The sequence below is a fragment of the Danio aesculapii genome, chromosome 4 (genome assembly GCF_903798145.1).
Source record: "Danio aesculapii chromosome 4, fDanAes4.1, whole genome shotgun sequence".
Classification (NCBI taxonomy): Eukaryota; Metazoa; Chordata; class Actinopteri; order Cypriniformes; family Danionidae; genus Danio; species Danio aesculapii.
The window spans coordinates 21,391,254-21,463,160 of NC_079438.1; the positions used below are offsets into that span (position 1 = coordinate 21,391,254).

General features: G+C 39.1%; 3 protein-coding genes, 8 non-coding genes and 1 pseudogene across 11 annotated transcripts; 8 read left to right on the forward strand and 4 right to left on the reverse strand.

Annotated features, from left to right (window-relative positions):
* Positions 1-5,823: 5,823 nt before the first annotated feature.
* On the forward strand, positions 5,824-5,906 carry trnal-cag (transfer RNA leucine (anticodon CAG)). Its single transcript has one exon. It is a non-coding gene; the product is annotated as a tRNA-Leu (tRNA).
* A 775-nt stretch (positions 5,907-6,681) lies between these two features.
* trnal-cag (transfer RNA leucine (anticodon CAG)) lies at positions 6,682-6,764 on the forward strand. The gene has a single exon. It is a non-coding gene; the product is annotated as a tRNA-Leu (tRNA).
* A 1,184-nt stretch (positions 6,765-7,948) lies between these two features.
* On the reverse strand, positions 7,949-8,021 carry trnam-cau (transfer RNA methionine (anticodon CAU)). Its single transcript has one exon. It is a non-coding gene; the product is annotated as a tRNA-Met (tRNA).
* A 94-nt stretch (positions 8,022-8,115) lies between these two features.
* Positions 8,116-8,198, forward strand: trnal-cag (transfer RNA leucine (anticodon CAG)). The gene has a single exon. It is a non-coding gene; the product is annotated as a tRNA-Leu (tRNA).
* A 1,183-nt stretch (positions 8,199-9,381) lies between these two features.
* trnam-cau (transfer RNA methionine (anticodon CAU)) lies at positions 9,382-9,454 on the reverse strand. The gene has a single exon. It is a non-coding gene; the product is annotated as a tRNA-Met (tRNA).
* Positions 9,455-9,548: 94 nt separating this feature from the next.
* Positions 9,549-9,631, forward strand: trnal-cag (transfer RNA leucine (anticodon CAG)). The gene has a single exon. It is a non-coding gene; the product is annotated as a tRNA-Leu (tRNA).
* Positions 9,632-11,406: 1,775 nt separating this feature from the next.
* trnam-cau (transfer RNA methionine (anticodon CAU)) lies at positions 11,407-11,479 on the reverse strand. Its single transcript has one exon. It is a non-coding gene; the product is annotated as a tRNA-Met (tRNA).
* Positions 11,480-11,573: 94 nt separating this feature from the next.
* trnal-cag (transfer RNA leucine (anticodon CAG)) lies at positions 11,574-11,656 on the forward strand. The gene has a single exon. It is a non-coding gene; the product is annotated as a tRNA-Leu (tRNA).
* Positions 11,657-21,879: 10,223 nt separating this feature from the next.
* On the reverse strand, positions 21,880-26,257 carry LOC130222111 (gastrula zinc finger protein XlCGF52.1-like; annotated as a pseudogene).
* A 19,479-nt stretch (positions 26,258-45,736) lies between these two features.
* On the forward strand, positions 45,737-46,668 carry LOC130222209 (ladderlectin-like). The gene is made up of 5 exons (XM_056454844.1): positions 45,737-45,797; positions 45,965-46,056; positions 46,148-46,270; positions 46,354-46,462; positions 46,548-46,668. Exons 1-5 carry the CDS (start codon positions 45,737-45,739, stop codon positions 46,613-46,615), a joined length of 453 nt encoding a protein of 150 aa, XP_056310819.1. The 3' UTR covers positions 46,616-46,668.
* Positions 46,669-51,232: 4,564 nt separating this feature from the next.
* Positions 51,233-52,672, forward strand: LOC130222213 (ladderlectin-like). Its single transcript, XM_056454848.1, has 6 exons — positions 51,233-51,262; positions 51,369-51,427; positions 51,693-51,784; positions 51,870-51,992; positions 52,080-52,185; positions 52,540-52,672. The coding sequence occupies exons 2-6, from the start codon at positions 51,373-51,375 to the stop codon at positions 52,605-52,607; spliced, it is 444 nt and encodes a 147-aa protein (XP_056310823.1). The 5' UTR covers positions 51,233-51,262; positions 51,369-51,372; the 3' UTR covers positions 52,608-52,672.
* An 11,342-nt stretch (positions 52,673-64,014) lies between these two features.
* Positions 64,015-67,780, forward strand: LOC130222120 (gastrula zinc finger protein XlCGF57.1-like). Its single transcript, XM_056454752.1, has one exon. It carries the CDS (start codon positions 64,175-64,177, stop codon positions 65,381-65,383), a length of 1,209 nt encoding a protein of 402 aa, XP_056310727.1. The 5' UTR covers positions 64,015-64,174; the 3' UTR covers positions 65,384-67,780.
* The last annotated feature ends 4,127 nt before the right edge of the window (positions 67,781-71,907 follow it).

The window sequence follows — 71,907 nt, forward strand, 5'->3', positions numbered from 1 at the left end:
GAATGGTATAAACTTTTGGTCATGTATTTCTTTTTTTAAACTTGCATGCTTCCAAGTCAAGTCTTAAACCTTGGTTTCAGTAAAAACAGAAGTGCTCAAGTAAAGTTCAACTTTTGTTTCATATGGTTTTGCTCTCTTAAAAACCTAAAATAGTGCTGCTGGTTGGTACCGTGTTACACAACTCTTGCAAATTTATTATATTAATTTCATGTATTCATTTTGATGAATCTAATACATTTTTGGAAAATGCAGGAATACTATAAAGTTATTATATTACTAAATGTCTTGCTTCATATTTTTTTTTTACCTTTGCTGTGGTGTAAGTTGAAGAGTTTATTTTACCCTTCCCACTCTCCCAGATGTGAACTCTCATGTGAGAGGGCTCAATCTCATCTCCTTTGAAAAGCTCCAGAAGGGCTATGTCCCTCCAAAGTGAGACATTGATTGTATTCTCTCCACACTTTAGACTAAAGTCGAGGATTGGGACCTGTTGTCCCTGCACCTCTGTCATCCTCAGTGCTTGGATCTGCCAAATTGGAGCACAGCAGTGATGGGTAAGTAAATCAGTTTACTCAAATGAATAATGAAAATTCTGTCACCGTTTACTCGCTCTTTATTTCAAACCTGTTCAAATCTTCTGTTGAACACTAAAGAATATTTTTTGAAGAATGCTGAAACCAGTAACCATTGACTTCTAAAGTATTTGTTTTTCCTACTGTGAAAATCAATGATTACAGCCCAGCAAGCAATAGCCGTCATTTCACCGGCTAGGTGAAGTATAGACCAGATCTAGCCCGGCTACGTGTAACCAAATTTTAGCCCGAATAACGTTAAATTTGGTTGCATGTTGTTTTTCTGCTAAATAAAGCTTGCGATACGTATGATACTTCGTCATGCAAGAAAGGTCAATAGCGTTTATGAGGTTCCTGCGAGTAATAGACGTAGTTTCAGTTTCTCTGTGAAGTATAGACCCAATCTAGTCCGGCTATGTGTAACCTATCTCTAGCCCAAAAAAAATTTAATTGCTTACCTGTCTTTTTTTTGGCAAAATACCTTGTAATATGTATGATATTCCTTTAAAGGGCACATCGGTTACCCCTTTTTTTACCCTTCGGCTACCCCTCAGTAAGCAGATCTCACGTAACGTGTGTGTGAGAAATACTACAGTAAGAACTTTAATAATCAGTATTTGATGCATTTTTTTGTGGATTTGCAACAATGAGTCACACACAATGTCATTACAAAGTTTACACACACACACAGCAAGGACACAAACACATAGCGCACACACATACACACACAAACGTAGCGCAGACATACACGCAGACACACACACACACACAGCTCAGACACGAAGACACACACACACACAGAGAGAGAGAGAACGCGTTAAGCTTTGCACTCGTTTTGCACGCATGTGACATGATACTGGTAATATCCACTGCTGTATGGATATCTCTTATATTAATGTATATTAATAACCAGGATTGAAGCGTCTTCCTTTATAATTGTTCTGACACGCGGCTGTGCTGATTAAGTGAATCTGAAGTGAATCGCTGTAATTCATTACACACATGCTCTGTTTTAAAGAGCCCATATTATACATGAAATAGGGTCATATTTAGGTTGTAAGGGTCTCCAACAACAGTCTAATATGCATGCAAGGTCAAAAAACACTTTGATGGTCTTATAATCTGCATTTAGTTTTACCTAATTATCCCAGCGACTCCCATATGAATCGTTCAGCGATTCATTTGTTCCCAAACCCCTCCTGAGCGCGAAGCTAATCTGCGCTGATTGGACTGATGACAGCCTGCTGCGATTGGTCCACACGGACAAGGCTTCAGCACGAGACAGATTGAAATGCCCAGCTGCTAATCAACAATATAAAAGTAGTCACAGTGCATACACGCTTCATAGTGGATTTTGGCTGCCAGTGGGTGAATGTAAATACAGACGATGGACTTTTTACAGTTTTAATCGCACGTACTTACACTTGTGAAAAGGGGGAAAAAACTGATTCATGATGCACTGATCCATGTTCTGACAGTCTTTACTGATCCTTCCTTTTACAAACTGATGAAGTCTTCTTTGTAAGCATGTTTTCAGAAGCACTAGAACTGCTCAAGGCTGGGCTATATTGCTGAGGTTTCATCTTTGGGTGAACTGTCAATAATATCCATCTGCACAGCGTGACTTCATTCGACCGGTGTCTGTCTGTGTGTGTGTGTGTGACTTTTTTTCTGTGTTAGTGGGCGGGGCCACAGGTTTCAAATCTCCCGGGTTTGCGCGCACAACTACTTGTGTTTCGTAGCCGCGTCATCACGAAACACCTAATGACTCGTTATCAAGACGACTCGTTTGAAGCACTATGAGTCGACTCTTTTATAGATTAATCAATAGTTTTAAACACTGTACACTTACAGATTTAAGCCTTAGCTGGACATTTCACTTCACTTAGAGCTGTGTTACACACTACATGGAAGGCCATTTTCAAAAACCTATAATATGGGCTCTTTAAAACATTTGTAAAACTCACTCTTGATCACGTTTGATGATGATTGATGATCCTAGCGAACTGAACACACCTTTTATTCTCGGCTGCTTTGCGCTCATCATCTCTTAATTATATGATTATACACGTGACTACCGGACATGTTAATGCGCGCAGCTGTCAATCAATATTGGTGGGCGGGGGGACCGCACTCCTACATAAAGTTGCGGTCGATCTGAAAACCGCTACAATTGGTCCACCGTTTTTATGTTGTTAAATTTGAAAAAAAAAGGACTGGGTGTGTTTATTTCAACCCAATATGACTTTCTATACACTATACTTACACACATTTCTGTCTAAACAGCTTGAAAAGTTAATTTTTCACCATATGTGCCCTTTAAAGACACAAGTATTCTCCAGTATAGTTATTTCTCTTTTTTTCTTTCTACTTATTTTCCATCCACATTTTTTTCTTTTACTACTGTGAAGATAAAATATCAACAGCAGAAGGAATAATTTTTGTGATTCTTTGCTTTATTTTTTACTCTCTTTATTTTGTTAACATATTATTGTTATTGTTAACTCTCTTTATTTTGGTATACATATATCACGCTTAGTTAATTAACATCAAGTCGATTTAATTGACAGGTCTTAAAACCACTTTGTGTGAATTCAGCTGGGGCAGCAAATATGCAAACCAAATTAACTTTTTTGGACAGAAAGTATGAAATAACTTACTGAGACAATGCTGGACGGCTCTGTTTGAGGACGGGGCAGAAACTTGAAGGTCCTGTGTCTGTACAACCAAGCAGTATAACAAAGTACAGTTTGTAAATATACATCTATAAGCAACATTAACTCATCAGAATTTTTTGCAACCATTACTTTATTTGAACATTAATGTATTATAAAACATTGGAAATGAATGACTGCTGCTAAACTGTAAAATTTTGTCACAGAGCTTATATGCAGAACAAAAAGTTTATAGAATGGTGCTTATTTTTAATATATATGATTTTATGCACTAAAAGAATATTACAGAAATGTTATATTGAGATTTAATGTAACTGTACTTAATAAAAATACGAATTTACGTAAAAATAATGCTTACACCAAATTCTCTCAGAAAACTATGTGGATTATGACAATACTTACAGCCGTGCTTAGTGTAGAAGCACTACACACTGCTGAACTGGGCTGGACGTCAACCTGTGATGGTCTTTTAGCCACACTAAGATTTGGCTTTGCTGCAGAAATGGTGGGATCCGGAAAATCTTGGTTTGGTGAACTCATAAAGGGCAAGACAAAAAACATTTAATTAAAAACACTGTGTTCACAATGGCAAAATGTACACTACTGTTCAAACGTTTGGGATCTGCTCAATGTATTTTTTTTAGGTTTTAATTATGTTTATAAAGGCTACATTTATTTGGTCAAATATACAGTAAAAACTGGAATAATGTGAAATAATAATATAGGTAAATTAAATAAATAAAGAATCATTTATGTTATTCTGTGCTTGAAAACGTTATTACTGATTCCCCAAAATATAAAGAAATGTTTCATGAGCAGCACAGAAAATCAAATAAAATCTACTTTGTGTATGAGCAAATCAAACACAATAGAATTCTTTTTATATATGATTAATATGAAGCTTTTATATTTTAACAATTCCATTTTTTTGAACATTAGTGTATATCACATTACATTTCAAGCAATGACAAACTATCTTTCTATATCTTTGTTGTACAATCAGTTTGTTTTCTCTACAGATTTCAGGTTCAAGCTGTTTTTGACCACCACCCTCTGCTACTTTTACAGGAAGAAATAAGATATAAGTTAGAATAGTTTTAATTAGACATTGACAATTGCGGAGAAATCTTTGATGCCACGGGTGGAGTAGACGGGGGCTGGGGCTGGGCCTCGGGTTGTCTCTTCTCCATCACCTCCTGAGCAGGTACAGAAGGGGCAGGTTGTTGCAACGTTTGTGCTGGAGCAGCAGAGGCAGTACTCTGCTTAAATTAATTAGAAAAATACATATAATCATGAAGAAGGAAAGCCATTCTAGTAAATAATAATAAACACATATTGATTCATAAATGTACCTTTCGAGTTTGAAAACCACATATGCATTTCAGCACACCTCCAAGCAAGCTCCTCTGGCCATGAGACTGCAATGGGTATTTCTCAATCTGAAAAAAATCATGAAAAATGTAATAAATAATTTTACATGATATAAAAAAACTTTTATAACTAAAAAAGGAATTTTAACTCAATGACTCCCTTAATAAAGCACACAATAGCTCTGTAAATTAATTTACCACTAGAATGTGTGTAATATTTATCTAATATGTATTTTTACAGTTTTTATCTCCAAAAAGAAAAGAAAAACAATAAGAGTAACTGGACAAGAACATTTCAGGTCTTAAAACCACATGCTGTACACTGTACACTCATAATCCCTTCCCCACCTTTTTTAAATCTCTCTCATAAACGGTCAAACTTTAGTAAATTATACAACTTAAATCTTAAAATACATGCAATTTAAAATACATTAATATTTAAAAACAATTATGACGTGTTTTACATAAATACTGTACTGAAGCCTTACAAGTTACTCTGTTAAGCAATTTCAACAAACACTTAACTGTTTACGTTATATCATGTGATTGAAATACCCACTTATCGCTCAGATTGGCTCTCATCTTCAACATTTGTGAAATATTGCCAGACAATCCTTTGGCAGCTGGCATTCAGGTCGCAGTCTCTCCTGGAGGTGTGGGTTCGAATCCCACTTCTGACAAATGTAACCTTTGGCTGTGCGCTCAGGCTCAAGATTTAAACTCTCTGGCGCCATGTCCGAGTGATACAGTAACGTTGACAAAGCGCCGCATCAATCTCTTTGCGCCACAGTTCACGCAGCGTAGCAGTGGACCTGGCATCGAAAACGTGACAGGAATGGGAGCATCTTGCCATCATTGCTTAAGACTCAGGAGATGTTCTTGGAACGTCAAGCAGCCTGCCCTCCAGAGGAGCTGTAGACTTTTTTAACCCGGAAAGCATGAACCGCACAGAAGATAATAAAGAATGCAGCCCTGTCACCTATGCACTCCCGTGTGCTAAAAGGTATCACCTCGCCCTGTGTGAGGCTCGAACTCACGAACTTGCTCCTACAAGACAGCTCCAGCTATGCATGCATGTCAGGATGGCCAAGTGGTCTAAGCCGCTGTATTCAGGACTGCTGGAGCTGGGCCAGCTGTAAAACACCAGCTTCCATGTCATGGTACTGCGATGTGGCTCCTAGGAGACAGCTCCAGCTAAGGGTGCATGTCAGGATGGCCGACTGGTCTAAGGCGCTGCGTTCAGATCGCAGTCTCCCCTGGAGGCGTAGGTTTGAATCCCACTTCTGACAAACCTAATCTTTGGCTGTGCGTTCAGGCTCAAGTATTTAATTCTCCGGCGCCATGTCCGAGTGATACAGTAACACTGACAAAGCGCCACATCAATCTCTTTGCGTCACAGTTTACGAAGCGTAGCAGTGGCCCTGGCAACCTTAATGGGCACTGTAGACTGCAAGTTTTGAGGCATTTGCGCAACATCAAGGCATTGTCTACAGCAACTCGGAAAAGCATGTGTACAAAACAATGGATGTGGGCTTTAATGCAAGTGCATCGAAAGGGGATCAAAAGAATTGTCTTGGAATGCCATTTAGTGGAAGGTCCTGAGATGCCGTTTATTTTTCATTCTATGCGATTCGAGGGCTTTTCGGCTAATCCTATTACAACGTCAAGTCATGACATTTGACGGATCCACGTCAAACGTCAAGCGATAACGTGACAGGAACGGGAGCATCTTGCCATCATTGCTTCAGACTCAGGAGATGTTCTTGGAACGTCACGCCGCATGTCCTCCAGAGGAGCTGTAGCCTTTTTTGCCCCCGGGAAGCATAAACTGCACGGAAGGTAATAAAGTACGCCGCCCGGTCACCTAAGTGCTACCGTGTGCCAAAAGGTACGACCTTGCCCCGTGTGAGGCTCAAACTCACGACCTTCAGATAATGAGACTGACGGGCTGCCTACTGCGCCAACGAGGCAGAGTGGTGGAGCTGGGCAAGCTGTGAAACACCAGCTTTCATGTCATGGTGCTGCGATGTGGCTCCTAGGAGACAGCTCCTGCTAACTGTGCATGTCAGGATGGCCGAGCGGTCTAAGGCGCTGCGTTCAGGTCGCAGTCTCTCCTGGAGGCGTGGGTTCGAATCCCACTTCTGACAAACCTAGTCTTTGGCTGTGCGTTCAGGCTCAAGTATTTAACTCTCTGGCACCATGTCCGAGTGATACAGTAACACTGACTGCATCAATCTCTTTGCGTCACAGTTTACGAAGTGTAGCAGTGGCCCTGGCAACCTTAATGGGCACTGTAGACTGCAAGTTTTGAGGCATTTGTGCAACATCAAGGCATTGTCTACAGCAACTCGGAAAAGCATGTGTACAAAACAATGGACGTGGGCTTTAATGCAAGTGCATCGAAAGGGGATCAAAAGAATTGCCTTGGAATGCCATATAGTGGAATGTCCTGAGATGCCGTTTATTTTTAAGGCAATGAGATTCGCAGGGCTTTTCGGCTAATTCTCTTACAACGTCAAGTCATGACATTTGACTCTTTGTGGGAAAGAGAAGAAAAAAAGCTGTGTCAGTCAATCAAAGCGTTTTCAAGACGCTGTTCTGAATGTGCGTTTCTGGATGCGGTGGTCTCCGGATGATGGGCACGAGTATCACATCACAGGTCTGGGGGTCCAGCATGTCGATGCAGTGCCCGCGGACAGCTCATGCTCTCACTGTGAGGACGTGGCTGTTGCACAGCTGAGATCTCAGGCTTAAGTATTTAACCCTCTGGCGCCATGTCCGAGTGATACAGTAACACTGACAAAGTGCCGCATCAATCTCTTTGCGCCACAATTTACGCAGCATAGCAGTGGCCCTGGCAGCGTTAATGGGCACTGTAGACTGCAAGGTTTGAGGCGTTTGCGCAACATCAAGGCATTGTCTACAGCAACTCGGAAAAGCATGTGTTCAAAACAATGGACGTGGGCTTTAAAGCAAGAGCACTGAACCGGGATCAAAAGAATTGTCTTGGAATGCCATTTAGTGGAATGTCCTGAGATGCCGTTTATTTTTCATTCTATGCGATTCGCAGGGCTTTTCGGGTAATCCTCTTACAACGTCAAATCATGACATTTGACGGATCCACGTCAAACGTCAAGCGATAACGTGACAGGAACGGGAGCATCTTGCCATCATTGCTTCAGACTCAGGAGATGTTCTTGGAACGTCACGCCGCATGCCCTCCAGAGGAGCTGTAGCCTTTTTTGCCCCCGGGAAGCATAAACTGCACGGAAGGTAATAAAGTATGCCGCCCGGTCACCTAAGTGCTCTCGTGTGCCAAAAGGTACGATCTTGCCCCATGTAAGGCTCGAATTCACGACCTTCAGATTATGAGACTGACGCGCTGCCTACTGCGCCAACGAGGCAGACTGCTGGAGCTGGGCAAGCTGTGAAACACCAGCTTTCATGTCATGGTGCTGCTATGTGGCTCCTAGGAGACAGCTCCTGCTAACTGCACATGTCAGGATGGCCGAGCGGTCTAAGGCGCTGCGTTCAGGTCGCAGTCTCCCCTGGAGGCGTGGGTTCGAATCCCACTTCTGACAAACCTAGTCTTTGGCTGTGCGTTCAGGCTCAAGTATTTAACTCTCTGGCGCCATGTCCGAGTGATACAGTAACACTGACTGCATCAATCTCTTTGCGTCACAGTTTACGAAGCGTAGCAGTGGCCCTGGCAACCTTAATGGGCACTGTAGACTGCAAGTTTTGAGGCATTTGTGCAACATCAAGGCATTGTCTACAGCAACTCGGAAAAGCATGTGTACAAAACAATGGACGTGGGCTTTAATGCAAGTGCATCAAAAGGGGATCAAAAAAATTGCCTTGGAATGCCATGTAGTGGAATGTCCTGAGATGCCGTTTATTTTTAAGGCAATGAGATTCGCAGGGCTTTTCGGCTAATTCTCTTACAACGTCAAGTTATGACATTTGACTCTTTGTGGGAAAGAGAAGAAAAAAGCTGTGTCAGTCAATCAACGCGTTTTCAAGACGCTGTTCTGAATGTGAGTTTCTGGATGCGGTGGTCTCCGGATGATGGGCACGAGTATCGCATCACAGGTCTGGGGGTCCAGCATGTCGATGCAGTGCCCGCGGACAGCTCATGCTTTCACTGTGAGGACGTGGCTGTTGCACAGCTGAGATCTCAGGCTCAAGTATTTAACCCTCTGGCGCCATGTCCGAGTGATACAGTAACACTGACAAAGTGCCGCATCAATCTCTTTGTGCCACAATTTACGCAGCGTAGCAGTGGCCCTGGCAGCGTTAATGGGCACTGTAGACTGCAAGGTTTGAGGCGTTTGCGCAACATCAAGGCATTGTCTACAGCAACTCGGAAAAACATGTGTTCAAAACAATGGACGTGGGCTTTAAAGCAAGAGCACTGAACCGGGATCAAAAGAATTGTCTTGGAATGCCATTTAGTGGAATGTCCTGAGATGCCGTTTATTTTTCATTCTATGCGATTCGCAGGGCTTTTCGGCTAATCCTCTTATAACGTCAAGTCATGACATTTGACGGATCCACGTCAAACGTCAAGCGATAACGTGTAAGGAACTGGAGCATCTTGCCATCATTGCTTCAGACTCAGGAGATGTTCTTGGAACGTCACGCCGCATGCCCTCCAGAGGAGCTGTAGCCTTTTTTGCCCCCGGGAAGCATAAACTGCACGGAAGGTAATAAAGTACGCCGCCCGGTCACCTAAGTGCTCCCGTGTGCCAAAAGGTACGATCTTGCCCCATGTGAGGCTCGAACTCACGACCTTCAGATTATGAGACTGACGCGCTGCCTACTGCGCCAACGAGGCAGACTGCTAGCGCTGGGCAAGCTGTGAAACACCAGCTTTCATGTCATGGTGCTGCTATGTGGCTCCTAGGAGACAGCTCCTGCTAACTGTGCATGTCAGGATGGCCGAGCGGTCTAAGGCACTGCGTTCAGGTCGCAGTCTCCCCTGGAGGCGTGGGTTCGAATCCCACTTCTGACAAACCTAGTCTTTGGCTGTGCGTTCAGGCTCAAGTATTTAACTCTCTGGCGCCATGTCCGAGTGATACAGTAACACTGACTGCATCAATCTCTTTGCGTCACAGTTTACGAAGCGTAGCAGTGGCCCTGGCAACCTTAATGGGCACTGTAGACTGCAAGTTTTGAGGCATTTGTGCAACATCAGGGCATTGTCTACAGCAACTCGGAAAAGCATGTGTACAAAACAATGGACGTGGGCTTTAATGCAAGTGCATCGAAAGGGGATCAAAAGAATTGCCTTGGAATGCCATGTAATGGAATGTCCTGAGATGCCGTTTATTTTTAAGGCAATGAGATTCGCAGGGCTTTTTGGCTACTTCTATTACAACGTCAAGTCATGACATTTGACTATTTGTGGGAAAGAGAAGAAAAAAAGCTGTGTCAGTCAATCAACGCGTTTTCAAGACGCTGTTTTGAATGTGCATTTCTGGATGGGGTGGTCTCAGGATGATGGGCACGAGTATCGCATCACAGGTCTCACAGGTCTGGGGGTCCAGCATGTCGATGCAGTGCCCGCGGACAGCTCATGCTCTCACTGTGAGGACGTGGCTGTTGCACAGCTGAGATCTCAGGCTTAAGTATTTAACCCTCTATCGCCATGTCCGAGTGATACAATAATACTGACAAAGTGCCGCATCAATCTCTTTGCGCCACAATTTACGCAGTATAGCAGTGGCCCTGGCAGCATTAATGGGCACTGTAGACTGCAAGGTTTGAGGCGTTTGCGCAACATCAAAGCATTGTCTACAGCAACTTGGAAAAGCATGTGTACAAAACAATGGACGTGGGCTTTAATGCAAGTGCATCAAAAGGGGATCAAAAAAATTGCCTTGGAATGCCATGTAGTGGAATGTCCTGAGATGCCGTTTATTTTTAAGGCAATGAGATTCGCAGGGCTTTTCGGCTAATTCTCTTACAACGTCAAGTTATGACATTTGACTCTTTGTGGGAAAGAGAAGAAAAAAGCTGTGTCAGTCAATCAACGCGTTTTCAAGACGCTGTTCTGAATGTGAGTTTCTGGATGCGGTGGTCTCCGGATGATGGGCACGAGTATCGCATCACAGGTCTGGGGGTCCAGCATGTCGATGCAGTGCCCGCGGACAGCTCATGCTTTCACTGTGAGGACGTGGCTGTTGCACAGCTGAGATCTCAGGCTCAAGTATTTAACCCTCTGGCGCCATGTCCGAGTGATACAGTAACACTGACAAAGTGCCGCATCAATCTCTTTGTGCCACAATTTACGCAGCGTAGCAGTGGCCCTGGCAGCGTTAAGGGGCACTGTAGACTGCAAGGTTTGAGGCGTTTGCGCAACATCAAGGCATTGTCTACAGCAACTCGGAAAAACATGTGTTCAAAACAATGGACGTGGGCTTTAAAGCAAGAGCACTGAACCGGGATCAAAAGAATTGTCTTGGAATGCCATTTAGTGGAATGTCCTGAGATGCCGTTTATTTTTCATTCTATGCGATTCGCAGGGCTTTTCGGCTAATCCTCTTATAACGTCAAGTCATGACATTTGACGGATCCACGTCAAAACGTCAAGCGATAACGTGACAGGAACTGGAGCATCTTGCCATCATTGCTTCAGACTCAGGAGATGTTCTTGGAACGTCACGCCGCATGCCCTCCAGAGGAGCTGTAGCCTTTTTTGCCCCCGGGAAGCATAAACTGCACGGAAGGTAATAAAGTACGCCGCCCGGTCACCTAAGTGCTCCCGTGTGCCAAAACGTACGATCTTGCCCCATGTGAGGCTCGAACTCACGACCTTCAGATTATGAGACTGACGCGCTGCCTACTGCGCCAACGAGGCAGACTGCTAGCGCTGGGCAAGCTGTGAAACACCAGCTTTCATGTCATGGTGCTGCTATGTGGCTCCTAGGAGACAGCTCCTGCTAACTGTGCATGTCAGGATGGCCGAGCGGTCTAAGGCGCTGCGTTCAGGTCGCAGTCTCCCCTGGAGGCGTGGATTCGAATCCCACTTCTGACAAACCTAGTCTTTGGCTGTGCGTTCAGGCTCAAGTATTTAACTCTCTGGCGCCATGTCCGAGTGATACAGTAACACTGACTGCATCAATCTCTTTGCGTCACAGTTTACGAAGCGTAGCAGTGGCCCTGGCAACCTTAATGGGCACTGTAGACTGCAAGTTTTGAGGCATTTGTGCAACATCAGGGCATTGTCTACAGCAACTCGGAAAAGCATGTGTACAAAACAATGGACGTGGGCTTTAATGCAAGTGCATCGAAAGGGGATCAAAAGAATTGCCTTGGAATGCCATGTAATGGAATGTCCTGAGATGCCGTTTATTTTTAAGGCAATGAGATTCGCAGGGCTTTTTGGCTACTTCTATTACAACGTCAAGTCATGACATTTGACTATTTGTGGGAAAGAGAAGAAAAAAAGCTGTGTCAGTCAATCAACGCGTTTTCAAGACGCTGTTTTGAATGTGCATTTCTGGATGGGGTGGTCTCAGGATGATGGGCACGAGTATCGCATCACAGGTCTCACAGGTCTGGGGGTCCAGCATGTCGATGCAGTGCCCGCGGACAGCTCATGCTCTCACTGTGAGGACGTGGCTGTTGCACAGCTGAGATCTCAGGCTTAAGTATTTAACCCTCTATCGCCATGTCCGAGTGATACAATAATACTGACAAAGTGCCGCATCAATCTCTTTGCGCCACAATTTACGCAGTATAGCAGTGGCCCTGGCAGCATTAATGGGCACTGTAGACTGCAAGGTTTGAGGCGTTTGCGCAACATCAAAGCATTGTCTACAGCAACTCGGAAAAGCATGTGTTCAAAACAATGGACGTGGGCTTTAAAGCAAGTGCACTGAAAGGGGATCAAAAGAATTGTCTTGGAATGCCATGTAGTGGAATGGGGTACCCTGCCCCATGTGAGGGTCAAATTCATGACCTTCAGATTATGAGACTGACGCACTGCCTACTGCACCAACAAGGCATACTACTGGAGTTGGGCAAGCTGTGAAACACCAGCGTCCATGTTGTGGTGCTGCGGTGTGGCTCATAGGAGACAGCTCCGACCAGGCAAGCACATAAGGATGGCCCAACAGTCTATGGCACTGCGTTCAGGTCAGAGTCTCCCCTGGAGGTGTAGGTTAGAATCCCACCGAACCTAATCTTTGGCTGTGCGCTCAGGCTCAAGTCTTTAACTCGCTGGCGAAACACTGGACGTGGGCTTTAATGCAAGTGCACCGAAAGGGGATCAAAAGAGTTGTCTTGGAATGCCATGTAGTGGAATGTCCTGGGATGCCGTTGATTTTAAAGGCAATGGGATTCACAGGGCTTTTCGTCAAATCCTCTTACAACGTCAAGTCATGAAACGGATCCACGTCAAACGTCAAGCGATAACGTGACAGGAATGGGAGAATCTTGCCATAATTGCTTCAGACTCAGGAGATGTTCCTGGAACGTCAAGCCGCCTGCCCTCCAGAGGAGCTGTAGCCTTTTTTGCCCCCGGGAAGCATAAACCGCATGGAAGGGAATAAAGAACGCCGCCCGGTCACCTAAGCGCTCCCGTGTGCCAAAAGGTACCACCTTGCCTCGTGTGAGGCTTGAACTCACAACTTTCAGATTATGAGACTGACGCGCTGCCTACTTTGCCAACAAGGAAGACTGATAGAGTTGGGGAAGCTGTGAAACACCAGCTTCCATGTCATGGTGCTGCGATGTGGCTCCTAGGAGAAAGCTCTGGCCAAGCATGCATATCAGAATGGCCAAGCGGTCTAAGGTGCTGCGGTCAGGTCGGAGTCTACCCTGAAGGCATGGGTTTAAATCCCACTTTTGACAAACCTAGTCTTTAAATCTCTGGCAGCCTTAATGGGCACTTTAGACTGCAAGTTTTGAGATGTTTGCCCAACATCAAGGCATTGTCCACAGCAACTCGGAAAAGCATGTGAACAAAAAATTTGACGCGAGCTTTAATACAAGTGCACCGAAAAGGGATCAAAAGAATTGTCTTGGAATGCCATGTAGTGTAATGTCCTGGGATACCGTTGATTTTTAAGGCAATGGGATTCTCAAGGCTTTTCGTCAAATCCTCGTACAATGTTAAGTCATGACATGTGACGGATCCACGTCAAACGATAACGTGACAGGAATGGGAGCATCTTACCATCATTGCTTCAGACTCAAGAGATGTTTTTGGAACGTCAAGCCGCCTGCCCTCCAGAGGAGTAGTAGCCTTTTTTGCAAAGGGGAACCTTGAACCGCATGCAAGGGAAGAAAGAACGCTGCCCGGTGACCTAAAATGCTCCCGTGTGCCAAAAGGGACCACCTTGCCCCATGTGAGGCTCAAACTGACAACCTTTAGATTATGAGACTGACGCGCTGCGTACTGCACCAATGAGGCATACTGCTGGAGTTGGGCAAGCTGTGAAACACCAGCTTCCACGTTATGGTGCTGCGGTGTGGCTCTTAGGAGAATGCTCCGGCCAAGCAAGCATGTCAGGATGACCACATAGCAACAACCTAGCAATGCCTTAGCAACCATCTAGCAACCCCTTAGCAACCACCTAGCGACACCTTAGCAACTGCCTAGCGACACCTTAGCAACCGACTAGCGACACCTTAGCAACTGCCTAGCGACACCTTAGCAACCGACTAGCGACACCTTAGCAACTGCCTAGCAACACCTTAGCAACCGCCTAGCAACATCTTAGCAACACCTTAGCAGCCACATAGCAACCACCTTAGCAACCGCCTAGCAACACCTTAGCATTCACCTAGCAACACCTTACCAACCACTTAGCCACCATCTAAGCAACCGCCTAGCAACCACCTAGCAATACCTTAGCAACTGCCCAGAAACCACCTAGCAACACCTTAGCAACCGCCTAGCAAACCACCTAGCAACACCATAACAACCACCTAGCAAAACCTTTTATGTTTTAGAATAGGATATGTCATATTTTTTATAATATTAGTAAAGCAAACACAGGCCCTATATGTGCCATTTACATATATTTCAGTTAATATGGAAAACGAGTGCATGTTTTTACTAAAACTAACATTGGATTTTATTATAAATGCTTGTGTAAAACAATATAGTTTGCACAAAGAAATGATGGGGTTCTTCTATAAAGAAGTCCACCCCGTTTAGAGCGTCATTATGGCATTTTACGTTATAACTAACATGGTTCAAGTGATGGATCTGCGACAGAGAAACTAGGGGTTTTGGGAAACACTCCTCATTACATTACAACAATGCATGGTACTATGATAGTTCAACCGCGAGTTGTTGTTTGGGAAACGCACCCCTGCCTAGTTAACCTAATTAAGCCTTTAAATGGCACTTTAAGCTGTATAGAAGTGTCTTGAAAAATATTGAGTCAAATATTATTTACTGTCATCATGGCAAAGAGAAAATAAATCAGTTATTAGAAATGAGTCATTAAAATTATTATGTTTAGAAATGTGTTGAAAAAAAATCTTCTCTCCGTTAAACAGAAATTGTGGAAAAACTAAACATGGGGGCTAATAATTTTGACATATATATACACACACACACACACACACACACACACACACACACACACACACACACACACATTAGTTACCTGTCCTTTAGTGCATATTAGTTTCCTATGAACAGCTATATTGTGTCTGCAAGCTACCAAACACATTGGAACCATATGCTCAGTGTGAACATTGTAAAGATTGTTTTCACCCAAGGTGTGTGTGGGATTCAAAAGCATTGGGGATATTAAAGTTATAGGAGAAAACATTTGAAACATAAAACCGTTGTAGCTCCCTCAAATCCCTACCACTGCCCACTTTTAATTAATGTGCTTAGGACATACACAGGCACATTATCCCTTTGGACAAGCATCAGGTTGAAACACCTTGGCCAGACTCGTGACACCAACGCAGCAACCGATAATTGGTTCAGGACAACAAAAACAATAGTCTTGAAAAATAAACTACACAGGCGGCCAGGAGATTTCATACAGGTAATGCATGAATTCATCTCTGGTCACCTGCGAGGTATTCGGATAACTGCAATCCAAAAAAATACTACTGAGGACAAAGAAATTGACCAAACACTGAGTCAGGAGGAGAAATCGAGAAGAAAGACACAGAAAAAAAATCTAAATACTACAATCCCCCAAAGACTCAAGAAGTGACAGTCAAGGAAGAATCTTTCGCATCTCCTCCATGGTCTTTGACACTGACCAACACATGTACCATTGATAATCTGTTGTACATCATGCACCTAACTTTCAGGGACAGACCACTCATTCTTTACGAAGTTGAGGAAATAAAAACAAAAGACAAGTGAATAGATACATTGCTTGAGGTTCATCAGAAGTTCTTGGCAGGCCAGTGGTCTCAGGGGAAGCTCTTATGGCTAAAGGGAATGGAGAGATTTGAAGGAAAGGATCGATGGGATGCTTTTGGAACAGAAGATGACTTTGTTGTGTGTCGCCTTGACTACATTCATGCTACGGAAAGAATGTTTGTGTGTGATGCACCCAAATGCCCTTCTTCTTAAATCCCAAAGCCTTCCTGGAATGTTGGTGTTGTGTCAGTCATTAAAAGCTTTTTTAAACCAACAATTTTGGTTTTGTCATAATACCAATGGAAATGTTACTTCAAATATTAATAAGTAATTTCTATTGTCTTTAAGATGCCATGACTTCTCTGAGCTGCAATTATCCATTGACAACTGGGGGGTTTATGGGAAGACATTCAAGTGTCAAGAAAAGCACAGGTATGCAAAACTTTTAAAAAGTTATCCTTCATTGGAATAACACATTGCCGGCAAGAAATGTCAAAATATATTTGACACATACAACCACCTATAAAGCACTGCATAGGATGACGTCTATGTTTTATTAATATTCAGTGTTTTTGATTGTTATTATAATAAAACAACATATTCAATGCGTCTGTTTCACTGTTTGTTTTTGACATGCACAGTAATGGTATGCCCAGAACGGAGAACCTACACAAACCAGAGGTTTATTCATGAAATTCCTCCTTTTGTGGTCATAGCAGTCTATTCTACAGTCTAAAGTAATGGTCATCCGGAACTGCAGCCACCAATGCTTCCTTTATCGGTGCTAAATTGAGGCGAAAGGCAAGACTAACTAGTGAACATCATACCTGCTGTTGAGCTCTGTTTGATTCCAGTAAATCATCCTTTTATTACTTGCAATTGGGTTCCTTAGATTTCATGACACATACGGCAAGCAACACCAACTGCATCAATTTGACTCCCTGTTTTAGAACAAACCAGTTGATATGCAGGGATGAAAACATTCATCATACAAGAAAAATAGCTAAAGTAACAGGTGTCGCCAACGTTCGTCATGAATTAAAGCGCATCTTTATGTCTGAGCTTTGATACGAATCAGCAATGACTTAGAGGAGAGGGGCACAACAGCGGCCATACCAATTTAAAAGGGGGCCAGTGCCCCTGTGGCCCCACCCCTAGATCAGCCCCTGAATTGTATATACCACCAACCACACAATTCAAAATATCAAATGCACACCAAACCATTGGTTCAGACTTGGCAATACCAGTAAACAAGTGATGTCACGTCATTTTTACAATAAAACAACAACAACTTCTCATAAAAAAAATAATAATAACAGCACACACAAAAGAAAAGAATAAAAAACGAAATAATAACACTTTATACAAAAATCCCATCACTCAGTATCACAAAGTAATAAACACACGAGACTAACGATGGTTACAGATGGCAACATGCACAGGTAGTTTGAGGACTTGAGTAAATCATACAAAGACAGCGTACATGAATTTGCCCCTGATGATGTGGAATTCGAGGCGCTGAATTCCGATACACACACACATGGAAATACCACTTCCGAATAAGGCCAGATGCCACTCAAGCTACAGCAAAGCAGCAGCTAGCAGACTCTGCTAAACTACAACTCCTTACAACTCTATTCTTGTTTTTTCTACATATAATCTAACACGGAAGACTTACCTTTGGAATTAGCTATACATTGTACACCATAAACCGGCCGTGCCCAATCAAGTTAATTTCCAGCAGCCACAACTGTCCTTAAGAGAAAAATACACTCATCTAATCTTAATAATCCATTCCATCTTACAGCTTCCAACATGCTTTACTCACTGGAGGGCTAGTGGAGAGAGTCCCATCAACAGGTCAAAACAACAATAGGCCAACCAGATATACATATATTGGCTCGTTTCCACTGACTGGTACGGTACGGTTCGGGTCGGTATGGGTCACCTTTATCAAGCTTGCGTTTCCACTACCAAGGGTACCCTTTTGGTGGGTGTGGTGGACGACAGAAAGTTTCAGTCGACCTCATTCTCGCTGGAGGAAATGTCTACAATAAAGCTGTACGGGTCGCTTACATATCATATGAAAAGCGCTTCTTACAAAACAGATGCTTCATACACACAAATACTTGTGTAGAAATGTTTATTACTAACTTTTCAATGAACATGAGTTGATTATAACTGCAGATCAATGACAGTGCGAAACAGCCTGCTGTAACGTCTGTAATTATATTAAATAAATAAATAAATAAATAAATAAATGATCATATATAAACACATACAGCCCCTTACAGTCTCCGATATGTTACCAACTACAGAAGAACTACACACAGCAGACATTTCGTCCGTATTTAGGTTCAAAAACAACAGAAAATATAGCCTACAGTCAGTGCAAGCCTCTTATCTGTGTCTGTAATCTTCAGCAGCACATGTAGCCTCTGTTAGAGAACAATTCCATCATTCTTTCATATTAGTCTAAAAGTTGATAATAACAATAACAGTTAAACAAGGCATTTTGTTCACGTTTGCTGAAAAAATAATGTGCTCCTTTTTTCCGGCTTCTCCTTTGTTTTTTCGCGCTTCACTCTTGCGTTTGTCAGTATCTGACAGGATCGGGTTTCAAAAGCACGTCAATAATCAAGCGCACGTTATTATCATCAGCTCAAGAAGTTTGTTATTTCAGATAAAGATGTGCGGCAAATGCAAGCAAAATAGCGAAACCGCTCGCGCCTCAGACTGGCTCGTAAAAAACTACGGGGCACAGAGCAAATCTGCTCTTCTTCTTGGCTTTGTGACTGTTCATCATGACGACGACGACAAGGTTTGTTTGAGCCCATGTTGACCATGGCTCGTTATTATATGTATATATAATTACTTTCACTAATTAAATATGAAGTAAATGATAACATTTATCAACACCAACTAACCTCCAATAAAAAAATACATTATGCAGCATTAACCTACCACTTATTGCTGCATGCCTCATGGAGCACAGTTGAACTCAGTGAACTCAACAGTGATGCAGTTTGACCAATAGCTGTGTAATGTTAAACTCTTCGTTGAATGATGTTGAACAGAGGACACTTTGATTGGATTATTCTTGTTTACAGTTTACAGACGCTTTTTATGAACAAAACAAACATTATATCTTTTTAAATAAGAAAACTGCGATAATAGGCATAAACCAGGTTTAAAAAATGCATTGACATCTATACGAGGCTTTAAGCGTCGTCAAGGGGCACCGCGTCCTCATACTGATGCGCAAGGTGCTTGACCATGCTTCAGATTTTGATGCCTTCGGGGTGAGAGTAACAATAACTTCTGCTTTAAACATGGTTTTGCTTCTCACCCTAAAGAGTTTTACTCAATAATTAATGCTATTCCTATAACATGATAGTATTGATCAGAGGTACTCTTTCACACTATTCTGTAGTTTTCTCTTCATCTGTTTTTGGCCACTTAATGTTTTAGACACAAAATGTAATACATTTTTAAGAAATATTCTTATTCAAAGGCTTCAACCTAATCAGCTCAGACCTCATTTTATTTTTAAAGATTTTCACCTTCTACCGCACGCATTATAATAAATCTGTAAAAAAAATTATTTTACTGTTTTTCTTTTCTTAAAATGCCTTAACTTAAAGTGCTGTAAAAAAATTTGGAAAACTTTATGATATGTTGCTATATGGCAACAACATTTCAAATTTGAAACTTTCCTTATAATTAATCATTTTGTTGTTTGAAATGGTTTAATTGGTGTTGCAGTTTTATAAACTTTAACACAGAACTTATAAATGAAACCTTATACATGCTTTTCAACAACTCATATTCCAACAGCTTTCATTTATTCTTTTCTTTTTAGCTGAATATTATTAAAAACAAACCTAATATTGTATTACCATATATACAACATACAATCTCCAGTAAATACTATAACAAATAAATAACAAGTGTAGTATTTCCAGATGCATCAGAATAATGTAGCTACTAGCTAACAATGTTTATATATTATACTATATACTATACCACGCCTGTCTTATCTGCATCTGAGCTAACTTACCTGAACTGTCTCTATCAGATGTCCAGTCTGCATCATTCTCATGGTCACTAAAACCCATCTCATCCTCACTTTCATCTGCAGGAAGAGCCCTTTTCTTCTTTCACTTACCATACAACATGGTGGTGTTTGCTAATACACTGTTCCCTTTATTCATATCTATTCAAAAGTAGTATTGCCATTAAAACTAGATTTTATCCATAATGCAAATGCCATTAACACATGACTAATCAACATTATATTACTAGCATTGATGTTGTTATTGTTACAACTTAAAAGTTCACAGCTGACCTTGCTAGCTAGCTAATCCATTGCAATATTGCACATTCCACTATTGCACAGTGTTGCCATTTGGTAACACATACAGTTGATGGATTTAGAAAAAAACAAATTTGATTTAAAAACATTGAGTTGTGAATATGTCATCATAACTAACTGGAGGTGATGTTTCAGATTTTTTTTTTGTGGATCTGACATAATTTGATCCTGTTTTTATTGACGTTTACATTTGCATTTAGCAACTACTCACAATAAACGTCAGTCTGTCAGAAATCGTGCTAGAGAAAACACTGCATGTCATGTGACTTAACCAAAGCACATCATTGGCTACTTTAATGTCTTCTCTTTCCAACAACAACAAAAAAAAATATGTTGGTCTTAAAGAAACAGTGGCAGGGAAATGAACATAAGTATCATGTTGCCATATGGTTAAGCCGTGCAGTAGAGGGTGAATTCATAGGAATAAGAAAAAATAAGAACAAGTTACATTTATTATCTAATTCTCCCCAAAATTAAAGAGCTTCAGTTTAAAATGATTATTGATGTGTATCCATCAAAACAATTCCTGAGATTAAAATGTGATACTGAGGATAACTCTTGTCAATTGTCAATGTTGTGAGAGTGATATTGAAACCACTGAGCATATTTTCTACAATTGCATATACTCATGTACATGACAGAATGTCTCATGTCAATATCCATGTAAACGATTTTTGCTATAAACAAGTTAAATTTGGTGTAACTAAAGAAAATTGTACACAGCATTACCTGGTTAACAACCTTTATGCTTTGCAAAATTCTTCATTCATAAATGTAGGTTTTTGTAGTACTGGTATTAGCATGTAAGCTAACAAATCACTCATGTTCGCATTCACAATAGCGACGCTGAGTTTCCCATACATTTATTTATTTGTAGGAATGTGTGAATTTCACATGAACGTATCTTTAAAGGCAGCCAGTTGTCTACAGAAAAGTTTAATTGTCTTCATGAAGAAAACTTGTTTCTTTTTTCAAATTAGTCAATTAAAATAAATGTGTAGTGTTTGAGTCTTCATTTGTTACCCACAACACATCAAGATTAGATCAAGTCAAAATCTCATAACCTGACACAAATCTGATCTGTCATAACTGGCAAATGGCATTGTGTAGTCTGAACAAAGCTTTAGGGAGTCTGCATCAGTCGGTCACTGTCATTGCCTTATGGCGAGTTCACACCACACAAGTTTAGCCGGACTTTCATTCGACAACAATCAAACAATGTGAATAATTAAAAACACAATCTAAGGATGTAGGACAGTGTTCCCTGCATATCCACAAACATTTTCTCCTCTCTAATCTTTCTAATTCAGAGCTGACCATTTGATTGGTAAATTAAAAAAGAATTTGCAAGTGTGCAATGTGCACAAATATGGTTATTGGTTCATAATAGTTTGAAACACATTGTCAGATTTTGCTGTACTTGACTAAACTGTTCTTGGGTGGCTCACCAATATATAAATGACTCTAATACATAAAGTAAGCAAGCTGACCAAAGTTCTTATGGGGAGAAAACTTTATTGAAGACAATAGTGCAGTTTCTCGTCAGTGATCTTCAAGTAAGAGATTACCCAACTGCTTTGGTTGGGTCACAATTCTTGAGTTCCTGTAGGTGTTTGCATGTGAAACAAGCCACACAGTCTATCAACATCAACAGCGCTTCAGAGCACCGAGCACAAAAACAGCCAGACACAGGAAAAGTTTCTTTCCTCAGGCTGTCTACCTTATGAACAGTTAAATATTCCCCTACTGTGCAATAAATATGTGCAATACTTTCTCATACGCACTTGTACACAGCACCTTATATCAATATACAATGCAATACTTTCTACATTCGCACTTGTACACAGCACCTTGTAACCTGTATATTTATAACAATCTGTACATACAACTCAACATCCAGGTTTCTTCACTAACCGCATCTGTTTAATGTTCATCATTTTTTATTATTATTAGTTTATTTTTTCAGATTTATTTTGTGTTGTCACATGTCACTTTATGTACACTGGAAGCTTCTGTAGCCAAAACAAATTCCTTGTGTGTGTGAAGCACACTTGGCAATAAAACCGATTCTGATTCTGATTCTGAAAAAAAACATATAGAGTTATTTTGCATTCTTGAAGCCCGGTAGCAACTCTCACAACCCGGTACTGGGCTGTGGGCCCTGATCTACAGTACAAAACAGTTGTCAAAATCTTCACTCCTCTTCAGTTATTGAGTTTACATCTTCAGGTGTTCAAAGGGTTTCATTTCCAGTAACTTGATATGTATTCAAGAGTTCACACTTGTTTGGTATGCTGTCCCGGGAGAGAGCCCTAAGCTCATAAGATCCTCAAGCCCTGGACTCCCTTCCGTTAGCAGGGAGAGAGGGAAGTTTGAGCTCTGGTAGATCTTGATGAAATCCCCAGACTTGTTTCTGTTCTAATGACAGATATAGAGATGGCTAAAGGAAGATATATGGCTTTTAAGAGCTCGACTATGGGCAACCAATTTGGCACCAATCTAGAAAGGAGGAAGGGTAGGGGGTGGGAGAGGGATTCTTCAAGATGAAGATAACTGAAGTAAGAAACTCTGGTTATTTATAGTGAGTCAGGATTCATCTGATTGGTGAATCATGTGTTAGCTAATGCAGGACCAGCCGTGGACAATCATAAGCATGTGATCCTCTCAAAAGTAGTTTATAAATGAACTTCATGTGAATGAACAGCCAAACTACATGAAAAAGGTTCCATTTTGAATTTACCTGTGTTTGTGTGGACAAGGCCTAAATGTTGAGGACTCTGCTCTCTATTGTGAAGCTTCATATGAGCGCTGAGGCTTCTTTTATGTTTAAAGTCCTTTCCACACTCACTGCATCTAAAACGCTCTACTGAGTGAATCATCATGTGTCGCTTAATGGCGTCTTTGCGTGTGAGACTCTTTCCACACTGATCACATGTGAACACTAGGGTTCCAGTGTGACCATTCATGTGATTTATGAGGCTAGGTTTGGTTGTGAAGCTCTTTCCACACTCAGCACATGCAAACAGCTTCTCTCAGGTGTGAGTTCTCTTGTGGTGATTGAGTGTGCTTTTACATCTGAAACCTTTACCACACTCTGTGCATCTGTAAGGTTTCTCTCCAGTGTGAATCCTCATGTGTTTATTAAGTGTGGTTTTATTTAGGAAACTTTTACCACACTCTGTACATCTGTAAGGTTTCTCTCCAGTGTGAGTTCTCTTGTGGTTATTGAATGTGGATTTATATGTGAAATGTTTACCACACTCAGTGCATGTGTAAGGTTTCTCTCCAGTGTGAATCCTCATGTGGAGGTCAACGTTTTGTTTTTTAGCAAAACTTTTCCCACACTGTGTGCAAGTAAATATTTTTCGTTCATTGTGAGTTCTCATGTGGACTTCAAGGTTGTTATTTTGATTAAAACTCTTTCCACACTGAGGGCAAGAGTAAGGCTTCTCCCCAGTGTGAATTCTCCTGTGCACTGCCAAGTTTCTTGCATGACAGAAGCTTTTTCCACACTGTTTGCATGTGTACGGCCTCTCCCCAGTGTGAATTCTCATGTGGGCTTTAAAGCCATGGATTTTAGGAAAACTCTTTCCACACTGTTTGCAGGTGTAAGGGTTCTCCCTAGTGTGAACTCTCATGTGAACATCAAGGTTTGGCTTTTGACTGAAACTCTTTCTACTCTGTTTACAGCTGAAATTACACTCAGATTTGGATTTCAGATGTCTTCCATGTGAAGTCTTTTTAGTCAGTGTGGCTTTTTCATCAGTCGTTATGTCTTGCTGTTTCTCTTCCATTTTATTCCATTGATGAGTCTCTTCTTTCAGCACCATCAGGTCTTAAACAAACAACAAAAAAAGTGAACTTTAGTATGAAGGCACAAAGCGGCAAGCATGAAATGAATGTTTCACCCAAAAATTAAAATGACCTTACCCTTAACTCTCCATCTTGTGGTTTTAAATATTTCCTTTCTTCTGGAACACAAAAGAAGCCAGCGTTTTTTTCACAATATCTTCTTTTGCGTTCAACAGAATCAAGAAACTCATAAAGGTTTAAAACCACATGAGGGAGAGTAAATGGTCAGGAAATCTTCATTTCTGCATGAACTATCCCTTTAAAGGGTTCCTATTATGAACCTTTTTTTACAAGATGTAAAATAAGTCTTTAGTGTTCCCAGAATGTGTCTGAGGTTTCGGCTTAAAATCAGATCATATACCTTGCAGAAGATTTAATTTTGGGGGTCAGAGGAAAACCAAGCTCTATTTGTGCCTGTGGCTTTAAATGCAAATGATCAAATGCACTCGCTCTAGATTACTGTTGTGTTCCCTCATGTGTATCTACTACTGGATTTAAACATTTTTAACAAAGCTTGACTTTTCCAAACTGTGGTACACCTTGTAAACTGTTATCGTCTCATGCCTAAGCAGCATAACACTGTATTTAGGATCCAAAAATTAATTCTTTGAAAAAAACAATTTCAGGCAAAAAGATTCCAATGGCGGCGCCTGCTGGTACATGAAGTATATGGTCAATACTGACGAACTTTACACTCAAATGTTTGCATATCATCAGCATGCTGTAATCCATTTCTTAAGCAGCAAAAGTCATTTAGACTAGTTTGTTGGCCAGTTGTAGTCAGTGCAATGCTAAACGTTATTGTTCCACTATAATTTGTTTGTTTTGTTTCACGTCGTCCCACAGCAACAGCATATAGTTTAGAATAATGTACAATGTTTTATAATAATTAATTACTTTAGTGTCCATTTCATTCAGCATATTTAATATTGGGGGCGTCCACGCTTTCTGACATACTTTAACCCAGGGTTTCAGCAGGTTTCACCAAGTTAAATACAAGAATTTTATGACATTTTCAAGACAATTATGAATGAAATTTTAGACTCATAAAGGGAATTTTTCAAATGCCCCAGATGGAAAAGATTTTTATTTGCCCTATCAAAAAAATATGATTTAATACATTTGATAATACAATAATAAATGAATGATAAAAGAAAATTACAATATTTTAGATATTTCTTAGCAAAAGATTTTAAATATTGTGTAAAAACAAGCAAGCTTTACTTGTATCCATACACTTTTCCAAACACAAACTTTCTTTGAAAAAAATCAATAAAAAAAATGAACAAATGTTTTAAAAGTTAAAAGACTTTTTAAGGCCTAAAATTTAGATTTTGGAATTTAAGACATTTTAAGACCCCACGGAAACCCTGTTTAAACACAAAAGTCCTGGTAACTAGTTATTATAATAATGATGTAATTCTAACTCGATACGATATGTGAGAACTAGTAACAACTTCTAAAAACAACTTTAAACCCATAAAGAAGTTGATAAAAAAGGGAATTGTGATCAAAGTGACATATGCAAATGGAAAGTACCAAGCCAACATCACCGTAATAGCAGATATCTTCTATGAGAATACTGTAGGTCAAATATCCTCAGCTCAGTTAAACTTTTTTATTTATTGTTTTCATTTATTTTATATAGCGCCAGTGCTCAAGGACGCTTTACAAACAGTAGAAGAACAAGAAAAGCAATAACCTTAATAAGGTAGAGAAAATGGGGCACTAATAATACATTAAAATAATGACAAAAGACATGAAAACAAGTAACAGGAAAGCATCTCATTCCTGTCTTTCAATGAGTGCTTATGTGCATTTAGGATAACTAGGCAGCACACTCAGGGCTGCAAGATGAATTTAATTTAGTATTCTTATTATTAAAATATATCTGAATGAGGATCAAATGACTGAATTGGTCTTTGAGAATGAAAATCAACCTGTTTGTTCCTGCAGATCTTCCTGTTTCACTGTGAATGTTTCTTCAATCTTCACATCTTCACTCTCCTCTTTAATAAACACCATCTTTATAACAGTGTGGAGATCAGTCGCTTCGGCAGGGGTTTTTCTCTGTGTTTGGACACTTTATCCTGTTTAAAATGAACAAAACAATAAAAAAAATTTAAATGAATAAAACAATGAACAGAAACAAAATAACTTCTTTTCAACAGTTTCTTCAACAGTTTCTTTATATGAGAGTAATTAACAAAAATAAATCCAGTAAGTTCAAACAAGATACAATTGCCACAAATAAGCTGATTAACCAGTATGCTATTCCATATATATGGTGATGTATACTTAGAATGGAGTGACATTATACTATTTAATAAACTAAACCTTCATTAAAACACTTATTACACACATTTCGGTTCAAACAATAGCCCTCATTGCTGTGAGTAAAATAATACTACGTTGTATAAAAGGTTAAAATATTATTTTCAACAGCAGGTACATAATTTAGCATAGGATGAAAAAAACCTAAAACTTTAATCAATCAGTTTCTATCTGTGTAAAAGTTTTAAAACAAACCTTTCTCTAGTTGAATCACAGCATGGAATCACAGTGCAGGAGCGGCGCAGCCTTATGACGTCACACCGCCACGCCAAAATAAAAGTCTTTTTTTTAAAGCTTTTTTGCCACTTAATTTTAGTCATGACTTATTGATAAATTTTTCCCTCATTTTCCACTTTCCATTATATCTGCTCTCTGGCACACACACACACACGCACGCACACACACACACACACACACACACGCACACACACAGACACACACACACACACACACAGAGATATTCAGTATTTGAAGCTGATCAAAAAACTTTAAACATTTTTAAGACAATTTTGAAAAACATTTTTAATCCACTCTATGATGACTTGCATGTCTAAAACACATTACTTCCTATTAATATGAGTCCAAATCTCCTCCTCGTAATTATGACCTCTTCTTTCTTATTTTCACAACTTCCTATCTAAGGTTTATTTTTTCAAATAATATCTGTAATATAATATTTAACTTTACCATTACTTACAGAAGCATATAAAGGGGTAGTTCACACAAAAAAATTACAATTCAGCCAGAGCGGCCCACTGCATATAATCAAAATGCTACCCATCTGTCCATGCCCTTGAATATGTTTACATAAGCACAAAAGCCATACACACAAGTCTTCACACAAGTAATCACCATTTTGTTCCAGTTCCTGTCTGACTGCTTGAATCCATAAGTGATTCTTTTCAATTTACACACTAGTTTCTCTTTTCTTTCTGATTTTACCTCAAAATTAGGCCCAGACAGAATCTACGGACATTTTTTGGCAATTTCTGTGGAGAATCTTAACTAAAAACTTAACACATGAAATGTAAAAGAATAGTTTATATATATATATATATATCTGATTATATATCAGTGTGTGTATGTGTGTGTGTGTGTGAGACATTGATGACGTTCACATTGTAACACAAAACATAAAATAACAGTCAAAATGCATGAGTAGTTTTGGGTTAATAAAAATAGAAAGGTTTTAAAGCACCAAATCATTAGAGTGATTTCATGTAGGACACAAATGCCTCAAATGCAGCTTTAACATTATTGGAATAAATTATATTTTAACATATTCAAATGGAAAGGTTAACATATTAAAAAGGAATAATTATTTACAAGGTTACTTTTATATCTGCATCTTTATAAAATAAAGCAGTCGTCCCGAACCTTTGAAAAATAGTCCATGTTGTCTTTATATTTTTAGATAGCTTCATTGATTACTGACTTTATGCATTCAAAAGATGTAATTATGCAGTTGAAGTAATATTGTGCTACTTTTGCTACATAGTAGAAGAGAACTAGTTTTGTTTTGTGTTAAAGCCACAATGGCCATGCATGTTCATAACCACACTTCTTTGTATGAGTGCTTTATTGGGACCTTATAGGCACATTTTGTGCCTGGAATCAACTTAGTATTAGTGAGACCTAACTATTTTGTTAATTACTAAATACCCACAGAGCATGCTCATAGGGCATACTTCTGACCCAGATTCTGTGCCCGAGTATACCTATACTTTGCCCAGTGTGGCCATATACACATCTTATTTGACGGAATGCAAACTGGCATCGAGATCCTAAAGTGCAGTTTTCCATGTGTTGGCATCTTGTTGAAGGCATACAAAAGATCCATGACAAATGATTGGCGAAATGACCCAGTGGCCTAACGGATAATGCATCAGCCTCCGGGGCTCGGGATTGTAGGTTCAAGTCCCATCTGGGTTGTCTTTGAAGGTCTCACTTCAATATGGGAGCAATGTTTGGTGGATGAAACACGCTAGCTGTGAAAACCTTCTTGAGATGTGTTTGCATGTCATTAACTTCCTGCATTGCCAAGCATATTACCTGTTATGACTAAAAGAGTAACGAGATACCTAACGCGAAAGGCCATTTTGAATCCTGCATGGTGCCTATGTAACGGGGAAAAAATGAAACTATAAATTAAGTATGAATGGTGTCAAAATGCTTGTTTTTGGTTAAAATATTTGTTCTAATTAAATGGAAATCTTATGTTCATTGTCAAGTTGTATAACACATCTTGGAGAAAGATAGACACCTACAGGTGAGAAAGGGGGTATAATGGGTGGAGTCAGCCAGCCATTTTCTCAGTTCACTTAAGCTGTTGAGAGTGATGGTAGGTGAAAAATGGTTCTGCTCTCCTACTGATTTCATATATTCGTATGATTCATTGTGTATTATTTTCTAACAGTTTTTGTGACCGGACCTGTAACACTTGTTGTCTGTGTGGTGCTCTGTCTTTTCCAGGTATGATGTATTAATTTTTTAAGGCAATGTTGTGTTCTACATTTAGAAAAAAGACTGAGTCAAATTCATATGTATCAAAAAGTTTTCTCAGTTCACTTAAGCTGTTGAGAGTGATGTTTTTGTGACCGGACCTGTAACACTTGTTGTCTGTGTGGTGCTCTGTCTTTTCCAGAGAACACTAAAAAATGAATGTGCTCAGCTAAACTGCCTTCGCGTGATCATTACTAAAAAAAAAAAAGAACGTATGAACTAAGAGGGGTTACAATGGTGCCGTGAATCCCGTTCGTGATCGACGCGACGCTGAGTGCAGTGTGTTATTACTGTGGAGTGGGGCTCGGATTACCAGTGTGCTGGTGGAGCTGTTTGCGATCTACACAACGCAGATTGTCGAGGGATTAGCGAGGAGCGAGTGTGACGGAGCCGTCGCGGGCTTCCAGCTACATGTGAAGATCGGCGAGCGATTAACGAGGAGCGAGTGTGACGGAGCCGTCGCGGGCTTCCAGCTTCACGTGAAGCTCGTCGAGGGATTGACGAGGAGGGTGTGTGACAGAGCCATCGCGGGCTTCCAGCTTCACGTGAAGATCGTCGAGTGATTGACGAGGAGGGTGTGTGACGGAGCTTTCGCGGGCTTCCAGCTTCACGTGAAGATCGTCGAGGGATTGACGAGGAGGGAGTGTGGCAGAGCCGTCGCGGGCTCTCAGGTTCGCGTGAAAACCGTCGAGAGACTGGCGGAGTGCATTTGAAACGCCGCGGGGTTCTGATGGACGATTTGCCGGCTGTTTAAGGACGTTGCGAGAAAAAAAAAAAAAAAAAAAAACAAGAAGTTTCTTTTCTGACCAGCCTTTGAGCAACTGGGATATCGACGGACTGCAGCTAAGTGACTGTTATTGACTGAATTTTTCCTGATTAGTTTATTTACTTTTTGTGTTTCATGATAAAAGTATCTCCAAATGGCTGAGGGTGGTGCAGATAGCTCATTGTTGGGGGCTGGGCAGGGAAAATACCTGATGCAATATTCTAATTCTAAATTGGGACTGAGTGAAATGAAAGTTAAGTTTGATGACCATTCAGTGAAAGAGAATTTCATGGCGCATGATGTCAACCGAACTTTCCCTGTCACGTCTACTCCTAAGCCAGGTAAATTGGGAATATCTAGTGATCGTGATGTGAGCGATCTTAATGTTTTAGTTGAGGAATTGGGTCGAAAAATTGGTGAATCAGTTACTGCTAAACTTCTATCGGAGGGTGGATTCGCTGGGAGTTGTAGCAAGACAAGCACTTCGAGTTCCTAATGTGCTAATCTTGATTTATCACAGCTCAATGTCATCTTGAAATCAGATGAAAAAGAACCGCCTGTATTTAGGGGAGACAATCTGGGTAGATGTGATGTCCAGGAATGGGTTGACATGATGCAGCTCTATCTACAAAAAAAAAATGTTGACATTCCTAATCAAGCAGATGAAATAATCAGTCATCTTATGGGTAGGGCAAGAGATGTTGTAAAAGTAACATTGCGCAGTAACCCTACGTTAGACTGCAAAACACAGCCAAATTTAATATACAGCATACTTAAGCAACATTTCAGTAATGTGTCCTATTCCAGTATGCCGCTTGCTGATTTTTACAGCACGTTACCTAGATACGGTGAGAACCCTGTTGACTACTGGCTGCGGCTGAATAAGGCAGCAGACATTGCCGACGAGTGTCTCAGAGCTCAGGGTAGATGTATGGACAATTTGAGTTCAGAAGTTGCAATGATGTTTGTGCGAAATTGTCCAGACACTGATTTAGCTCGTACTTTTAAAGTGCGGCCTTTAGAAAAATGGACCGCAAAGGATGTTCAGGAGCTGCTAGACAGTATTCAGCGTGACACTAAGTCGAGAGCAGTTACAAACGAATATGCGATTGGTCAAAACGCACAGATTTCCTTGCACAGTTGTGAACATGTTAATGCTGGTTCTGAGCCAGTGCTAGCGTGTTTTAAGCAGGGACCCAGCGTACCTAATGACTCAAAACCCGATGCAAAAGATGAGTCTAGTTTGAATCGGATGGCTGACATGCTGACACAGCTGATTGACGTTTTGAAAAAGAAGGAAGAAAACGTTTCTGAGTATGTGCATACGGGTAAAATGCAAGGAATGACTGCAGTTGGGCGGAAAAACTGTAAGATTTGTGGTGACACATCGCACACTACAATTGACCATTGTAGAACTCATCGTTTGTGCTTTAGATGCCATACTGCTGGTCATTCCAAGCGAGACTGTACAAAGAAATTCACAACAGTACTTTCTTCTTCGGATTCACCTGGTGGTCAGGAAAACTGACACACCTGCATTCGGAGAGGGGGAGTGTGGGTGATTCAGAAAATTCCCTCGAGGTGGATACTGATTTTGAAGCTTTGTTTCTCTCATTTAAGAACTTTTGTACCGACTCTCAGAAAGTCGTCTTTCAGAATACACAACATATTGCTTGCTCAGATACACTCTTCTACACACCTGTTCTTATTAATGACTCACTCACTGTTAACGCCATGTTGGACACCGGCTCTATGGCCTGTACTCTGAGTGGTTCGGTAGTCGCTAAGCTAAGGGAACATGGTGTCCTGGATACTGTTACGGAAAAAGAAACTGATGTTATCATAATAGGATGTGGTGGCAAACGAGTATTTCCAAAGAGTATATTTGAACTTAAATTGGATGTTTATGGTTGTGATGTTATTGTCCCATGTCTTGTCGTTCCAGGCCAAGATGATGACCTCATTTTAGGGACGAATGTCATTAAGTATCTCGTCCACAGACTGAAGGGTTCTGACAGATATTGGGAATTGATTTCTACCCCCAGTGGACCTAATTCAGAGGGTGATGAGTTTTTGTCGATGCTGGCTGGTATACGTCGATGGAGGGGTGAAACAGTTCCGGATGTTGTTGGTACAGTAAAACTTCATAGTGCAGTCACTCTTTCGCCTGGCCAGGAACATCTTGTCTGGGGAAAACTACCTGTTAAGTCATGTGGCCAGCTAGGCAGCACTGTGATGGTGGAACCATCTAGAGTCCATTCTGCTTCTAAAAAAGTTCTAGTTGGTCGTGTAGTTTCTCCTCTTTGGGGTGACGGTTGGATACCACTAAAGTTGATTAATCCTAGCGACAAGCCGGTAACGCTGAGGCGAAACACTAAGGTAGCCGACGTTTATCCTTGTATCGCTTTAGAGGATGTATGCGACGCAGGCTCTGAGTCTACTCTGCAGGTGTGTGTTCAGCATTCAGCAGTTGAGCCAGACAGATCTGATGCTCCTGGCAACAGACTTCAAAAATGCGGCTTGGAGTCTGTTGACTTAGAAGCATGTGAAGTTTCCGATTTTTGGAAGGCGAAGCTGTGTGATTTAGTGCTTGAATACGAATCCATTTTTTCTAGACATTCTCTCGACTGTGGCGAAGTCAGGGACTTTGTGCACAGAATTCGCCTAGTTGACGAAAGACCATTTCGCTTACCATTTAGACGAGTTCCCCCTTCACAGTACCAGAAGTTGCGTGTCGCTCTTAATGAAATGGAGGAGAGGGGTATAATACGCAAGTCCGTTAGCGAATTTGCATCGCCTTTGGTTTTGTGCTGGAAAAAAAATGGTGATTTGCGCATTTGCACGGACTTCCGTTGGCTTAACGCGCGTACTGTGAAGGATGCGCACCCTTTGCCTCATCAAGAGGATTGTCTTGCGGCACTCGGTGGCAATTCATTTTTTAGTACGATGGACTTAACTTCTGGATTCTATAATGTTCCACTGCATGAAGATGACAAAAAGTACACCGCATTCACGACGCCGGTAGGGTTACACGAATATAACAGGCTCCCGCAAGGCCTTTGTAACTCACCTGCGAGTTTCATGAGAATGATGACTAAGATTTTTGGGGATCAAAATTTCTTGTCTCTGTTATGCTACTTGGATGATTTAATGGTATTTGCACCCAGTGAAGAGGTTGCACTACAGAGGCTCGAAATGGTTTTCAGAATGTTGAAAAAGCACAATTTGAAATTGTCTCCAAAAATATGTCATTTCTTAAGACGCTCTGTTAAATTTCTTGGTCATTTAATCACAGAAGAGGGTGTGTCAACAGACCCTAGTAAAGTTGAAGCAATCGCTAATATCACTCCTGCAGATTTGATGTGCCCTGATGGCGCAACCCCGTCGGTTAAGAGAATACAGTCCTTTCTTGGTCTCGTCATGTGGTACCAAAGGTTCATTGAGAATTGTTCGTCCCTTGCACGGCCGCTTTTTGCTTTGACTAGTGGAGTTAGGAAACCCAGAGGAGTGGGACGCAGAGGGGTTTCTATAACTAGAAAGCTTACTCCCGATGATTGGTCTCCAGCTTGTGAGGCAGCTTTGTCTGCACTGAAAGAAGCCCTTCTCTCTAATGTAGTCCTTGCACACCCTGACTTTTCTAGACCTTTTATTCTTGCCACTGATGCATCAACTGAAGGGTTGGGTGCTGTGCTTTCGCAACTGAGTCCTGGAGAAAATAGGGCTCGGCCTATTGCGTTTGCAAGTAGATCACTGTCCAGAGCACAAGCCAGATATCCAGCACATCGTCTTGAGTTCCTCGCGCTTAAGTGGGCCATATGTGACAAGTTTAGCCACTGGCTAAAAGGGCATCGGTTCACAGCTTGGACAGATAATAACCCATTGACGCATATTTTGACCAAACCTAGGCTCGACGCCTGTGAGCAAAGGTGGGTGGCTAAACTCGCTGCCTTTGAGTTTGACATCAAATATGTTCCAGGGTCGAAGAACACAATAGCTGACACTTTGAGTAGGCAACCTTTTGTTGACAGTCGGGTTAGCCATCGCATTGTCAGGGAACCTTATGAAAAGCTTATATCCAGAGTCAAGGAACCATACTTGTGCTACTGTCCAGGATCTTTTCAGATTGTCCAATGCCTGTCAGCGAGTAGTCGGCAGTACGGAGGTCTTGGCGGGTGCTTGTGATCAGATGGGGGTTGCTTCAGATGTGGATGGGCCGGGTAGTTTTTCAGATGCTGAGGTAGCTGCTGTTTTCTCCAATCATCTTTCTTGGGATGACGCGATGAGAATGCAAACTATTCCTTTGGTTGGATTTGTCCAACAAATCACAGACGTTGGATTTGATGCTCTTCCTTCATACTCTCACCGAGACCTGAGAGACAGTCAACTCCAGGATGAACATTTGCAGAGAGTGATGTTCTATGTTGACCAGAAACGCAGGCCTTCCAGGCGTGTGCGTATGGGAGAGCCCAGTGTTGTACGAAAGCTTTTAAAGCAGTGGGACAAACTATCCTTGGCTGATGGTGTCCTGTATCGTGTTTCAAAAGATCCTTTGACACACCATAAACGTTTTCAATTTGTAGTGCCTTCGTCACTCAAAAATGAAGTGTTAAGGGGTTGTCACAATGAGGCTGGACACCAAGGGCAGTATCGTTCTCTCCATCTTTGCCGTCAGCGTTTTTATTGGACAGGTATTGAGCAGGATGTTCGAGAGTATGTGAAAGTGTGTAGTCGTTGTGTCCTTGCAAAGACACCAGAGCCAGATGGACGGGCTTTACTGGAAAGCGTTAAGACCTCTGCTCCACTTGAATTGGTCTGCATTGACTTTTGGACCGCAGAGAATTCACGGAATAAATCAGTCGATGTATTAGTGGTCACAGACCATTTTACTAAGCTTGCCCCATGCCTTCTGTTGTTCAGACCAATCTGCTAGGTCGGTGGCAAAGAAGCTCTGGGATAACTATTTCTGTTACTATGGTTTCCCAGAGCGTGTTCATTCTGATCAAGGTGCCAATTTCTGTAGCGAGCTAATTAAACACTTGCTTGAGTTCTCGGGGGTTAAGAAGTCTCAAACTACCCCATATCACCCAATGGGGAATGGCACCGCTGAGCGATTCAATCGAACATTGGGAAATATGATCAGAACTCTTGAGCCTAGACCAAAGCATGATTGGCCTCAGATGCTTCACACGTTGACTTTTCTGTACAATTGTACCTCGCATGAGACTACTGGATTTCCTCCCTTCTATCTAATGTTCGGCCGTATTCCCAGACTACCGATTGATGTCATCTTTAAGAGTGTGTTGAGGGATGATCTGAATGCTTCTGTTCCAAAGTACGTAGAGTCTCTAAGTAGGGACTTGAAGGATGCTCTCGCTGTTGCAGAGGCTAATGCTTCCAAAGAACAGTCTCACCAAGCCCGCGTATACAATCGTAGAAATAAGGGTGTGAATATTGAAGTTGGTGATAGGGTTCTTTTAGCCAATAAGAGCGAGCGTGGCAAACGAAAACTTTCAGACAAGTGGGACAGTGTAGTGTATACTGTGGTTGATCGAGATCCTAAGACCCACATTTACAAATTAAAACACCCTGTGCCTGATCAATTCAAAGTTGTACACAGAAATCTGCTTTTGTGTGTCAATTTTCTCCCTGTATGTGACGCTGTAGGGACTAATGATCATGGGAGTGTGATTTCTGTAGATGATGGCGTTTCTGATGGATGCTCAGTAAGTTCTGATGATTCAACGGACAATGGTGATGATCTTGTCGTAGCTGACAATGTTTCTCAGATGAATGAGTCATGTGACGTTTTCAATTCAGCTGAAATTGTTGATGTGCCGTCACATAATGCGGGTTCTAAGAATACTTCGTTGGATTCTATGATCCTTCGGGACAGACCTGAAACTAATGCCTGCGATTCTGATTTTGTTTTTGATGACAATGTGGATGGCACTGAGTTACCGGGTCGCAGATCGAGGTTTGGCAGATTGTTGAAGCCAGTAAATCGCCTTATTTCCTCCATGAGTCAACAGACCTTGTTTAGTTCAAGAAAACAAACTCTTGGAAAATGGTCCTTTTCAATTGTTAGTTTAAAACATTGATATGTCAAGAAGCAGGATAAAGTGTATGTATATATATGTATATTTTTTGCATCTGTTTCTGGAAAACAAGAGAAAAGAATTGCAAGTGTGATGTGTTAAAGGCACGTCATTTGGGTCATGATCAGGATAAGTGATATGCGCAGCACTTTTTCCTATCAGTTCTTAAATTGAACAGATAAAACTGATCAAAAGCTTTTTGCTAAGAGTGGCAATTCTAGGTTAATTTCTGTTTTTAAGTAGTTGCATTTTTGTATTTTCTAAGGTTGTTGCATTTTGTCACATTCAGTGGTGGAGAATGTAACGGGGAAAAAATGAAACTATAAATTAAGTATGAATGGTGTCAAAATGCTTGTTTTTGGTTAAAATATTTGTTCTAATTAAATGGAAATCTTATGTTCATTGTCAAGTTGTATAACACATCTTGGAGAAAGATAGACACCTACAGGTGAGAAAGGGGGTATAATGGGTGGAGTCAGCCAGCCATTTTCTCAGTTCACTTAAGCTGTTGAGAGTGATGGTAGGTGAAAAATGGTTCTGCTCTCCTACTGATTTCATATATTCGTATGATTCATTGTGTATTATTTTCTAACAGTTTTTGTGACCGGACCTGTAACACTTGTTGTCTGTGTGGTGCTCTGTCTTTTCCAGGTATGATGTATTAATTTTTTAAGGCAATGTTGTGTTCTACATTTAGAAAAAAGACTGAGTCAAATTCATATGTATCAAAAAGTTTTCTCAGTTCACTTAAGCTGTTGAGAGTGATGTTTTTGTGACCGGACCTGTAACACTTGTTGTCTGTGTGGTGCTCTGTCTTTTCCAGAGAACACTAAAAAATGAATGTGCTCAGCTAAACTGCCTTCGCGTGATCATTACTAAAAAAAAAAAGAACGTATGAACTAAGAGGGGTTACACCTACAGAGAAGAGACTGTGTACAAAGACAAAAATGGTGCTTACATATAAAGCTGGTGGGTTGTTCAAGATCCATAAAGAAATCTAACAACCGAATCATTGCCGCTCCTTTTTTTGTCTGTATAATTGTACATGTTAGACTGATTTAGAATTTAAATGTTCATTAACTAAAGTCCCAGCAAAAGCACTACAGATAACACAGCTCTGCTGCTTTGTCAAAGACAGGCGCAGGGCTCATTCGGGATTTAAACCCGGGACCTCTCACGGCCGAAGCGAGAATCATACCCCTAGACCAACGAGCCCTGTAGAAGCAGTCTGCAGTGCCACAAAAAATTCTGTGAGACTGATCCAATCTACTCTGTTCATGTTGTTTTTGTTACGTGTTTCAGCAACTCCCTGGAGGCATATTACAGTTCACAGGCAGTGAAAAACAGCCCAGTGGAGTAATGGATACACCAGCCTTCGAGGCTGGGGATTGTGGGTTTAAGGTACCAACTACGTTGTGTTTGATTCAGTTCCTTTTAAGTTGGCTGTGCAAGACAATCCAGTGTGACCTTTAAAAAGCTAGGTTCAAACCCTTAGGTCAAAAAGACATGACAAAGGAAAACTCAGAGAAGCTGTTTTGTCATTAGGTGTACACACCAGATCGTCAGAATGCAATATGGCATAGGGATCCTAAAGTACTGTTTTCTGAGTTACAAGAACCTCCTGAGCCATACAACAGATATGACAATTGCTAGTATTGACCTAATGGATAAGGCATCAGCCTTCAAAGCTGGGGATTGTGGATTCAAGTCCCATCTGGGTTGTGTTTCTTGGGTTACATTTAAGTTTTGTGAAACAATTCCGACTTGTTTTCTCAAAACTTAGGCATGATGATCTGAGGACAATAGTTAGCTTCGAATTCTCAGACTTGCTGCACACTTCAAATAAGATTCATCCAATCTTGCTTCAATCTCACTGTCACGTTACAAACTTAAAAGGTTCAGCTAATCTTTGGCAATGGACATCTTAACTTCAAGTACCCCGTGGCTTTCAACTAATGGTCTCATGTTAGGTGGATGATGATGAAACACAAACAAGAAAATAGCTGCAGAAAGGTTGTGATTTCAAGTTAATGAGAGGGGCCTTGTCTGGAATTTGAAACTCAAGACCAGTCACACCATACGCGAGAACCATACCCCAGGACCAATGAGACACGAATGTGTATGATTGCACAAAGAAAATGTTTGTCCATTAGTTGCACACCTTTTATTTGACGGAATGCAAACTGGCATCGAGATCCTAAAGTGCAGTTTTCCATGTGTTGGCATCTTGTTGAATGCATACAACAGATCCATGACAAAAGATTGGTGACATGGTCCAGTGGCCTAATTGATAAGACATCAGCCTCCGGAGCTGGGGATTGTGGGTTCAAGTCCCACCTGGGTCATCTTTGAAGGTCTCACTTCAAGTTGGGAGCAATCTATGGTGGATGAAAGACAGTAGCTGTGAAAACCTTTTTGAGATGTGTTTGCATGTCAATAGGCTTGTTTGAGGTGTGCCTCACCTTGTCTGCAGTAAGAAGAGGGCTTATATAATACACCAGAAGTTGGACACTTCCCAAATCTTGCCATTTTGCCGCCTGGAAATGTCACCAGTGGCTGAGATTGCGTTTGCATTTATTATCACGGAAGACCTCATGAAAAAATAGTATAGTAATATAGTTAATATTATAGTAAATATTACAGCGTTTTTGAACATGTTTTTTCAGTATTGGGTTATGTTTATAGGTGTTGTGATACCAGAGCAACTTTAGAATTTAATCAGGCTATTTTTATAATATGGTTCAAAAACACTATAGTATTCCTATAACTCATTATAGTATTTTTTATTGTGGGAGTGGATGCAATTGAAATATCAATGTTTTTACAAAAAAAGATGGTCACAATCACAGAAGATGAACAGCTCATTACTTAAAAGGGTGTATTTAAAATATAAATCTGTATATTCAACAAATGTTTAAAGAATGACAAAATAAACAGCTTATACAGCAAGAAAGCTTTCAAGAAATCTCATTTGGCTACATTATAAATTAAGTAGCTATAGCAAGATGCTTTTGAGTGACAAGTCATGACAAATGTTTGTTTGACATAAAGAAATTCTTTAGGGGTTTATTATATTGACATGCTTATTAGGCCTATCTGCTTTTACTGCAGCCAGACTAAAATAAATAGCCCAAGACCGTCTCCAGAATAAAAACTATTAGACTCTAGGAAATACTGTTCTTGGTCTATTAAACATGACTTTTGATTTGTTTGTATACATTTTAACAACATGTTATTTTTAATAGAAAGGAAATATTTTTAGTTTAAAAATTAAAATTAAGTATATAAAATATATAAAATGACAAAGTCACAAGTGACTCATGGGTATTTAATTACTGTACAGCATTACATTACATGTCTATACGCACAGGCCTGTGTGTTTCCATTCATCATATTCATTTACTCGGCGACCGACTGTTGGCATCGTGCATCGAGTGGTCTCGCCACTGACTGAGTGACCCAGCGCAGTGAGCGCACCATGGGCGTTGCTTGGCCTGTTTTAGGGGGACTGTAGCCACCCTATATTTCTACTCAGGATTCAGCTCCTCCCTGTCTTGTTATTCATTTGATCAGCAAACCACAGCCATGGACAGCGAGAGAACGAGGTGTGTGATAAATTGATAAATTGTTATAATATCTGCTTATTTGCAGTTCTTTGATATAGATACACTTGTATCACCCGTATCCTCCAATGTCACGGAAAAGCAGTCGGTTTTCTTGGCGTTCACCTCATCAGCACAGCTGTTTCCTCCAGGGAAAAATGTAACTCTTTATGAACATTTCGCTATTTTTATTTCAAAATGAACTACCAATATTAAACACTTTACAGTTCGTGTAACATTAACTATACAGTCTTGCACAGAAAGGATTAACCAGAGTGACAGAACCACTTAGAGAATGTACCCATTTTAACTATCACTGAGTCACTGACAGAGACAGAAACATCAAGTGTTGTCTAGTATTAAAAAATACTTCTTATTTATTATTATCATTCAGATCGTGAAATATGTGAATTAGCCTGTAAGTTTAAAAATATATATTTATATGCATGTCATTTAATTTGAAAAGTGGCAGTTTATTTAATACATGAAAACAAAAAATGCACTTAAATATAGAAAGTGGTTTTTACTACAGTAAACTGGTGGGTTGAGCCTATTTGGCTTATTCAGAACTCAAACGGCTATGCCTGTCTATGTAATAAAGTGGAACCAATGTCCCCACCAATGTCCTCCAACCATTGAAATGTCCCCACCAATAATTTAATCCACAAAAAAAAAAAAAAAAAAAAATGGCGCTGTAAACATATAACCTAGGCATGCAGAAAGGGTTCAGTCACGTTCGCTCCTCCCACCCCAAAAGACATATGGGCATTTTGATTGGCTGTGTCTTTCCCTTAAAAACAATAAACACCGGAGGAGGTTTAAAATATTACTTATAAAGTATTTGGATATGATGATAATAATCAAGTCTTTATTGCCACTGTCTATATGTTGGCTTCTCCTTGTTTCTAAGTTGAGCACATTGTCTGTCTGATTCTACATCTTCTCATCCTTTTTTACTCTCTCATTGTGAGTGTTGTCATTATTTGAATCACTGCTTATGCTGGGCTTTGCCTCATTCTTGTTTTGAATAAATATGTGCTTATTAAACAATTATAGGTGACCTAATGAATAAATATGAATAATCAAGACCTAATGTACAGTTTCTGGCTGCACGAAACCAGGCAGCCATCGCCGATTGGGCCAAATGCTTAACATTTATTATTATTATTTTTATTATTACTATTATTATTATCCTCATCATCATAATATCACATCTAGCAAGAGATAAAAGCTGCCTGCATGTAAAAACAATACATATTTCAAAAAAAAAAAAACTGACCGGCCCACAAAAAAATGATCCAGCCCTTGCCAGATGGCCAGTCCGCCCCTGGTGGGAATTTTCATTCATTCATTTTCTTTTCGGTTTAGTCCCTTTATTAATCTAGGGTCACCACAGCTGAATGAACCGGCAACTTATCCAGCACACGTTTTACTCAGCGGATGCCCTTCTAGCCACAACCCATCACTGGGAAACATCCATACACACTCACACACTATGGACAATTTAGCCTACCCAATTCCCTATACCACATGTTTTTGGACTGTGGGGGAAACCAGAGCACCCAGAGGAAACCCACGCAAACGCAGGGAGAACATGCAGACTCCACACAGTAACGGCAACTGACCCAGTCGAGACTCGAACCAGCAACCTTCTCGCTGTGAGGCGACAGCACTACCTACTGCGCCACTGCGTCACCCCTGGTGGGAATTAATCCCGCTTTATTAATTATTTATTTATTACATAATTTAAATTGATTATTAAACAGTATACACTACAGCTGCTTTTCACTGGCACACCCACCACATTCTTACAAACATATTTATATTTGGTTTTTAGCCAATTTCATTGACTTGAATATAATAAACCATGTATAATATAAATACTACCCATCATCTAAATTCGTATCTTTATATAAAATCTTAAAAGCTTTATATAAAACTAAAAAATACAATAAAACGTTCATGCACAAAAAAGCAAATACAGAAAAAAAAGATTTAATATGCTTCAAGAGCTGTGAAGCGAGCGCTCTTTCGCCTGGTCACACACACATGCATACAAAAACATGTGTTCAATGTCCTCAAACAAATGTTTATGTTTTTATATGATGTGGTAAAATGTAAAAATGAAACATTTTAAATGTAGAGTTTTATGTTCGTAAGAAGATGGTGGGCCACTGGTTTCACCCCAACCGTTTGTAAAGCGGCTTTGCAATGACAGAACAGAAGGTAGCTTAGTTTCTGATGATTTTTAATAAAACAAATATAAATATGCATATAATAAATAACACTACTACTAATAATAACATTATTCAAACGGAATCATTTGCCGGCTGTTACTTCGGTGGGACTATAATCTGATGTAAGAGAAGTCTTCTTTCACTACTGTATTGTTCATAAACAGAAAACATTTTACAGGTAACTTTATTCTTAATCTTGGACCCTATTCCTGAAATAAAAATGAGCAATAAAAAGGTGTGAAGCACCAGAAGCAGACCATATTAAATTAATTTGAATATATTTTGGCTATTGTTGATTTCCAGGAATTTTCAAATGTATTTTATTTTAACCAAAGAGGCTCAAAAAAATCTAAAGAATTAATTATTATTGTATTATTTGTATTATTATTATTATGTTAAAACTATTATTTTTTATTGAAATGGCCAAATTGTTACTGAGGACTGTTGAATGTGCTGGCCAGTTTGTTTTTTGTCTAATAAATGATAGTAGGCTACAGTTTTTTTTTACTTTAAAATTTTAACAGATTACTATTTTTTCCTAATGATATATGATGTAATGAATTTGTATTTTACAAATTAGTCTTGTTTTAATTTTTTAAATACAGTTTTTAGGAAATATTTAATATTTAATAACACGTACTGTATGAGAACTACCTGTTAGTCAATGGAAAAGCAGTCATTCCTTGCGCCACCTGGTGGCTATTGCGTAAAGCACAGAAATGTTTTTTTTTTAATGAAAAGGCCACAGTATTGTGCATGACTGCGGTTGACCAATTGCAGTTTTGCGCATGCAGAAACGCGCGTTCTCAGTAGCCATATCTGTACTGAAGTGGAACTGAACTGAATCTGTACCGTTTTCAGCTCACAATAAAGGCAGAGATGGTCCAGTTGACACTTCTAACCAAATATTACAACCGAATATTTCAGAGGAACTTCAGAGTTGAATGAATGAATGAATAAAAATAAATAACTCAAAATTAACTAAATGTATTACTTGCGATAAAAGGTAACTAAATAATGCAGCTACTGACTTTTTTTGGAGGAATAACTCAATTTTGTAATGCATAACTTTTAAAAGTGACTTTCCCCAACACTGCATGTTAGGATACTTAAATTTAATTAAATTCAGGATGAACATATAACACCTGATATTAGAATGGAAATATTAAACAGGCACTGTTCTATGGAGGACCAAGAGCATCATTTAAAAATAAAATGAATAATCAAATGATCAATTTTCAATAATTAAAGCAGAAAATTATTTAAATGAATCACATTTAAGTTAAACAAATAAACAGTTAAACAATGGATAAATTAATATACAATTTTAAAAGTTTGTTTATTTCACGTTTTAAATGTTGGTTATTCAAATAATAAAAAATGCATCAATAAGAAATCGACTATAAATGGACAAAGCATATTTAAATTGATTTAATTTGTGTTTTTAAAACATATTAATATATCAATAATATATTATTATATCAATAAAATATTACATTTAAAAATACAATTAAAATTTGTAAATATACTTATTTAAAACTGTTTATTTAATTCATGTTTTCTTATGCTAATTAATCAAAGAATAAAAAAGCATATTAAATATATATATAAAATGCACATATTAAATAGCATTAAAAAAAAAAAAAAAAAATTTGCCAAAAGCATTTTTTAAAGAATTTAAGGTAATTTCTTCATAAAATACTTTTTATTGTTTGATTAATCAATGTTTTAAAACAAATTGTATTTATTTACTTAAACATTTAAATGTGATGTATTTATGTACATTTTTATGTTTGAATTTTTTCATTGATAAAATGATTTTTCAGTGTCACTCCTGGTCATTCATACTGATTATTAACCAGGCATTTCATTTTTATATAGACTTGTCTTATTGCCATTCTCCCATTTATAAATTTAATTTAAACGATGAAATTCTGTATGATCATCATGGTTTAACTCATCAAGTATATAAAAAGATGTCACAGATTAGGTTGTGTTAAGCAGGTCGCACACTGTCTATGCTGAGGATATCACAATAACCATATACGTATATACTGTATAGGCCAAGATGACAAATGCCCCTGTGGATGGAAAAATTAAGGTTCTTGATGTTTTAAGATTTTCTATTTGTTAACTGGAGCAGAGGTAATTTGTTTGTAATATTTGAAGACTTTTATGATGTTAGCAAAATATGCAAACTTTGATTTGACAAATGAAAAAGTAAATAACTTTTGTGTCTCCTTCAGAAAAACTGTCAAAGACTTGGTGCGAATCTCGCTTCTGTGCATAAAAAAGTCTGGTGCCTGCTATAACAAGCTGCTGGTTTGGTGGTCATGGTGGTGAACAAGTAGGCATAAGTCTTAATATTTTTATTTTATTTATATATATATATATATATATATATATATATATATATATATATATATATAAAACTTCTAATAAATCTGAATAGCCTTCCTGATAACGTCCGAGGCTCAGACACACTCTCCCAATTCAAAACTAGATTAAAGACCTATCTGTTCAGTAAAGCATACACTTAGTGCACCACTTAGGGGGCTTCCACACAGGTTCTGCATCTTGTTGATATACACTGTGAACATCAGCTACGCTAATTATTTTCTTTATTCTCCATTTCCACCTGGGGATACTCTTCCCGAGGCCCACAGACTATGCAGAGTCACTGATTCGATCCAAGACCAACGACGAGATGATCCCAAGGTTTCCATATCCTGGACCAGGCCGAATCCTGAGCAGCTACTGTGATGGTCATGGAAGAGTGGAGAACGTGAGACTAATTCCTGTGACGCTCCAAAGACAGACGAGTCTTCGCTGAGGCCAGCTTCCAGCCTCCGCCACTGAGACTGCAGCTCTGCACAAGACGTTTGGCCAGCGGAGAAATTAAAATGATCGTGCCCAACTGAGCCTGGTTTCTCTCAAGGTTTTTTTTCTTCACTTCCGCCTTTAGTGAAGTTTTTTTTCCCTCTCCGCTGTCGCCACTGGCTTGCATGGTTCGGGATCTGTAGAGCTGCGCATCGTTGGATTTGCTCTTCAGTATTTGGACTCTCAGTAGTGATTATTAAACCACACTGAACTGAGCTCAACTGAACTGAACTTAAACACTACAAACTGAACTACACTGTTCCTATTTACTGTGACCTTTTATGTGAAGCTGCTTTGACACAATCTACATTGTATAAGCGCTATACAAATAAAGGTGAATTGAATTGAATTGAATCAAACATATTAAATAAACATTTTAAAATAGCATTTGCTGAAATTTTAAAACAGTGATTATTTTTTTTACACATTTTAATGTGTTTAACATGTTTGAATTAATAAATTGATCATTATTTTTCATTTTATTTTTAAGTGTCACTTTTGGTCCACCATAATTTTATGATAGCTTAAATATGTATCTAGGTATTTAATTTTTATTCTGATATGTCTTTATTTACATGTCTTATCCACATTCTCCCATTCATGAATAGTGTTGATTTATTTGAAATTCTGTATCATCAGGGTTTACTTATCAAGGCAAGTATAAAAGCAGATTTCACAGTTTGGGACTTGTTTTAGTGTTTTCTGCGTTTGTTTCTGCGTTTTTCCCTCTTTGTTCCAGTTCCTGCCACTAATTTCCTTCACCTGTGTCGATTGTTAGTTCAATCTGAATCACCTGTATTAGTTCATCAGTGAGTGTATTTTTTGAGTTCCTCAACACCCTTTAGTTTTTGTCTGGTTTCTTTTTCTTCAGGTTTCTGTTGTTATTTACTGGCTCTGTGTTTAGTTTCGTGAATGTTTACTTTATTAGACGTTTAATGTTTTTGCCTTTGTTAATTTGTTTGTTTGTCTGTGTACTCACTTTATGACAGCAGGGCTGATTGAGTAACTTAACAAACTCTTCAGAAATTATTAAATCGGAACACTGAGGTGATTTAGGCATATTCTGAATTTTTCCCTTTACTTAGTTCAAACACTGAATTTTCCTGTTTATTAACTTTTCAGGGTAATGATGGTGATGCTCAGTAGTCTTCTGCTGCTTTTCATGTTCTCCATGGGGAATGCTGCAGGTAACCAGTGAACTTGTCAACTCTTTCTTTAAAAGTTTTACTTTTTGGGTTCAAGAGAGAATAAGGATTACGCATGCGTTTACCAGACTCGATCATTTCTTTTTAAGTGTCAAATATTACTAATGTTGCTGGGAATATCATAACCCTGTGTTTTATATACTGTGTAGACTTGGATGAGAAATGCCCCTGTGGGTGGAGAAACTCTGGATCTCGATGCTTTAAGTTTTTCTCCACGTCTATTAGTTGGGTCACAGCAGAGGTAATGTGTTTGAGACCACATTTAATTTAAAGCCCTTCATGATCTTGGCTAATACGAACTTTTAATTGACTATTTATAAACCTGTCTCCAGAAAAACTGTCAAAGTCTTGGTGCGAATCTTGCTTCTGTGCATAACAAAGTGGAAAATGACTTCCTGCTGAGTCTGGCTGGTGATTCCACACGTTGCTGGATTGGGGGCTATGATGCTGAAGATGTAAGACTTAACTTTGGCATACTTGGTAGGGTTACTGGTCTGAGAATATGAGTACTAATCCACATGAGGTGATCTCTCATTAGGCAGAAAATTGGTTTTGGTCTGATGGATCTCCATTTGGTTATACCAACTGGTGTTCAGGAGAGCCTAACAACAAGAATACAGAGCACTGCTTGGAGATCAACTGGACAGGTAAGAGGGCTTTTATTATTATTATTATTATTATTATTATTATTTCTTTTAAATCTATAAAATTGTCTTTATTCCCCTTCCTCAGCGAACCACTGCTGGAATAATACACCTTGTTCAAGTACACAAGGCTATATTTGTGCCAGAAAACTGTGAGTTGATACCTGTGGTGTGCAGTCATGATTGGGCTAAATTCAGATTCTATTCTCATCAGCTTTTGAACTGCTTCAATAAATTAAATTGTTGTAATCATCTCTTGTGGTGTATGTGTGTAAAACATGGTTAATTTTTAGGGTGTGGTTATCAGAATACTATTACGTGTCATCCAAGGTGCTGGTAGTCCGGTGTCTCACAGATGAAAATCTGTTTGAGGAACCCTGCATTGTGGATGTAATATGGGAGAAAGTGACACAATGGCTTTAGACTTAAGATGTATGTTTTGCACCAGGTGTTGCTGGAGATACAGATTAAAGTGTTCATATTGTGCTATTTGAAATACTATCTGTATTTATTTTTTTCTTTAAACCTTTCTAATAAGTGTAGGAGAGAACTCTAATGCTGTGTTCACACCAGGCGCTGATTAATCTCACTATTCGCGTGTAAATAGAAACATGAACCCATGAGTTTACTCTTCATTTGTGCGTGAAATTCACTTCAGAACAGATGTGGATTCGCATCATGGGCACTGCTTCTGTCTGCCTAGTGACTGTAGCTTTGTTGCTAAATGGCTAACATGGATTTTGAGAAAATAAGTGTTATGTGCATTTATGAAGGCTGAAAAACGGCGTCGATCCGTTTAGGGCCGTGTCTCAGTCCACTGGATCCTTTCAGAGCTGCATCCAGCTCTGAGAGTTCAAACTCCTCCAGATACTTATCTGGATAATGGAGGCTTTCAGAAGTGCTTCTGACTGAGATGAGCCCAGTTTGATGAACTTTGTCGGCATCGGCTGGAAGACCTTTCCCGGGACCAACAACAGGCAGTATGTCACAATCACACCCCCACAAGAGCAAGCTCCTGATTGGTTAATGCAGAGGTTAATGGTTCGCCGAAGTATAGATATTTATTTTTTTTTAAATTCCAGCATATTGCGTGTTAAGCTATGGTCACACTAGGCTTTGTCTGGGCGAAATTCTGTTGTATGGTGCTGCAAAAAGGGGTGGGATTAAACAAGGTCAGAGTTCACCAAGCTTGAACTTTGCACCGCAGCAACATGCGAAACTTGACGCATGACCTTGTGTTTCCGGTCTGATGCATTCACGTGCGTATGAATGGAAGTCTATGGGAAGAAAAGTCAAGTGTTGACCGCAGCTTTAAGCACTTCCAACGTGCTAAATCCTCCATTCACACCGTGCAATTCACATCATTTGTGTCATGCATATCGTGCTGCAGGATGTCTGTTCGTGCATTTGCATTGACTTAACATTTAAATTACTCCCGATTTGACGCGCGTTCCACATCTAGTGTGAACACTGCATAAGAGTCTCACCCTCAAGTTGCTTTTCTAGAAAAGGCTTCATGCAAGGCAACATACGACTGAAAGCAACCATAGACATCACGCAATGCCTTTTGATTTTGTCAGGATCCCTGCGTTCTAGATCAGAACTGTATCTGATCTCTTCTCTGGCCTCACCTTCCAAATTATCAATTTAAAAAGCTTTATCTGCTATCGAAATAAAATGCAACCTTATGCATGTTTGTGCCTCCTCAACCCATTCACCGATGGCCAAACCTGATTTTTGCCATTTAAGTTTTGGGCACCGTCGATCTCATGGAATGAAACCAAATATCTCTGGTGTAACACCACATGGTGGAGGTGTAACCGCTGGAACCGTAGAAGTGTTACAGAGGGCAGCATCAGGGCCAAGCAACCCAACAGGTGCCTGAGCCTGCTGCAGCCAATAGTATCTGGATGCACTCTTTATGATGCAAGCAGAGATTGCATCACTCAGCGACGCAATTTCAGACATTATGCACTCAAATGGAGCTAGTAATGTCACTATGAGGGTTAGGTGAGCTCTTTAAAAAGCATTGGATGCAGCTCAGATTGCACTGCACAGAGTCTGCAGCCACGCACTGTCAGCTGCCAACTGAATTACCAAATCTTGCAATTCTTGTAATGCATCATCCATTATTGTAAAGAGGGGAAAAACACTTACCCTAGGAAGGACAGGACTACTAAATGGAACTATTCAAAAGACCACACACTGCTGTCCTGTTTTCCAAAAAGAAACTGAAAAAAAAAAACGGTCTACATTTCCATGCTCGAGATCAGTTTGCAGATGAAGAACCTCTGTTTCAGTTTAAAAAAATTAATAAATAAAAAATAATTCATATGACATGACCATTTAATTGCTGATCTACAATGTAATTCTAGTTTTTGTGCCCTAAATAATATATACTAGCAGATGACAGCTTAATGCTCTTAAGTTAACACTGCAATTCAGGTAAATCAAATGCTTGCGTGGCACTGACATGGTGTTTTAATGTTTGTCAGGTGTGCACAACTCTCGTAAATTCCAGCCTTGGTGATGTCATAATACCATTGCTATGCAAACATTATTATTATATTTTAATTATTAATAATTCTTTCTATTTTTTTTTTTTTTTTGACATGAAACGGATGACAGGTTTTCAGCTTTCTGAAATGTGTCGTGTTTAACAAAACAAAAACTCCTAAAGGTTTGGAACCTCTTGAGATAGTTTTTTTTTTTTTCAGAGAAAGCAGTAGGCCTGCACCAAAGCTCTATTAGGATGGGTTTAAGTCCTCCTAATGAATTCATTCTTGCTCCCTCAAAAAAAATTCCTCCCCAAAAAATAATGGTTCATACCACGGTCAATGCATGATCATATTTAAAGGGATGTGGTCTGGGGCCTGGAAATCGATAGCCTAATCCAATAGACAATAGGGCTCAGTTTCACAGACAAGGCATAGCTTAAGCCAGGGGTAAGCCTTAGTGAAATTAATGTTTTTTTTAAGCAGCTTTCATAAAAATTACTTACAAAAACACATTACTTTTGCATCTTGGGCCAAAACAATCACCGGTGTATTTTAATAACTGCAAGTTATTTTCAGCAAAGACAACTCAAGTTTAGTCTAGACTAGCCCTAATCCTTGTTTGTGAAACTGGGTCTATATGTGTTAAAAAAACTTTTTCTTGTATAAGACTTTTAAATACATAAAGGCCAAAAGTAAGTCAATTTAGATGCAGGGTTGGAATTAAGCTGTTCGGGGCTGCGGCCCTTCAGGAATCGAGTTTGCCACCTCTGAATTAAAGTATCTCCAATTACTGAATGTCAGATTCTAATCATAATTTTAAAAACAGTTTGAATAATAAATCAGATGTTATATGAATTTTTATTTTCATTCTACTGAACTCAGATCCCTGAAATATACTGTCTGACCCCTTAATGAACATTGTCTACTCTACATGGCTTATAACATCCCTCAAAGAACCCTCAGGTTGATTTTCCTCCAGACCTGTTTGTATTAATTTCTGCTGAGTCTGGTGACTGTTTCCACAAGTTGCTGGATTGGTGGTCATGATGGTGAACCGGTAGGCATAAGATTTATTTGTTTGTCAAGACTTTAATGTAATGCTCTAAATGTGTGTATGTTTCTATGTATGAAGCAGACTAACAAGGGGACTGAGAACTACTTGCAGATAACTGACCTGTGAGAGTGCAATATTTATTTATTTATTTGTTTCAGGAATTATTTACAGTTGTTTAAGTTTATCCAGTAACATGAAATGCCTCATTTGTCCAAAAGAATGTAACTTTTACTTTTCTCTCTCTCTCTCTCTTTCTGTCCTACAGCAAAGCGTTGCTGGAACGATCAGGGCTGTTTAACCTCAATGGGATATTTGTTTGGTAAAAAACTGAGCTCAAATGCAGTCGTTCTGCTTCAGTTACATTGATCTGTACTCCATTTATTTGTACCAATACAATCTTTACAAAAATGATATTCTGAAATTAAACCTTCGCTGAATATCTTAATAAAATTTTATTGGGCTTTTTTAGGTCAGTTTAAAACAATACTAAAAATACTTTAATATTTTAACTGTGGTGGGGAAAATGAATACTATATACACGTTTCGTGAACAAATAATGCAACATGCAAATGTTCACTTCATTACCAATGTGCTTCAGGACCTGCAGTCATTGCCCTTTGTATTTTCATTATTATATTTATGTAATATATACATTTAAAATAAAACAAAACTTCAGTGTGCAAAGGATCATGGATGTCTGAAGTGTCCATTAGTTTTACCCTTCAAAATCCTTCATTTCAAAGGGTCCAGTTTTGAGCACTTCGGTGAACAAGGTGCTCATTTTTGTTTTTACTTCAGAGTCAAATTAAATCAAACCAAAATCACTTTTATTGTCACATCATCAGCAGCACGTGTGCTGTGATGAGTGAAAAGCTTAGATACTGGCTCCAGACAGTGCAAATACAATGACAGTGCAAAATACAGACAGTGCAAATACAACGACAGTGCAAAATACAGACAGTGCAAATACAACAGCGTACTCCCAAAAAAACAGGACAATGTAAAATTGACAGCGATATGTACAATGAATATATGTGCCCTTCAGTGGGCCATTTATATCTCATTTGGAACACACCGAAAGTTTCCCTTTGTTTCAGTTCCTGCCACTAATTTCCTTCACCTGTGTCGAGGCTTAGTTCAATCTGAATCAGCTGTATTATTAATCAGTGAGTGTATTTGAGTTCCTCAGCACCCTTTTTTTTTTTTTTGTCTTGTCTGAGTTTCACTGAAGGCAACAATCGGAACACCAAGGTGATTTTATTTCTTTTCTTAAATAATCGCAAGCTATTGAACAATGTTTATACCAAGGATTTTCCTCTTAACATGAAATCAAACACTGAACCTTTGTTACTTTCAGGTTCATGATGCTGGGAAGACTTCTGCTGCTTTTCTTGTTATGCATGGGGAATGCAGCAGGTAACCAATCAATTTGTCAAAACCCTCATAATTGGTGTATTTACAAATTTAAAAGATGTGTATTTAGAATTTAAAAATGTGAAGCTGATTTGCTTAAGTTTTTCGCCCTGAAGCATCTATATTTGCCTCCTTTTGTTTACAGAATGTACTTTTTGTTTAGTTTCTTTTAGCTAAAATTGAACAACTTGTCTGTCAAAGCTCTTTCTGATTGATTTAAGTAATTTTTCTGGGATTATCACGATGGCCGTATTTGTATGCTGTATAGGCCAAGATGAGAAATGCCCCTGTGGATGGAAAAATTCTGGATCTCGATGCTTTAAGTTTTTCTCCACGTCTGTTAACTGGAACACAGCAGAGGTAATGTGTTAGAGGCCATTTTATAATTCTTGCAAAACTTTTGGCAATTAAGTGTATATAAACAAACAACCTCTTTCTCCTTCAGAAAAACTGTCAAAGTCTTGGTGCGAATCTCGCTTCGGTGCATAAGAAGGCAGACAATATTTTTCTGCTGAGTTTGGTGCCCGCTTCCACACGCTGCTGGATTGGTGGTCATGGTGGTGAACAAGTAGGCATAAGCAATAATAATATTAATAATTTTATTTATTTATTTTTTTTAAATAACTTCTAATAAATCAGATTTTCCTCTACTCAGGATGGACAGTGGTTGTGGACTGATGGGTCTAGGTTTAGTTATACCAACTGGTGCTCAGGAGAGCCTAGTAAGGGGAACGAGAACTGCTTGGAGATCAATTGGACATGTGAGTGGTCATTTTAGAGCAGGGGTCACCAAACTTGTTCCTGGAGGGCCGGTGTCCTGCAGATTTTGGCTCCCAACCCTAATTAAACACACCTGAATGAGCTAATCAAGGTCTTACTGGGTATACTTGAAACACCCAGCCAGGTGTGTTGAGGCAAGATGGAGCTAAACCCCGCAGGGACACCGGCCCTCCAGGACCGAGATTGGTGACCCGTGTTTTAGAGGTTTAACTTTTTAAAGAAATAGGAGGGGCCTCATTTTGTTAAAAGATTGAAGTTGTATGTATATGTGCATTAATTTCCACTGCTGATCTCTTAATTTTTTTTTTTTTTTTTTTTTCCTCTCTATCCTACAGCAAAGCATTGCTGGAACAATCTGGGCTGTTCAACCGCAATGGGCTATTTGTGTGCTAAAAAACTGTGATTTGAATGCAGTGATCCTCTTACAGTTGCCTGAACTGCTCACTTTACAGTGTTGAGTAACTTCAACTGAATATCCTAATACCTTCTCTGTATCCCACTTTAAACCAATAAAACCAAAGCAAACTGTATGCTGTGGTAAATTTTATTTGTATGAGTGTTTAGATTTGATGGCTTCTAAGCAAAGTTGGCTGGTGAGAAGTGTTCAGGATCGAGCTGTGCTGCTTTTAATTTCATTACGCAATGCAGTTAATAAGTAATGTATGAATATACAATTTAATTTGTTTATTCTGATTACTCTATTATAAATATTTTAATAAATCACCTCTTAACTTGATATACTTTTTTTTTTTAAGAATTTGACATGTGTAAAAATACTATTTTAAAACTGTTCAAGTTCATTTTAATACACTACTCTAAGTAAATGCTTATTCTAATTGTTATTATTATTATTATTTTTTAAAAAGGCGTTTTCACTGGACACAGGAAAGTATTGGGAGCAGAGAGAGGGAAATGGTTGGCAAAGGACCTCGAGCTGGGAATGAAACTCTGGTCGCTATGAGTACCAGGGTGCTATATGTCAGCACGCTTAACCACTAGGCTATTGGCGATGACCTGTTTAAGTTGCAGTGCATCTACATGCCAACTAATTCTCATTAGATTATAGGCAGACTGTTAGGGTTAGTGTAAATTGGCATGTACTTGCAAAGTTACTTATAGTCATTTAAATGTCTGTTAAGGGAGCAGTATTAACCGATGTTAAGCAGACCGTCTACTAATACTCAAATGGACCATCAAAATAAAGTGTTATCCAATAATTATTTATCTACACATTTAAGTGTTTTTTTTTTTTTTTTTTTTTTTTTTTTTTTTTTTTTTTTTACTTTTGTTTGAATGATTAAATTATTTTTATTTTTAAGTGTCACTCCTGGCTCTGTACTTTTCACAATACTTTTTTTTTTTTTTTTTTTTTTTTTTTTTTTTTTTTTTTTTTTAAATATTAAAATATTTAACCAGATATTTCATTTTTACAGACTTGTAGTATCCCCCAGTGATGCGATTTCGCAGGTCAGCATTCATAAAGCTTGAACTTTGCACCGCAGCAAACTGCGAAACTTAACGCATGACCCTGCGTTTCCCGTCTGACGCATTCGCATGCGTATGAATGGAAGTATATGGAGGGAAAAGCCAAGCATGACTGTAAATCGCGGATTTGCACTTCATATTAATCAATGCATTAAGCTCTCTGTACTTCATTTTCAGAATATTTATTATGTTTTGTTTATTCCTTTGAAGGTCTTTTGTACCGCTCCTTGCTCTGTGTTGCAGTTATACAAATTTTACAAATTTTCTTTTAATGATAAACATGTCTTGCGATGTTGATTGTTCCCTGTTTTGCGATGTAAACTTTTTTGCAACAATAAAAAAGAAAAAAATAATTACCAGTGCACTAAGGAATTAGGCGGAACTATCAAAACTGAAAGTATTTGGCGGAGGCAATTGGCTGACGGAGCTTGCCGAGGAGATACGGAAAGTGCCGAATCAACGCGGAAGACGGAAAACTCACATGGCAGATGCATGCAGACAAGCGCTGAAAGCTGGAGAACGCCATCGCTGCATTAATAAACACTCACGATTGCATGTATGAAGTTTAAAGCTGCAGTGAGTGAGAAAGGGGAAGCATATCAGCACTTGGTCATCTCAGGGACACTGATGGTATGAGAAATGACTTTTTCTAATTATAAAGGACCGTCATAGAGGTAACGTTGGTTTTATATTGGAATATTCAGAGATTCTCCCTATTAATTTAGTTTCATAAAAGTATTATTTGCAAACTCTAAATAGAGAAATCATATTAGCAGCCAATAACTATCAAAGTACAACATTGTTCACAGTCAAATAAACAGTGTTAATGTTGTTTTCAAGTCATACTTGCATGCACCTGAAATATCAAATAAACCACTTTTTTCCTCCCAAATCTGTGTTGTTTTGAGGTTTATGTGTGTGTTTCTGTTTCCAGAAGATATATTGATTTGATAAATGTTATATTTGTGTAAATATTTCATCATTTGTGTGCGTCCCTGAGCTTGTTTCATCTATAAATGATGGACTTTTGCTTTAAATCACATCTCAGAAAAAGATTTGCCATCATATGGGGCCTGCAGCCCTAAAAGCAGGAGAGCAGGAAATCTTGTACATTTGTGTTTTTGGTGCACTCACACATCTTTCATACAGAGAATCTCCTCAGTGTTTGTGTAATTCTGCGTTCACAAGTTAATGACCAAACACACGTTTATAAAAGTTCACAATGTTGCTGAGGATGAGATAATGTGAAAACATTCAGTCAATAATATGGATTATAGATATATAGTAGAATATACATATAAACACCTTATATTTATTAAAAAAAAAACTTAAATTTCTAAAAAAGTAGTAATAGAGTTTCTAAAAGTAGTAGTAATAGAGATTTGGGCTCAGATATTAATAGGAAGTAATGTGTTGTAGACATGCAAGTCATCATGAACTGGATTAAAAAGTTTCTCAAAATTGAGAGAGAGAGAGAGAGAGCAGATATAGTGTAAAGTGAAAAACATGGGAGAAATGTATCAGTAAGTCATGACTGCAACAGTAAGTGGCAAAAAAAGCTAAACACAAAAGACTTTTATTTTGGCGTGGCGTGTGACGTCATCATGCGGCGCCGCTTCAGCGCTGAGATTCAACTGAAGAAAGGTTTGTGTTTTAAAACGTTCACAGATATAAACCGTTTTAAAGTTAAAGTGCTAAAGTTTTAGGTTTTATATACGATGCTAAATTATGTTCCTGCTGTTGGAAATATTATTTTAACCCCTTACACAACGTGCTATTTTATTCTCAGTAACCGAGGGCTATTGTTTGTATAAAGTAATAGAAAAGTGTGTAATAGGTGTTTTAAAGAAACGTTTTACCTGATTTCTTTTTGTTAATTACTCTCATATAAAGAAACTGTTGAAGCAAATGTTGAAGAGAAGTTATTTTGTTTCTGTTCATTGTTTTGTTTATTTTAAACAGGATAAAGTGTCCAAACACAGAGAAAAGCTCCTGCTGAAGCGACTGATCTCCACACTGTTATAAAGATGGCGTTTATTAAAGAGGAGAGTGAAGATTTGAAGATTGAAGAAACATTCAGAGTCAAACAGGAAGATCTGCAGGAACAAACAGGTTGATTTTCATTCTCAAAGACCAACTCAGTCATTTGATCCTCATTCAGATATATTTTAATAATAAGAATACTAAATTAAATCCATCTTGAAGCCCTGAGTGTGCTGCCTAGTTCTCCTAAATGCACATAAGCACTCATTGAAAGACAGGAATGAGTTTATTTCATCACTTGTTCTCATGTCTTTTGTCATTCTTTTTATGTATTATTAGTCTCCCATCTTCTCTATTTTCTTAAGGTATAGAGGAAAAGTTGGTTTTATATTCACACATTCAGACTTTCCACTTAATAGTATAATTTCATAAAAGTATTATTTGCAAAGTCTAAATAGCGAAATCATATCAGCAGCCAATGAAACACACCTGAAACTTGTCTATAGCACTTGTTCACTGCTGCTCTTATAGTTGTGTAAATTGCTTCCTTGTCCTCATTTGTAAGTCGATTTGGATAAAAGCGTATGCTAAATGACTAAATGTAAATGTAAACGTGCTCCATGTATTTACTGCTGAGGACATCGACCTGGACAGATTATTGTGCATAGATTTAGTTTATTATAGTTTTTAAAACATTTGTTCGAATTGTTTTATTTTTTTTTATTTTTTTTAAAGGTTATTTTGGAAAAAAAGTGTATGCATATAAGTAAAGCTTGCTTGTTTTTACTCAATATTTAAAATCTTTTGCTAAGAAATATCTAAAATATTATTATTTTTATTATCATGATGACACCCAGCTATACCTCTCTTTTCACCCTGATGATCCTTCGGTTCCAGCTTGCATTTCAGCCTGCCTGTCAGGCATTTCACACTGGATGAAAGATCATCATCTTCAGCTTAACCTCACGAAAACGGAAATGCTTGAAGTTTCTGCCAACCCGACTCTTCACCATAACTTTTCAATCCAGATGGATGGGGCAACCATTACTTCATCCAAAATGGTAAAAAGCCTTGGAGTAACGATTTATGACCAACTAAACTTCTCTGACCACATTTCTAGAACTGCTCGATCTTGCAGATTCACACTTTATAACATCAGAAAGGTTCGACTCTTCCTATCTGAACATACAGCTCAACTCATTGTTCAAGCTCTTGTTCTCTCCAAACTGGACTATTGCAACTCTCTACTAGCCGGGCTTCCAGCTAATTCTATCAAACCTCTTCAGCTGCTTCAGAACGCAGCAGCACGAGTGGTCTTTGATGAACCCAAAAGAGCACATGTCACTCCGCTACGCACCTGTTTGCACTGGCTGCCAGTTGCTGCTCGCATCAAATTCAAAGCTTTGATATTTGCTTACAAAGCGACCTCTGGCTTTGCTCCTTCTTATCTGCTCTCACTTCTGCAGATTTATGTGCCCTCCAGAAACTTGCGTTCTGTGAATGAACGTCGCCTCGTTGTTCCATCCCTAAGAGGGAAGAAATCACTTTCCCGAACTCTCGCATTCAATCTGCCCAGTTGGTGGAATGAACTCCCTAACTACATCAGAACAGCAGAGTCACTTGCTGTCTTCCAGAAACGACTAAAAACTCAAGTATTTAGTCTCCACTTTCCTTCCTAATCTTAACTGCCTCTCTGGCTATACCACTAACTGTACTCTCTCTCACAAAAAAAAAAAAAAAAAAAAACTTTACTAATGCTTTGCTTCTTAGACTTTACACACCTGAAACTTGTCTGTAGCACTTGTTCACTGCTGCTCTTATAGTTGTGTAAATTGCTTCCTTGTCCTCATTTGTAAGTCGCTTTGGATAAAAGCATCTGCTAAATGACTAAATGTAAATGTGAATATTATTAATTTATTATTGTATTATTAAATAAAATTTTTTTTTTTTTTGATAGGACAAATTAAAATCTTTTCCATCTGGGCCATTTGAAAAATTCCCAAGCATTTAGCCCTTTATGAGTCTAGAATTTTAGACATAATGGTCTTAAAAAGACTTAAATTTAACTTGGTGAAACCTGCAGAGTCCCTGGTTTAAAGTATGTCAATAAACGTGGATGCCCCCAATATTAAATATGCTGAATGAAATGGACACTAAAATAATTAATTGTTATAAAACATTGTACAGTATTTTAAATCATATGATGATGTTATGGGATGACGTGAGACAAAACTAACAAATTATAGTGGAACAATAACATTTAGCATTGCAATTACCAAAAATGGCCAACAAACTAGTCTAAAAATGACTTTTGCTGCTTAAGAAATGGATTACAGCATGCTGATGATATGCAAACATATGAGTGTAAAGTTCGTCAGTATTGACTATATTCTTCACGTACCAGCAGGCGCCGCCATTGGAATCTTTTTGCTTAAGACTTTTTTAAAAAAATGAATTTTTAGATCCTAAAAACAGTGTTATGCTGCTTAGGCATGGGACGATTTTCAACAGTTTTCAAGGTCTACCACAGTTTAAAAAAAAGTTGAGGTTTTAAAATATTTTCTGCTGTACCGTTCCTACGTTTTTTTACAATTTGTTTTAAGTTTTTCAGGATAACAATATCTCCAGCAGAAAAGATATCCAAAGATGCCGTTTTAAATTGTAAAGAAATCTAGGTTTATGAAACAAATGAAGACAGCTGAAGTCAATGATTCATTTGAATTATTTAGCCTGACATGTTTACTGCTCCAAAATACTTTTGAAAGTTTCTTAAAAGAAAATATATTGTGTTCAAAGGGGAAAAAAATTTAGTTTTTTACCCAGACATTTAAAAAGAATATATTTTAGAGCAGTAATCACAGTACTGTATATTTTTATTCAAGGTTATCATACCTTCAGAATCTTATACTGCCCATGCCTAATGCTGCTTGATGTTACAAAGTCATATTTTCTAATTTTATTGTTTTTCTTTGTATAGACATGAACACACTTGTTTATAGAGCAAGTAGCCGTTTATTATTCCTGGTCATTTCTCCAATAGGCAATAGGCCCCGTTTCAAAAAAGGAGGTTAAGTGAAAACTCAAACTATTTTAACCCTGAAATGAGAGAAACTCTGGGTTTTCCATTTCAAAATGACAGGTTTGTCAAACTGGACAAAGCAGGGTAAGTGAAGCCTGTTTCTGAAAGAGAGGTAACTTTAACTCCGAGTCAGTTACCGTGGCATCTTACTCCGTGAACTTAACCTGGTCAGTAGCAGGTTTTATTCTCTAAACTCTGAGTTTCCCTCGGTCTCCTTTCCTTTTTTAAAAATGAAGCAATATTTCTCGCTTAGCCTTACGTTTCCAGCCACCTATTTTATGTGTATTTTGGATAGGCTATGAGCATAAAAAAAATCGGTTGATGGAAACGTCATGATGCACATAACTTTATTTAGTTTATTTGCACTAGCTTGATATGAAATAATTTGTCCTTTTATAAATGCTTTCAGACTATCCCATAGAATGCTATAACTTATCTCTGGGGATTCGTTTGTCTCAAGGAAGAAATCAATTTTAGCATCAATAAATTTTACAAAGTCGTCGTCTGCCAAGAGTCTTGAGTTAAACCGCCATGTACGTTGGGGGGTTACATTGCCTGGAAAACATAGCTTTAGTGAGATTGGACAATGGTCCGAAATAACAATACTACCATACTCTACTTCTGACATTAAGGGAAGTAACTGCTTGTTCAGGAGAAAATGGTCAATACTGGAATAGGTTTGATGCACAGGTGAATAGAAGGAAAATTGCTTGGAAGATGGATATTTAAATCTCCAGGGGTCACTTACACCAGGGGTGTCCAAACTCGGTCCTGGAGGGTCGGTGTCCTGCAAAGTTTAGCTCCAACTTCCTTCAACACACCTGCCTGGAAGTTTCTAGTAAACCTAGAAATAGCTTGATTAGCTGGTTCAGGTGTGATTAATTGGAGTTGGAACTGAAATATGCAGGACACCGGCCCTCCAGGACAGAGTTTGGGCACCCCTGACTTACACCATATGTCTGGAAGGAGTTGATACATTGTGCTGGCTGACTTAATGTATTACTCAAAGAGCTAGAGCGGTCCAAAATTGAGTACAAAACACAATTTAAATAGCCTCCTAAAATTAAATTATGTGTGTCAAGACTAGGAAAAATTGAAAGTAAATCACTGAAAAATTCCAACTGGTAAAGTTTTTTCTTTACTACACCCATTTTATAGAGGGCTGTCGAAAACATTTATCAGAAGCATGCGAAAGGTATCTGTGGGTTTTGTATGTAGGGGGATGTGTGGGAGAGAGAGAGGAAAGAGCAAAAAAAAAAAAAAAAAGAGGGTGATGATCGCACACACACTTCTAAACACGAAACAACACAATATTGAAACCTTGCGTGTAAACTTGCACATGCTTCCAGCTACTCCTACTCTTCACTAGCTTACCATGTGGGACCTTACATATTAAACAAAACAATTTGAACAGCTCTTGATGTTTTACTACAAAGCTACCCCCTTATTGACAAAATATGAATATGTGCAAACTTTAAATGTGCAAATGTTAAATAGTGCAGTGATTGTGAGGAGTATAAGTTAGAGGAGTGTGGGGGGTGTATTCGGGGGGCAAAAGAGTCAGTGAGGGGCAGAGCTCAGAAGGAAGACAGCTCTGGGGAAAAAGCTGTTCCTCAGTCTGCTGGTTTTTGTCCGGGGGAGCCTGAATCGCCTGCCGGAAGGCAGGAGAGAAAACAGTCTGTGAGCAGGGTGAGAGGTGTCCTTAAGAATACTGCGTGCTCGGCGCAGACAGTGTTTCTTCTGGATGTCCTCAATGGCTGGCAGTGTAGTCCCTGTGATGCGTTGGGCAGTTTTCACCACCCGCTGCAGTGCCTTACGCTCAGCAACAGAGCAGCTTCCATACCAGACTGTGACGCAGTTGGTCAGGATGCTTTCTATTGTGCAGCGGTAGAAGTTCACCAAGACGGCTGATGAAAGCTGGTTCTTCTTAAGTTGCCCCAAGAAAAATAGGCGCTGGTGAGCCTTCTTGACCAGGCTGGAGGTGTTGGTGGTCCAGGAAAGGTCCTTTGAGATGTGGGTCCCCAGGAACTTGAAGGATGAGACAGGCTCAACGGCCATCCCATTAATGTGGATGGGATCATGTGAGCCTGTTCGTCCCTTCCTGAAGTCCACAATGAGCTCCTTGGTCTTGTTGGTGTTAAGGAGCAGATTATTGTCAGTGCACCAAGTGGCCAGATGCTATATCTCCTCCCTGTAGGCAGTCTCATCATTATTGCTGATTAGACCAATCACTGTGGTGTCATCTGCAAATTTGATGATGGTGTTGGATCTGTTCACAGGCCTACAGTCGATGGTAAAAAGGGAGTAGAGGAAGGGGCTCAGCACGCAGCCCTGTGGTACACCAGTGTTGAGTGTGACGGTGGGGGAGCAGATGTGGCCTGATCTAACATTCTGAGGTCTGTTAGTCAGAAAGTCCATAACCCAGTTGCAGAGAGACGTGTCGATATCCAGGTCTCTGAGTTTGATCAGTAACTTAGAGGGTATGACAGTGTTGAATGCTAAGCTGAAGTCAACAAACAGCATTCATGCATAAGTGTTTTTATTGTCCAGGTGTGTGAGTACAGAGTGCAGTGCTATGGAGACGGCATCTTCTGCGCTCCTGTTGCCACGGTAGGCAAACTGATGTGGGTCCAGTGTGGATGGCAGAGAGTCTTTTAGATGTGCCAGGACCAACCGCTCGAAGCACTTCATGATGATGGGTGTGAGTGCTACAGGGCGGTAGTCATTCAGGCATGTTGGGCTGGAGTGTTTGGGCACTGGCACAATAAAGGTAGTTTTAAAGCATGTTGGCACAGTTGCTAGGTTAAGTGACAGGTTGAAAATGTCTGTGAATACCCCAGCGAGCTGTTCTGCACATGCTTTGAGGATGCGCCCAGGGGTACCGTCTGGTCCAGCAGCCTTACGCACATTGATCCGACTCAGTGCGGTGTAGACTTCTGAGGAGGTGAGTGTGATAGGTGAGTGGTCGGTTGAGGTAGTGTTCCTGGTGTAGGGTTCTGTATTGTCTCTTTCAAAGCGGGCATAAAAGTCATTTAGCTCGTTCAGGAAGGAGACATTTGTGGCTGTGGGGGTGGACTGGCTGGGTTTGTAGTTGCTGATGGCCTGGATGCCCTGCCACATGCGCCGAGGATCAGAGTTGGAAAAGTGCTCCTCTAGCTTTAGCTTGTAGCAGTGCTTGGCCTTTTTGATGCCCCTCTTCAGATTAGCCCTGGAAGTGCTGTAGGCCTGTGCATTCCCTGATCTGAAGGCAGTGTTGCGTGCCTTCAGCAGGAGGCGCTCCTCCTTGTTCATCCATGGCTTTTGATTTGGGTATGTGGTGATCTGTTTCTGGGTTGTAACACTGTCTATGATGGTGTTGATATATTCCAGAACAGAGGAAGTGTAACTATCAATGTCTGTGTGAGAGCCACATGTGGCCTGGGAAGCAAACCTACTCCAGTCTGTGTGTTCAAACCTGTCCTGGAGTGTGGAGTCCACCCCCGCTGGCCACACTTTGATGGTCCTTACTGATGGCTTCACACGGTTAATGCGGGGTGAGTACTTGGGGGTCAGGAACAAAGAAAGGTGATCTGATTGACCCAAGTGGGGGAGGGGGGGGGGGGGTGGGGGTCACAGCATATGCTTCAGCCATGTTTGTGTAAACTTGGTCTAAAGTTTTGTTTCCCCTTGTGTGGCAGAAAATGTTTTGATGGAATTTGGGGAGCACTGTCTTTAAGTTTGAGTGATTAAAATTCCCCGCAACAATATATATAACGAAAAGGGAGTAAATTTGCCCAGAGTGTTTTAAGGGTTTTTTTCAAAGCATTTTCCCAGAATATGTCAAAATAAGATGTCCCCGAATATCAGTCAGTTTGCTGAAACACCGAGAAAGTTTTGGCCAAATTAAGCCTCAAAATAACCCCAGAATGGATGAAAATAACCCAACAGCACACAAGGGAAAAGGTGCACATTCCAGCCTTTTTGCAGATGCTGTACCGGTGTGTCTCATGTCTGCGAGGCAAATATTCAGCTGTTTGTTCAGCTGTTACCCCAGAACTTTTTTTTTGATGCGTTTACCAGTCAGACACAGTATTAACAAGTATTCCCTGTCTGCTTTACAAATTTTAGAAAAACATTTTATTGTAATTATGAATATATACAAATAAAAATATTCTATTTACAGCGTTCAAATCTCTCTTATCCATATGACCAAAATTACTTTTATAATTAATTATGTAAGAAACTCTGAAAACTGGTCGGACGCAGTGTCAAATTACTAAAACTTTTATGTTAAGCGGCTTTGACACAATTTACATTGTAAAAGCACTAGATAAATAAATATGGATTGAATCTGCTTAAATGTGAATGTTAATGGACCAAACAAAATATGATCTGATTTATTTTACATTTAATTTGCATCCAAATTACAGTGTGTAGCCAATGTTTCCAGTGTCTTTTCACTTTTCAGCTTATGATGAGAGTTTTTAAGACTAAATGAAAACTAATGTTTTATTTATTTATTTTAGACCTAATTGAAGAGAATGAGGGGAGTAAAGGGTATTTTGAGAAGGAGAGACAATAATCATTTCAACTGCACTCGGTGTGGAAAGAGTTTTGGAAGAAAAGGCGATCTTAAGATTCAAATGAAGGTCCACATTGGAGAGAAACCATTCAATTCAGTATTTTGTTTTCCTTTTAAGAATAAAAACCTTCATTTAAAAACTGCACAATGTGTTTAATTGTGTTATCTTTGACTAATGTTTACATTTGTTTGATGATCTGAGACCGTAAAGTGTTAGAATTCTGCACTGCATTCGTTACATGCAGATTACTAACCTTTAGAACATTTGTCATTTAAACGTGCAGATTTAAGGCTATATGCAGATGTTTTTTTTCTGACAGATTTACTTGTCAGGCACAGAATGAGAAAGCATTCCCTAACTGCTTTACAAGTTTTACAAAAACATGTTGTTTTGTTTTGATTATGAATATATACAAATAAAAATTGGCCATTTACAGCTTTCAAATTTATGTCTCATCTATATGACCAAAATGATCTGGGATTAATCATATAAGAATCTGCTTAAATGTGTATGTGTGTAATGGACCCCAGGAGGTTGATATGACAAGATCAATCTAAATATGATCTGCTATGTTTTTACATTTATTGTGCATCAAAATTAAGGTTTGTGTAGCCAATGTTTTTGTGCCTTTTCACTTCAGCTTTTGATGAAAGTTTTAATGATTTACTAAAAACTGAACTTTTTTTTATTTCAGACCTAATTAAAGACTATGAGAAGAGTAAAGAAGAGGAACACGATGTCAAAATTGAGGACAAAGTTCATTTAAAGACTGATGGTATTTTAAAAGTGAGAGACAAGAGTTGTTTTACCTGCACTCGGTGTGGCAAGAGTTTCAGCCAAGCATCATACCTTACTAAACACATGATGATCCACACTGGAGAAAAACCATTCACATGCCCTCAGTGTGGGAAGAGTTTCAGCCAATTATCATACCTTACTAAACACATGAATATCCACACGGGAGAAAAACCATTCACATGCCCTCAATGTGGGAAGAGTTTCAACCAATCATCAAACCTAAATCAACACATGATGATCCACACTGGAGAGAAACCATTCATATGCCCTCAGTGTGGGAAGAGTTTCAACCAATCATCAAACCTAAATCAACACATGATGATCCACACCGGAGAAAAACCATTCACATGCCCTCAGTGTGGGAAGAGTTTCAGCCAATCACCATACCTTACTAAACACATGATGATCCACACTGGAGAAAAACCATTCACATGCCCTCAGTGTGGGAAGAGTTTCAGCCAATCACCATACCTTTCTAAACACATGATGATCCACACTGGAGAGAAACCATTCACATGCCCTCAGTGTGGGAAGAGATTCAGCAAATCATCATCGCTTTATAGACACATGAATGTCCACACCAGAGAAAAACCATTCACATGCCCTCAGTGTGGGAAGAGTTTCAGCCAGTCATTATACCTTACTAAACACATGATGATCCACACTGGAGAAAAAACATTCACATGCCCTCAATGTGGGAAGAGTTTCAGCAAATCATCATCGCTTTATAGACACATGAAGATCCACACCGGAGAAAAACCATTCACATGCACTCAGTGTGGGAAGAGTTTCAGCCAATCATCATTCCTTAATAAACACATGAGGATCCACACTGGAGAGAAACCATTCACATGCACTCAGTGTGGGAAGAGTTTCAACCAATCATCAAACCTTAATCACCACATGATGATCCACACTGGAGAGAAACCATTCACATGTACTCAGTGTGGGAAGAGTTTCATCAGATCATCATCGCTTTATAGACACATGGAGATCCACACCGGAGAAAAACCATTCGCATGCCCTCAGTGTGGAAAGAGTTTCAACCAATCATCATACCTTAATAAACACATTAGGATCCACACTAGAGAGAGATCATTCACATGCACTCAGTGTGGGAAGAGTTTCATCCACTCATCCCACCTTACTAGACACATGAAGATCCACACTGGTGTGAGAGAGTATATGTGCTTGGAGTGTGAGAAGACTTTTATTACAGCTGCAGAATTTAAACAGCACCAGAGGATACACATTGGAGAAAAACTGTACTAGTGCTCACTCAGCAGTAAGAGGTTTACTCACTCAGGAACCTTGAAAACACATAAGTGGATTCACACTGGAGAGAAATCGTAGACATGATCAGTGTTTACAGAGTTTCACTCATTCGGGGCAGCTTAAGAAACACATGGGATGGTTTCTGGTATGGCGTCGACACGTGTAGCAGCATAGAAAGAGCGCTCCCATACACACTGGTATTAATCCTCCTTTTTACATTATTTATGATAACCTAAACCATATTTAAATAACATGGAGGGGGACAAAAACAAAAAGGCTCGGACAAAACAACCATTAAAACTTGAAAAAAACGAGACCTCAACAGAAGCGGAGCAGCAAGTTGAAGAATTGGAGGAAAACATTGCTGAGGTGAAAGAAATGCTCGATCAATCCATCCAAATTCAGAAAACTTACAAGAGAAACTGTTAGATCGAGAAACATGCTCCCGTAGAAATAATATTCAGATCTTTGGAACCCCGGAAGGAAGCGAATGGAATAATATCCAAGACTTGGTGGAAACGATTTTCATCACTTGACAAATTGAACCTTAAAATCCAACGTGTCACTGGCACTCGGACCAAAACCACCCACTGACGCCACCCTAGATCAGTGGTGGTATTCTTCCTGGAATACAAAATGTAGCACCTGGTTCTCTGCTCTGCATGAAGAAAGTAATACACTGGAATGAATAAAGGATTTTCTTTGACCAAGACTACCCACCTGAGATCCAACAGAAAAGATGGGCGTTCGCTCCGATAAGAAAAATTCTGAAAGAAAAGGGGATTAAGTTCCAAACACCACCGCCGGCGAAACTTAGAATCTTTCTGGAAAACAGGCCCATCATGTACAATTCGATGACGGAGGCATCAAGAGATCTGAAAGAATAAGGACTGATAAACAGCAAAGAAGAAACTATTATAGGAATCTCTGAGAAAGTGAAACAAAGACCTTGGCAAAAGGTTGGAGTGACATCGAAGAAAAGTAAGGAAAAAAATTTCAAAGGGACAACACTAGCTCCGTTTGAAAGAAGGGTAAAACCTGACAGATCCTAACAAAGAACTCTGAGAGCCTGGTAAAACTTATTGACTTGATTCACCGATGATGGACATTTAAATCATTTAAACGAAGAATAGTATTTAACCGAACTGACCAACGACACAAGATGAACGATTAAAGCACACCAAGACTCATTGAGTATTTGAGTAATATACTGGTAGGAAGACATAAAGGGATTCAAATTTATACACTTAAAATCCCTTGCTATAATTAGAAAGTAGAAAAAATTTAACTTTAAAACCTAGCCAGAAATACAAGAATATAATATTGCCAGATATGGGCGCTGAATATATTCGTTAACATTTTTTTGTGCAATAGGAACAGTAAGGAGGGGCCCTTGAGAGAAGGAAGGCTTTCCCCTCACATTAAGAAGTTATTTTAAAGAGCCCATATTATGGGTTTTTGAAAATGCCCTTCCATGTAGTGTGTAACACAGCTGTAAGTGAAGTAAAATTTCCAGCTAAGGCTTAAATCTGTAAGTGTACAGTGTTTAAAACTGTTGATTCATCTATAAAAGAGTCGACTCATAGTGCTTCAAACGAGTCGCCTTGATAACGAGTTATTAGGTTTTTCGCAATGACACAGCTACGAAACACAAGTAGTTGCGTGCGCAAACCTGTGAGATTTGAAACCTGCGGCCCCGCCCACTAACACAGTAAAAAAGCCACACACACACAGACGCTGGTCGAATGAAGTCACGCTGTGCAGATGGATATTATTGACAGTCTCTACCCAAAAATGAAAGCTCAGCATTATAACCCAGCCTTGAGCAGTTCGAGTGCTTCTAGAAACTACATGCTTACAAAGAAGACTTCATCGGCCGTTTGTTAAAGAAAGGATCAGAAAAGACTACTGATGGACTATGTCAGAACATGGATCAGTGCATCATGGATCAGTTTCTTCCCCCATTTCACAAGTGTAAGTACGTGCAATTAAAATTGTTGCCTCATTTACTCTAGCTTGCATGTAGTTGTGTTTTGTTACTTGTAACCGTGTGTACTGTATCAGGTTAACTCTTTGTATTCTCATATCACGTGTAAAGCCACGTTGAAAACTTGACGCATGCCGATTTGTTTACGGATCGTCAGCTGTTCCTACACACGTTCAAAGGTCAAGTTTCAAAATAGTTCAGCAGGTTTGAGGTGAGGTGTCTAAATTGCACCCATCAAGCTGAACTGGAGCTTTAGGCGAATGGTGATCACACCGGCCTCAACCCGAAAGTGCATTCTCTGTTTTTGAATGTTTTGGTGTTGTGTTCTCTGAGGAGGAGGGTTGTGTGTGTGTGTGTGTGTGTGTGTGTGTGAAAAGAGCAGGTAGAGTGTGACGGGATAGGAGATCTCCTCCCCTGTTCTTGGAGTTTTTGCTCAATAAAATAGTCATCTGTATTTTCAAGTCCATCGTCTCTGTTTACATTCACCCACTGGAAGCCAAAATCCACGGCTTACACTATGAAGTGTGTATGCACTGTGACTACTTTTATATTGTTGATTAGCTGCTGGACATTTCACTCTGTCTGGCGCTGAAGGCTGTCACTGTCGACCAATCGCAGCAGGCTGACATCTGTCCAATCAGCGCAGATTAGCTTCACGCTAAGGAGGGGTTTTGGAACAAATGAATCGCTGAACTATTCATATGGGAGTCGCTGGGATAATTAGGTAAAACTAAATGCAGATTATAAGACCATGAAAGTGTTTTTTGACCTTGCATGCATATTAGACTGTTGTTGGAGACCCTTACAACCTAAATATGACCCTATTTCATTGAATTCAAGGTTTTCTTTTCCTCATATAATAATGGTTGTAAATGAGGAGTAATGACATTAATCTCAAATAAAATCAACTTCAAACTAATTTCTAAGATTACTGAAGTAGAATGACGATATAACCTAATTAAAGGAACTATCTACCAAGACGAAGTTACATTAGTCAATATAAATAGACCACCTGAAAAAGACAAAGCATTTCTCTAAAAAATATTTACTATTATAGACAAGGAGGCATCAGGTACGTTGATCTGTGGGGGAGACTGGAATGTACAACTTCAGCCTAAATTGGACTCATCTTCTAATAAGCAAATCAGTCAAGAAACTAGACAAATAAGATATATGATGAAAGAATTATGCTTAATAGATGTATGGAGAGACATATACCCTCCTAAAAAAGAATATACTTCTCTTCCGTCCACATGTCTCATTCTAGAATTGATTATTTTTTTATGTTTGGTCAGATCAACATAAAATAAAAGACTGTAAAATAGGAACAAGGGACATCTCAGATCATGCAGGAGTATATTTAACAGTGTACCTAGACAATAAACCCCAAAAGACATTTTGGCGATTTAACCCTAATCAATTGAATGATTTAACATGTGTAGAATATGTTAAAATAGAACTATTAGAATATTTAAAACATAATGATAATGGAGAGGTGTCACCTAGTATCCTATGGGACGCAGCTAAAGCTGTTATGTGAGGCAACCTTATAATGTGGGGATCAAGGAAAAAAATGAATTACATAAATAATCTGAATATACAACTTAAAGAATTAGAGACTAAATATGGTAATAAAAAAGATCCAGATATTTTTAATAAGATCAAATAAGTTAATGCGGAACTCAATAAAATATTCGATAAGCAAGTAAATTAAAACCTAAAAAAATTAAAACAGAAATTTTATGAAAATGGTCCAAAAGCAAAAAAGCTCCTGACATGGAGAATAAGGAAACAACAGGCAGAGTATATTTAAAATCAAAGATCACAAAACTCAAAAGATATGTCATAAATTGGAGGAAATACAACTGGCTTTTCAAAAATACTATAAGGAATTATATACCTCAAAAGATAATATTGAACTTGCAAACATACAAGCATTTTTACACACATTAGATTTACCATCAATTAGATCAATACAAAATAAAACCCTAACTCAAAAATAACTACAGAAGAAATAAGCAACGCTATATCAAAACTTCAAACATCTAAAGTACCAGGCATAGATGGCTTCTCTGCAGAATAGTAGAAAATAGTTAAAGAACAATTGATGTCAACGATTTTTGAATGCTTTAATCATACCTTACATGAGGGCGACAAGGCGACCCAACCCCCCCCCCCCCCCCCCCCCTTGTGATTCCAAAAGAAGGAAAAGATCCACTAGAGTGTAATCCATTTAGACCTATTTCAGTCCTAAATATTGACTGTAAACTCTATGCATCTACTGTATATTAGCTAAACAATTAGAGGACATTCTTCCAGACCTAACAGATACTGATCAAACAAGTTTTATAAAACAAAGACAAACATATGATAATATATGGCGAGCCCTTCACGTAATAGATTATATATCCCATAACAAGATAAGCTCTCTCCTAATTTGTCTAGATACAGAAAAAGCATTCGTTTTGGTGAGTTGGGATTTTTTATATTTAGTTCTGCAACGATTTGAATTTGAGAATGACACTATAAAAGTATTTAAATCTTTATATTTAACTCCTACAGCTAGAATTAAATTAACTGAGATATTTCGGAACATATTATATTAGAAAGAGGATGTCGACAAGGGTGCCTATTAAGTCCTTCCTTATTTGCGTCATTTATTGAACCATTGGCACAACAGAAATGAAGGGAGAGAATATCTCAGAAATGAGATATTAAACATAAAATCTGTTTATACGCTGATGATTACTGTTACTTACCCAGAATTCACCAATAACTAAAACTTGTAATCAATAAAACTATATACACCTGCAGCTATATGTTACAATACTTAGATTTCACTTGAATACAGAGACAATCTCTGTATTTACCTGAAATCTAAGTATTCTAACAGTTTTTACACTTTTGAGTTTTTCTTTTAGACTCTCTTAGACAAAGTTAATACTTGGCTTCCATTACAACCACATCTGACATATCAGATTGGTGTGACTTTTTGCCACATTGCTCATTGACATCTGCATTCAGATGAGCTAGTCCCTATGATTGACCCTCTGAAAACATTTCTTCAAGGTACAGATCATCTGTGGAACAATCGGCCATTTCACGACTTGTTCCAGCCACATTTTCTTGTTGGTCAGTGCTACCCACAAACGCCACATCCATGACCCTCGCCACAAAATTTCACCAGTACACACATTGACCCGTCTCCCAGCAGCGTAGCAACAAGTGCATCTGGGTCAGGGGTGCCCTTGTTAGGGATGTTCATCAATTTTCGCATTAGAAAATCATCTATAGCGAAATTGTTCATTTTGCCACTGTTCTCCTCAATTATGAGAATGCCTCTTAATGTGGCAACAATTCTGGACGTATGACAGTAGGCGTCACACTGCTGGCACCTTGTCACCGAAGTTCCCAGATTCACCTTTGGTAAAGCATGTTGTTTCGGGCAAAAATATTCTATTTTTACCTCAGCGGTGACAATGATGCCCTCCTTCCTTTCAAAGTTCTCCCTAATCTCTGCGACCGCTGTTAAATCATCAGCACAAACTGCAACTGTAATTTGTGCTGTACTTGACAAGCACTTACAGCCACCAAATTTCTGCACTGAAACATTTGTAAGTGTATACCACTTTCCAACATTAAGCAGTTCCCCACCCCAAACAGTCAGGGACATGCTGTATGTCGCATCAGCAACATATGATCTAGTCATCATCTTTTGGCTGCTGCGGGTGTATGCGTCTCTGACTTCGTTTAACTGCAGTACCTTGATTTTGATGTTGACCTAAAACACAAAAACACAACCGACTTCTGTTACACAAAACATAAATTCATACAGCAACAACATAACCTTACACTAATATCACATTTTAATCATACAATTAATTTTACACTACCTACAAATGCTGCAATACATGTAATGAAAGTAGTGTTGATATTAAAAGTTTAATTATCAATAAAATCTACTCAAAAGTTTAAAATAATTCAGTACACAATTATAATTGCAACAATACAAAACAAATAAATGACCATTCAGACACATACTGAACTCTAAAATTTAGCACAGCACTGTTATATACTAGCTTCAAGACACTGACTACAAGCTTTTGGAAATAACAGGTGGGGTAGATAAGTGAAGGTGAATCCAACAGCAAAACAGGAAAGAAGAAACAGTTATTACATTTAAGACACGAGAAGTAAAACCCAGATTTGGAATAACCTCTAAAGAAAGTTAAAATAATGTGTCTGCATTTATAAAGGAATTAGAATGATTAAGGTTAATCATTGTAGTTAAGGTTAAGGTCCGCTGGCGTCAAAACTGCAGAAGCCGTTACTAATTCACCAACGTCACTTTAGAGTAAGTGTTTGAATGATTCTCAAGCGGAATGTGTAAAGTGATGACAAAACAGCTGATTTTGCTGACATTTTAAGATTATAAGGCTGAACTTGACATGAAATGCCCTCCGTCTACAGATATATCTCTGTACAGTCTATTACAGTCTACAGCATTTCTCTGTTGCAATAGAGATCTCACAAT

Bases quoted from the DNA above. Each gene is read 5' to 3' on its own strand.
- LOC130222209 (XM_056454844.1), top strand. From the start codon at position 45,737: ATGATGGTGATGCTCAGTAGTCTTCTGCTGCTTTTCATGTTCTCCATG. The intron at 45,798-45,964 runs GTAACCAGTGAA...TATACTGTGTAG, and splicing joins CTCCATGGGGAATGCTGCAG to ACTTGGATGAGAAATGCCCC. The intron at 46,463-46,547 runs GTAAGAGGGCTT...CCCCTTCCTCAG, and splicing joins CTTGGAGATCAACTGGACAG to CGAACCACTGCTGGAATAAT.
- LOC130222120 (XM_056454752.1), top strand. From the start codon at position 64,175: ATGATGATCCACACTGGAGAAAAACCATTCACATGCCCTCAGTGTGGG.
- LOC130222213 (XM_056454848.1), top strand. From the start codon at position 51,373: ATGATGCTGGGAAGACTTCTGCTGCTTTTCTTGTTATGCATGGGGAAT. The intron at 51,428-51,692 runs GTAACCAATCAA...TATGCTGTATAG, and splicing joins ATGCATGGGGAATGCAGCAG to GCCAAGATGAGAAATGCCCC. The intron at 51,993-52,079 runs GTAGGCATAAGC...TCCTCTACTCAG, and splicing joins GTGGTCATGGTGGTGAACAA to GATGGACAGTGGTTGTGGAC.